Here is a 56,754-nt window from a genome sequence, read left to right as displayed (position 1 = left end):
ATACTTTAAAGCTCATGCTTGAAGTACAAAGAGAAAAAGAAAATTCTAATGAAATCTGTTAGCCTCACTTGGAGTTATTTATCAGCTAAAACAATGTGAGTCGTCCTTTATGCAAGTTCATCTGGTGCAGCTTGAATATAAGTACGTACCTACGTATCACTAGTAGAGAATTGGCATTCAATGCGCCCCCTTTTATCCCGGTTTAAAGTTGGCCCGGGACAAAAGGTTCACCAACCGGGACTAAAGCTCGGTCACTAGTGGGGGGCTCACCAACCGGGACCTTTTATCCCGGTTGCAAAGGCTAGTGGGAAAAAAAGACCCTGAGAGACCTTTTATCCCGGTTTGAAACACAAAACGGGATAAAAGACCCCCCCTTTTATCCCGGTTGGTAACACCAACCGGGATAAAAGAGTCGAGAGCTTTTTATCCCGGTTTGTAATACCAACCGGGATAAAAGGGGGTCATTTATCCCGGTTGGTGTTTCAAACCGAGATAAAAGGATCCCCAACGAGGTGACTGAAAGAGGACTAAATCCCTTGAACCCTTTTATCCCGGTTTGTAATACCAACCGGGATAAAAGACCCCTTTTATCCCGGGTTGGTATTACAAACCGGGATAAAAGGGTCCCCCACGAGTTAATACAAAAGGATAGCATCCCCTATATAGTTAGATGTGGTGTGTAGGTGGGATGGCAAGGAAGCTACGCGCGAGGCTAGAGGTTGTGGGTTCGAATCCCACGCAGCGGGCACGCGCATATTTCACGTGAAAAAACACGTGACTTGTGACTTCCTAGGAGCCTAGGATTTCTTTTTTTCCAACACCTGCCGTGGTGACCCGTTTTATCCCGGTTGGTACTAACTGGGATAAAAGGGGTCTTTAGTCCCAGTTGAGTGACCTGGGATAAAAGACCCCCCTTTTGTCCCGGTTGGTTTATCCCGGATGAATTTTCGGGAGATTTGCACCCTACCAACCGGGACTAAAGGCCAATTCTCAACTAGTGTATGTAAATCGATACATATGTACGTACATACGCTATTCAGCAACTTGGGTAATGAATAGCTTATTCCATACTCAAGTCCTGCCCCCCTCCCTGCAGACCGTCACCTTGCGGCCATCCTTTTTTTTTGACGGGCGAGCGAACCCCGCAGACCGGCCAATGTTTATTTGTCCGTCCACCACCCACGCCAAATTGGAACCACACAGCAGCAGTTTCCTCCGCCATGCTCCGGTGGCCATGTCCACAGGCTGGAAGATCGTTGGCCTAAGAAGTGCAGCGCCTGTTGACGGGGAGATGTCCGTGGGCAAGAAGATCAACCCCTATCCGTCGGTTTGCATTTGTACGGGGGCTGTCATAGGTGCCAAATTTGGTAAGGATTGGAGTTCGATCCCGTTGATGTTTTCAATTCCCAACCAAAATTGGAAAACAGATTGATTGCTTGGTTAACGAACATGAACTCCATGCATTTCAGTTGAGGAATTTCGTTTGATTTGAGACCAGAAATCAAAGAATACGCTGCTGTTCCGCCCAACAACCTGACGACGACCTAATTAAATTGTGTGCAGGAATATAAGAAAACAAAGATTGTGATGGGTTGCTAGAGGCTATTGTTTCAAAAAGCAGAGCTGAGTAGGGAGAAGTCTGCAGATAGCCCTTCACTGGCAAGGTTGCAGATGAATGACATGACTGTCGTCGTCGATGTGCAAAATTTAGAAGTGCCGGAAAGGTCACCGTGTGGCTCAGAACCGTCAAAGCCGGGAGGACGAGGCACTATGGACTCCTGCATCAACGTTTTGGAGGTGGTGGAGAGCTGCAGCGCTGGATTCCAAACGCCCACACAGACAGCTTGCCGGGATGGAAGAAGTGAGGGTCAAACCGTTACAACAGGAAGCAAGGGTGTTGTGTTCTTGCCTCCGGCTACTTTGAACGCAAGCTAGATGAATGCTAGTGAAGAAGAACTTCTGCCACAAACACACATTAGTGCTGCATGGTTATCCTTTTTTTGAATTTTTGAAAGCAGTGACGCATGGTTAATAAGCACGAATGCTTGTGAGCTTTCAATGAAAATATTATTATGTCATATTTTCAGCCTGTGATGCTAATTGGATTTTCTACTCTATGTTTGATTCGTATGCCGTGGTGCGTTATTATGTTTATCCATGGTCAATCACCAAATTGCTTTCAGATCGATCTTGATACTAGTACTAATGTAATTCACCAATAATTGGTTACTATTTAGATTTTTACATGCTTGTATGCATCGGATACGACTCCATCCGGACATAGTCATGCACCTGCATGAGTAGAGTATGAGCAAGCTGTAGCTTTCCTTGTTTTTAACATGCTTTCAAATCTCTGGACACACATATTCTGTTGGGTTGTAATCCTTAATGTTTCAGATTAGAGATGTTATTACTGCACCTTTCAGTCCGAGCAATTCTGCATAAGTTGCAGTCTGAGCCATTACTGCACCTTTCAGTATGTGATGTTAATCAAATTTATTGTCATTTGAAGCAGAAGGAAAGCATGGACCCAGAATTGATTCCTAGGGAAGGGATGTCATTCCACTCACAAGCTGAAGCAAAGGAAATCTTCATGAGATATGCAGAATTGGCCAGGTTCGGTGTGAAAATGGGCAACAAGAAAACATTCTCCAGAGTGATGAGGTGTAGCTGTGAAGGGAAAGGAGATTATTATAAAGGTGATAAGGCTCTGCGAGTACGGACCAAGACGATCAATTGTACATCTAAATTTTACAAGAGCTTATGATAGTGAAGGCAACAAAGTAGATGTGGTTATTGAAAAAGACAAACCTATTTCACAACCACCTGGTGTAGACACCTTTGAAGACCAAACAAATAAGGTCACACAAGAGCACAGAGCCAATACTTTATCGAATTATTGATGAATTGCAGGCAGCCGGCGTGAGTACACAAAGTATAAATAACATACTTCAAAATATGCATGGGGGTAGAACTTGTTCCGATAATAGCATGGGACATAGAGAACAGGTAAGAGAACCACATGTAGTATGTTATTTGGAATTGCATGAGACAACTTCTGGAATGGTTAATATGTTTAGGGTAGTCCAATTATGCAAGGTTATGGAGTGAAACAAATATGGTGGTGCATCTATTCCTGATAAAAGTGTTCATGTCTTTAAGATTTTGGTCTGCAGCTCAGTGAAAAATGAATGTGTCTGATCATTGGTGTCATTAATCAAATGGACTTCCAATTTTTGAAGGATGATATGTTCACTTGTTATACATGTTTTACAAGAAGGCTACGAATGTATGGGTAGAACACGCAGACGACATTAACAAGCTTATTGAGTTCTTCAAGGATTGTGAGGCTCAGAACCTGCAGTTCCGATGGGAACCCAATTTGGACTCTCAAGATGTTATACCCAGCTTATTCTGGAGTCATGCAAGCATGCAGGGGATGCAATGAGGTTTGACACAACTCATAAGACTAATATTTATGAGAAACCACTAGCAATGTTTGTTGGTTCTAACCACCATCTACAGAACACTGTTTGGATGTGCACTCCTGGAAGATGAAACAGCTAAAACTTTTGAGTGGGTGTTCAAACCATTCAAAAAGTGCATGGGAGGAAGTAGAACAAGGTGTATCCTCACATGTAATATGTTCATTATGGATGTTCAGGATAAAATTATTTGATACATGAGCATGTACAGTATTTTAGAGAAAGTAAAGAACTAACATTGATGAATTTGCATCTTGTGGTAGACCAAGACTAGGCAATGGGCATGGCAATTGCTGAAGAGTTCCCAAGGGTTGTCCATAAGATTTGCATGCGAAGAAAAATTTTATGGACAAATTTTATTGTGTGCTAAACCACCCACTCATGCCAATGGAGTTTGAGGCTGCTTGGCAGGAACTACTAGATGAGTTTGACCTACATAAGGATATCACATTAGATAGCCTTTACAGCCAGCGAGAATTGTATGTACTGGCATATTTCAAAGATCAATATTGTGGCAGGATGGCATCGACACAGCGAAGTGAGAGCTCAAATTTTATGATGACGAGTTGTTTTGTTGACAAGCACACAACTTTGCACAAGTTCACCAAAAAAACGCTCGACTTCATGCATCGAAGGAAGATGAAGGAATCTGAAAAGACATACCATGGGACGGTAATGTAACCAGCTTGTCAATTCATATTTATGGAGTGTGTGTTCAAATATCAATTCCTTAAAAAACTGCTATGCTTGTACTGTGACAGAGCAAGAGGCTCACAAGAAGCAAGTGGCCTTCTGAAATCCAAGTTTCAAGGATTTATACTAGAAATATTTTCAATGATTTCAAAAAGAAAATGAACCATTGCACAACATTCGATATAGAAAATGGTCCAATAGAGGGAGAAAATTGCTATCTGGTAACTCACACAAATAGGTCTTCAAATATATCTTGGGGGCAGCACCAGTTTGAAGTTTGTGAAAACAAAGAAAATGGCGACTTTCATTGCGAGTGCGAGGAGTGGCAGCATATAGGTACATGATAAAACGTTTCAATATTCATAATGCATATGCCAATTTCGTATTTACAGTACTCTTACTCGCAAAACTGCTATTTAGGTTTGTTCTGTATGCACTTTTTGAGAGCCTTCATCAGGCTCCAGCTAAAAAAAAAATCAGAATATTACATTCTCCGTAGATACACAAATATGCACGACAAGAGTTGGGAATCGAGAGGAATGACAAGCTCCTAGTTGGGGCTGATGGAATCACAAAGTTGTCCAGAATCAAGGATCTAATGTCCTTGGCAATGCCTGCAGCCCGCTCTTGGAGCATGTCAGCCCACTCTAGGAGCATGTCGTCCGCTACACATCTTAGATTGAGAGAGGTGTTGGCAAATCTTGACTAAGACAACAAATAAATACCCCTAGACATCAGCCCAAGATCAAGAAGTGGGTGCCAAGAAGCACCAGGAGAGGTAAAAACCTAAACGTTGCATTAAGTCTAGGTTGCATGGCAAGACACTTAGCAACATACATCTGGGGATGATTTTGCAGGAGTTATTAGGATGTAGCAAAAGTAATGATGGCTCTGGTGAGAACACAAATTATCAACAATTGGCGAAAAAGGTAACCTAGGTGGTATTGTATCAGATCATAGGTGTAGGCGAGTTAACACATTATGAAAAGAGATTTTGACAATATCAATGATACAATGTGAAGCAGGCAATGGCACAAGAAAACATCGATGGAAATGAAGCCAGAGAGAGGATAAAGAGGAAACGATTTCTTGCAGCAGAACCGGTATGATTTATAATGCATGGAGTATAGATACTGGAAAAGACACAAGTTAGCTTGCAGATCAACTAGAAATAGAGAAAAGTATGTGATTATTGTATTATTCCAGGATGCTTTTGGTGGCGACGCTGTGCACAACATGATTGTACGAACCAATCGACCATACATGACAACTGAAGATAGAATAGTGCATGAAGGAGGTGCAAACCATGGTGGCCATGTTAGATGAATGAGTTTGGAAAAATTAATGGTGGCACCATTGTGGCGTTAATTTTAAAGTTTCTGCAATCATCTTTGCAGGATCATGCAATCAATGATAGACTGATAAGCCGAGTCCCACCTCCGAGAGCCAAGCCTAAAGGCCGGAGCATACCAGCATCTGAAAAGAAGAAAGTCTCCCTAGGAGCCAAGGGGGAGAAAAGGGCATAAGGAGATGCAGTATTTGTGGGTACTACACAACATATAATACGAGAACATGCCCCAAACTCTAGCATAACAGAGAGTGCTTGGAAGCAATGAAGAACAGGATGAGACGCAGGCCATGAGGTGCAGAGAATAAGAGTAGTGCCAACCAGCATGATAGTGAAGGAGAAGAGCGGAACATAGGCCGACAACACGACACAAGGAACTGCCAACAAACTCATACATTGGATGCGAGAGCAATGACAAGCAATTTGACTATACGGATATGGAAGTGTGCGGACCAGTTATGCATTGCACACTGATCACCGTCAACGCTGACTTGTGAATAGGAAAGAAATGAAAACCGTGTGATGATGTTCAAAATTATCTATTCTTTATTTTGTACATAGGTATAAAGCTTTGTTGTCATCTGCGCATTGCACTTGGTCGTGGATCCGGATGTAAATGATCTAGATCAGAACAGGTTGTGGAAATGTTGATAGCGAGATGTGGTATGAGCATGAGATTCACCGAATCAATTGGATCTAAATAGTTTAAACTATTTGATTTGGTTGATAGTCAAATAAGTAGCAGAAAAAAAATGTTCTTGTAGTTAACCCTGCATGCATGCAAAATCTGTAACTATGGAACGTTTTTTTTGCGTGCACGTGCATTGGAAAGCAGCATCTGTAACCTGCATGCATGGTGAAGGGAAGGATTGATGGCCAGTTTAACAACGGTCATAAAAATATTTGGTTGCATGCTGCCTCGAGGAGTATGGAGACGCGGTGGCCAGCTGCCATACTCCGTGACTGACTTGGAGACTGGATGTAAGAATAAGTTGCCTCGTAATTATGGAATACGTGCCTGGTTCTTTTTAGAATCTATTCGGTTAACGGCTGCGTGTGCTTGGCGCAAAGACCACGCCACCACAACAAGCTCTAGTATATATTAAAAAAATTAAGGATGACCCGGCAAAAGCAACGATTATTGGATGGCCGAGAATACGGTTGCAAGTCCTTGCTGGAAATGGATGACAGAAAAATCCTTGGTACGGCTCCGTCAGTGCATGCCTTTATCGAAGGAGATGTTTGACCAAGTGAAAAACGATTATGAGGAAACCCACCTTCATTGCATGCCTTGCATACCTTAAACCCCGGATAAGGGTTGACGCAGACTAAATGGTTTGTTCCTATGCTCATTGAATATGGAAGGGCATTGGGTATCCCTGGAAGAGATAAGGAACATTACCGGTAGTAGTTCCTCGGTGCACGCCTCCATGTGCAACGATGCCTAAGCCTAGAGACATGTCTTTTGAAGAATACTAGGATTATTATCGCCAACGAGCGGTCTTGAAGGATGTTCCAGACATTTGTGAAAGTAGTGCCACGAAAAAAGAAGAACGCGGCAAAGGAATGGTAGTCGAGAAGAAACAGAAGAAGGTCAGGTGTACTTACTTTTGTCAAGGTTTTTGCTCACTAATTTTAGTTATTTGAGGTCACATATTTAATTAGCACATGTATCGTTCCATAGGAGGTGGGAAGACCCATCAAAAAGCCAAATTCGTTCGTCAAGGAACACGACAGATTTATGAGCGATATAGTATATGAGGAGTTGTGCCTTGTAGAAGGGAAGCTCCTGGACAAACTAGCGAGGAATGGCTCAACAGAAGGCGAGATTAGCATGGTGAGTTTCAAGTCTTTCAGCCTCCTGGACAAACTAGTCAATTTGAAGGAGGCTGAAAGACTCGAAACTCACCATGCTAATCTCGCCTTCTGTTGAGCCATTCCTCGCTAGTTTGTCCAGGAGCTCCCCTTCTACAAGGCACAACTTCTCATATACTATATGCTCATAAATCTGTTGTGTTCCTTGATGAACAAATTTGTCTTTTCGATGGGTCTTGCCACCTCCTATGGAATGATACATGTGCTAATTAAATATGTGACATCAAATACCTAAAATTACTAAACAAAAAACTTGACAAAAGTAAGTACACCTAACCTTCTCTTTCTTCTTGACTACCGTTCCTTTGTCGTGTTCTTCTTTTCTCGTGGCACTACTTTCACAAATGTCAGGAACATCCTTCAAGACCGCTTGTTGGCGATAATAATCCTAGTATTCTTCAAAAGACATGTCTATGGGCTTAGACATCATTGCACATGGAGGCGTGCACTGAGGAACTACTACTGGTAATGTTTCTTATCTCTTCTAGGGATACCCAATGCCCTTTTATATTCAATGAGCATAGGACGATTGCCGCACAAACCATTTAGTCTGCGTCAACCCTTATCCGGGATTTAAGGCATGCAAGGCATGAATGAAGGTGGGTTGCCTCACAATCGTTTTTCACTTGGTCAAACATCTCCTTCGATAAAGGCATGCACTGACAGAGCCGTACCAAGGATTTTTCTGTCATCCATTTCCAGCAAGGACTTGCAACCGTATTCTCTCGGCCATCCAATAATCCTTGCTTTTGCCGGGTCATCCTTAATTTTTTTAATATTTACTAGAGCTTGTTGTGGTGGCGTGGTCTTTGCAACAAGCACACGTACGCAGCCGTTAACCGAATAGATTCTAAAAAGATTTGCCAGGCACGTATTCCATAATTACGAGGTAACTTATTCTTACCTCCAGTCTCCAAGTCATTCACGGAGTAAGGCTGGCCACCGCGTCTCCATACTCCTCGAGGCAGCATGCAACCAAATATTTTTATCAAGCGTTAAATCGACCGTTGTTAAACTGGCCATCAATCCTTCCCGTAATCACCATGCATGCAGGTTACAGATGCTGCTTTCCAATGCACGTGCGCGCAAAAAAAAAAAAAACTTTCCATAGTTACAGATTTTGCATGAACTTTTTTTTCTGCTACTTATTTGACTATCAACGAAATCAAATAGTTTAAACTATTTAGATCCAATTGATTCGGTCAATGTCATGCTCATACCACATCTTGCTATCAACACTTCCACAACCTATTCTGATCTAGATAATTTACATCCAGATCCACGACCAAGTGCAATGCACAGATGACAACAAAGATTTATACCTTTGTACAAAATAAAGAATTGATAGTTTTGAACATCATCACACGGTTTTCATTTCTTTCCTATTCACAAGTTAGCATTGACAGTGATCATTGCGCAACGCATAACTAGTCCTCACACTTCGGTATCCGTATCGTCAAATTGCTCGTCATTGCTCTCACATATGTATGAGTTTGTTGGCAGTTTCTTGTGTCGTGTTGTCAGCCTATGTTCTTCTCTTCTCCTCCACTATCATGCTGGTTGGCACTACTCTTATTCTCTGCACCTCGTGGCCTACCTCCCGTTTTATTCTTCATTTGTAACATTCCATTTTTTTAAACAAAAAAAGGGTTTCAGAGGTCCTAACACTATTTGGGCCAAGACCTAGCAAACCAACCCACACCCTTGGCTCAAGTCGAAATCCTTTCCCTCAAGACCTTGGGGGGGCGGGGGACCAAGCCCTTCCCCAGCGCCGCCCCCTCCCATCCTGTTCGAGCTCCTCCCCAAGAACGTCTTTCTCCCTCTCCACAGCACCCTCCCTCTCTCTAGATTTGCTTTTCCCATCTCAATCTTGCTGCCCTAGGTTTGGGGGACGACCAAGGTGAGGTGAATCCACTTTAGCTCTGCTAATTGATATTTTTATATGGTTCTTGGTTATGGGGATTAATGGATTTGTAGGGGAAAACACGGTTTGAAGGTCGAACTAAGGTGTGATGACCTGTAGCTCAGGCAGTGCTGCTGTCCTTATAGTTTTGGCAACTTAAACGATTTTTCCTCCGAAAGTGGATCATACAGAAGTTGTAGAATATTATGAGATCTAACTTCTATCAAAGTTTCACATTTTTTGGTGGAGTATACCTTCAGTTATTGAATATTGTTTGTATGCTATTTCCGAATGTCTAGATTTTTTACAGCAGATGTTCACACATATATTAGATTATAGTAATGAGAAAATTCGTGGAAAACCATAATAACAAAGTTGTAGGTTGCTAAGAGATATATATCCTGACAAAATTTGAGAATTTTTGGACAATGGGTTTGGGAGATATGGAGTTTTGTATGCTGCTGCCCGAAATTTCAGACAGATTCTATTCTTCACATTCAACTGCAGTTTTACACCTCTTTGGATTATGTTAAAAATAAAGGATCTGAACAAAGTTGTAAGATTTTTCCCTTAGTTTTCTAAGGTTTATTTTCTTGCTGTCATATCTATTGTAATTTTAAAGATATAAAAAAGTGAAGCAACACTGCTGCGGTTAGCCTAGGCGAGCACCGTTGTTGCTTGTTAGATGGGTTGGGCTATACGAGTGCTTTACTTGCTGTGTGCACATGGTTGTTTGAAGATATGCTTTCATCTTATTGTGTCAAAATAGGTGGTAACACTCCGGATCACGCTTAGAGTGGCTGTCTCCTTCGTTGGGAGGCAAGTAACGTATTGCTACAAGCTTTAATTTGCTATTTTTTTCTACCTCCACCTTAAATTTCAGAATGATAACTTATCCAATATGATCCGTTCAATTACAGGTTTATGCATATCTTACCGTTTTTATTACATATGCCTTGTTGTTTACTTTATAACTTGGTCATGGCTCTTGTTGGCATAATTAGGATGAGGTGTATGTTGTTAAATGAGGAGAGACTTACCTGGTACATGCGGTGTATACTCTCTTTGTGCGATCTGTCTTGGCATTGTATTCATTGCATCACAATGCATGGAATATGGAGTTATGTCGCCACTTGATAGCCATGACCGTACCAGTACAGCATCGTTTATTGGGCATAACGATGCAACTTCATACTTTGTTGAGTATCAAGGCAAGAGACATGGCATTTGCATTGCATTTGCATTGCATTTGCATGTAGGGTGCTATTGGTTTTCTATAGCATTTATTTGAAAGTGATGGTGACAAGTGAATCTTCTCCAAGGTTTGGTGATGAATTGGTTTTATTTATGTATGAGGATATTGGAGTTGATATTATTATTATTATTATTTCATTGAGGACCTATGCTTGCTGATAATAGTTAAACCATTGTCTAATGAACCTGTAGTTTAAATAGCTTATTAAAGCTAGTTACTTGCTGAGATTTATATCTCACCCCTGTTTTATCATCTCAGGTACTTGATGGATGGATGCTTTGCTTGGGGGTTGGGAAGTAGCAGTACGTCACACACTTCTCTTTAATCAAAATTTTCTAGTGTGATTCTGTAATTTTTAAGTCTTTCTCTTTGAGAGTTTGTTTGATGCTTAATGATGGCTACGATTTGTTCAACCTTGCCTTTAATCATTTCGATATATGTTAGGATCTTTCATTTATACTAGTGTGCTTTGTCTATTTTCATATCTTATTATTTGTTGCTTCCACGACGTTCCTGTTTTAGGAGGAGATCCTGTCAAAATCTATCCCTTTTGTCCGGTGTGGCTTAGTAGCATCCCAAGGTGGTCTTTGTACTTCTTGGTGTCTTACATCATTGCTTCCAGTCGCTCTCTGTTATGCTGGAGTTTGGGGCATGTTCTGGCAATATGTGTTGTCTAGTACCCACAAATACTGCATCTCCTTGTGCCCTTTTTCTCCCCCTTGGCTCCCAAGGAGACTTCCTTCTTTTCAGATGCTGATATGCTCTGCCCTTTAGGCTTGGCTCTCGGAGATAGGACTCAACTTATTAGTCTATCATTGATTGCATGATCCTGCAAAGATGATTGTAGAAACTTTAAAATTAACGCCACAATGGTGCCACCATTAATTTTTCCAAACTCATTCGTCTAACCTGGCCACCGTGGTTTGCACCTCCTTCATGCACTATTCTATCTTCAGTTGTCATGTCTGGTCAATTGGTTCGCACAATCACGTTGTGCACAACGTCTCCACTAAAAGCATCCTGAAATACAATAACCACATACTTTTTCTATTTCTGGTTGATCTGCAAGCTAACTTGTGTCTTTTCCAGTATCTATACTCCATGCATTATAAATCATATCGGTTCTGCTGCAAGAACCCATTTCCTCTTTATCCTCTCTTTGGCTTCATTTCCATCCACATTTCTTTGTGCCATTGCCTGCTTCACATTGCATCATTGATATTGTGAAAATCTTCCTTCCTAGTGTGTTAACTCGCCTACACCTATGATCTGATACAATACCACCTGGGTTACCTTTTTCGCCAATTGTTGATCATTTGTGTTCTCACCAGAGCCATCATTACTTTCGCTACTTCCAAATAACTCCTGTGAAATCATCCCCAGATGTATGTGGCTAATTACCTTCCATACAACCTAGACATAATGCAACATTTAGATTTTTACCTCTCCTGGTGCTTCTTGACGCCCGCTTCTTGATCTTGGGTCGATTTCTAGGGGTATTTCTTTGTTGTCTTTGTCAAGGTTTGCCAACACCTCTCTCAATCTAAGGTGTGCAGTGGACGACATGCTCCCAGAGCGGGCTGCAGCCATTGCCTGGGACGTTACATCCTGATTCTGTACAACTGTGTGATTCCATCAACCCCAACTAGGAGCTTGTCATTCCTCTCGATTCCCAACTCTTGCTGTGCATATTTTGTGTATCTACGGAGAATGCAATGTTCTGGTATTTTTTTAGCTGGATCCTTACGAAGGCTCTCAAAAACTGCACACAGAACAAACCTAAATAGCAGTTTTGCTAGTAAGAGTACAAAAATGAAATTGGCATGTACATTATGAATATTGAAACATTTTATCGTGTTCTTGTATGCTGCCACTCCTTGCACTCGCAATGAAAGTCGCCATTTTCTTTGTTTGCACGAACTTCGAACTGGTGCTGCCCCCAAGATATTTTAAAAGACCTATTTGTGTGAGTTACCAGATAGCAATTTTCTCCCTCTATTGGATTATTTTCTAAATCGAATGTTGTGCAATGGTTCATTTTCTTTTAAAATCATTGAACACATTTCTAGTATAAATCCTTGAAACTTGGATTTCAGAAGGTCACTTGCTTCTTGTGAGCCTCTTGCTCTATCACAATACAAGCACAACAGTTAGTTAAGGAATTGATATTTGAACACACACTCCATAAATATGAATTGACAAGCTGGTTACATTACTGTTCCATGGTATGTCTCTTCAGACTCCTTCATCTTCTTTCAATGCATGAAGTCGAGCATTTATTTGGTGAACCTGTGCAAAGCTGTGTGCTTGTCAACAAAACAACTCTTCATCACAAAATTTGAGCTCTCGCTTCACTGTGTCGATGCCATCCTGCCACAATATTGGTCTTTGAAATATGCCGGTACATACAATTCTCGCTGGCTGTAAAGGCTATCTAATGTGCTATCCTTATGTAGGACAAACTCATCCAGTAGTTCTGGCCAAGCAGCCTCAAACTCCATTGGTGTGAGTGTGGTTTAGCACGGAATAAAATTTGTCCATAAAGTTTCTCTTCGCATACATCCCAAACAGGTTACACTAAATCTCACTTTACATCTACACATTTTGAAAGCACAAAATCTGTGATAGTTTCAAGATCAATCCCAAGCTCCACATAAAAATTTGATGTCAAAGGGATCAATTACCCCACTCAAAATTTGGTTATTGAGCCTGGCTTTTCTCCATTAATGAAATGACATGCAGCTCTCCTGCATCACATGAGAAAGAAAACGCGACTCCTCTTCCTCTTGAGTTATTTATGCTACTGTTGATGCCGGTTTTTGACACGTGTTAAGGATGGTGTCAAGAAAAGAAAAGTGGCCGATGCGGGTAAGCAAGAAGCTATGGCTGGGGGAATCGGCTGATAGAGCTACAATGTTTTGGCCGATTAGCCGAGGGAGTCGATGAAGACTAGCCGATATGGGCCTAAAATGGGCCAAGGTGGTGACCAGAAGAAGACGAGGATTGGCCCATAGAAAAGTTGGACAGTGCTCGACTCCAATGCGGGTTGTATCCGTGTGTAAATATTTGTTATTTTGAATTAGATAAAATCATAGTCGGTTAGGAAATCAGTTGTAGCAGTGTATAAATAGGTGCCTCGTAAGGCTTGTAAAAAAACACATCAATCATCAATACAAATCTACTTTTACACGTAACTTTACTTCCAAGTCGGCGACTTCGCCAAAAACTTTTTCTTTTCACGAGTTCGTGCGAGTTGGCAGGGCTGTGTCAACACGATCTTCGGCCAATTTGTAAGTTCCGCATATCGAGTAACATCTAAGCTTTAACTTCGGGCGCATCACTGTTGTTTCGTTTAGATTTATTCACTAATTATCGATATTTACTAGAATTATAGGTTTTACCTGTTATTTTAGTTTTTCTCACAAGTTATCCAGCTTGAGATATGAACTGTCGGCTATATTAATATTTTGCTTATCATCATACAGAAGATTACATCTGTTCCAAGTGTTGTTCCTGTAGCATTATTTAGGTTACTCCAGTAGTTTCTTTTACAATTGCTACGTGATCACCGGCTATTTCATAGCTGGTTATCTCTACACTAATTCGGCCGATTCGCTGATACATCCTTGAAATAGATTAGAATTTTAGCCGATCGAACTTTTGGAATTTAATACCTTTCTTTCCTTATCAATCAACAGGTCAGATTGACTGTCAGTCACCAGTTATGGGGTGCCTCCAGGAGTTCACGCCCCAAAATCTTCGGTACAAATGTCATTTCCATTGGCCTCTTGGCCGACTGTCCTACAATATCAACAAGCTGCTATGGAAATCAGCGGACGCGCTATGACATGCAGACCCTACTCGACAACAGCCATCGGCTCCTCAGCCGATAGCCCAGCCGCAAGATCTACAGCACGCTCCAATCTTCCGCCCAATCACGGTGGCGCAAGTCCAACAGCATATGCCGATGGCTCAGTCGATTGCACATCAGCACCAGCAGCAGTAGGTGGATTGGACCGCGAGGATAGCCAATATAATACAAGATCAGTTCAGATTAAAGCCTAAAGTATAGACCTACACATACAGGACGCCATACCCACCCGCCTACGACCTGTTGCCGTTTCCTCATCGATACAAGGTGCCCGACTTCACTAAATTCTCGGGTCAAGATGACACATCCACGGTCGAGCACGTCAATAGATTCATTATCCAGTGCGGAGAAGCTACTGCACAGGACACTTTGAGGGTGCGATTGTTCTCATCATCCCTGTCCGGGTCAACCTTTCAATGGTTTACAACGCTACCACCTAACTCCATCGTCACTTGGGCTGATTTGGAGAAACAATTCCACAAGTACTTCTTTGCGGGGGTCCATGAGATGAAGCTATCAGATCTAACTAGCCTCAAGCAGAGAAGCGACGAGTCGGTGGCCAGCTACATACAGAGGTTCAGAGAGGTCAGGAACAAATGCTATAGTCTGATTTTGACTGATCGACAGCTGGCCGATACCACTTTTCAAGGGCTCCTACCGCACATTAAAGAAAAATATGCTTCCTAGGAGTTTGAGATCTAAGCCAGATAGTGCACCGATTGTCCGGCCAGGAGGTGCGCCCCTTTGATCAACGAAGAAATTTTCAGAAAAAGGTGGCGTTCGTGATAGGATCCTATTCAGCGAAGGACTCGTATTTATAGAATGGGAGGATGACAGGCAACGGTTGGTTAAAGAAGGCATTTAAAGCAAGCGAACGTTGAGTCAAAAGGCTGCGGAAAAAGCTGTTCAAATCCCACCGCCAGGCCATGAACCCCGCTGCCACCAGGCCGCCACCCTTGCCTCCCGCCGCCACGTCATGAAGCCTACCGTCATCCACCAACAGCGCCGCCGCCGCGCCACCAGCCCCCGCCGCTACCAGCAATACCACGCCGCCACTGGAACCCGGGGAGGTGAGGGGAAGCCTGCCGCCGACACCTCCTGGAGCTCCTAGATGGCTCCGTGGCCCGTGCTGCCCCTGGCCCACGCCAGATCCGTAGGGGAGAGAGCTGGAGGCCGCCGGATCCGTGCCGGAGGGGAAGAAGGGGGCACGGATGCGGTCGGAGAGGAGGGAGCCGGGGAAGGAGAGGCCGGATTCGGCCGGAGGGGACGGAGCCGGGGAAGGAGAGGTCGGATCCTGCTTGAGGGGAGGGAGCTGAGGAAGGACGGTGTGGATCTAGCTGGAGGGGAGGGAGCTGGGGAAGGAGAGGGAGGGAGGGAAGGGGCGGCGGTGACAGGGAGAGGAAGGTGGGGGCGGGTGGGGGTGGCGGAGGAAGATGAGGGGGCGCGCGGGTGGGGGTTACAGAGGAAGACGAGGGGGCAGGTGGGGGTTGCGGAGAGGGTTTGGTGGAGTGCTAGGGTCGGTAGGACTATGTCTTGGGGGCAGTGCGGAAACAAAAAAAAATCGCCGAGTGTCCTAGGTGGGACACTCGGCAAAGCTATTTAAAAAAAATTCAAAAATTATCCAACAGTTCGAAAAAATTACCAAAAATTCACATGAAATAATATATATTCTCTATTGACTATACAAAAAGTTTTGTAGTCAAATCAAAACTCGACCGTCACTTTGACTCCAAATCTTATCGAATCCTTCTCAATGTTACTATTCTTCTACTGAAATGCTTCGGTTTGTAAACATCATACATGATGAAATGTGCAAAACCTTCTCAATTTTTTTCCACAGCCTCCACGTATGGTATCATCACATCATGACAAATCTCATGATTTTCAAACTTTGCTTGTTTTTTTTACCATTTAAAAATACCACTGCCACATGTTCGTGGTCATGTTTCCTGAACAAGATGTTCGAAATTTCTTTTCATTTCACGGGTCAGGTCTCAAATTGGGCCAAATAACATGAATATCATTTTTGTACTCATTTTATTCTATAATTTGAATCACTTGCGGTTCAAATTTGACTTACACCAAAAATTTTCTTGAAATGCAATTAATTAAATAAATATAGCAAACAAATTAAAAAATATACCAAATTTTAACATGAGTACTACATGTTGTATGTGGGGAGTAGAAAAAATTTCAAGGTGAAAAGAGGGAAAAAATTATTGTTTTACCGAGTGTCAAAAAAAACACTCGGCAAACCCAACTCTTTGCCGAGTGTTTTTTTTAACACTCGGCAAAGTCCCTCATTTGCCGAGTGTTTTTTCTTTGCCGAGTGTTTTTAGCCCGGCACTCGGCAAAGAGCTTGTTTGCAGAGTGTACGAAGAAAACACTTGGCAAAAAAAACACTCGGCAAATTTGAGGTTTCCGGTAGTGAATATATGATTGTACCCTGCGTTCCCATCTATGAAACTCAAGATTTTATGACCTGATACTACATCAAACATTGTATCTACAACTGGCATTGGGTACTCATCCTTTGGTGTAGCTTTATTCAGATTTCCGGAAACCCACGTAGGCTCTATTTTTTCCCTTTTTCTTGATGACAGGCACAATATTAGACATCAACTCCGCGGCATGGCCTAATAAACTTGGCCTTGTACAATCTTGTAATTTCAGCTTTAATCGCTTCAAGTAATTTTGGCTTAAATCTCCTTGCAGGATGCTTGAAAGGCCAATAGTCTATATAGCCCAGTTTGATTGGTAGCCGATGCTCCATTATTGTTCGGCTTAATCCTAGCATCTCGTAACACTCCCAAGCAAAGCAATCTTTGTACTCTTTCAACAGCTCTACTAATTTTTTCTTATACTCATGTCTTAATTTAGAACTTATAAACATCGGCCTTGGCCTATCACCTTGGCCTATATCAACTTCTTCTAGTAGGTCAGCTGACATAAATCCTTGTACTAACTTCCCATCTATATCATCAGTTGCAGTATCCATTAGGACCGACTTCGATGAGCCGACTATTGAAATCGGCCAAGTAATCAGGCAATTTGTCCCACTAGGCATGTTAAGAGCATGTTGACGCAAAATCTAGGCTTCAGACTCTGCGTTGAATAACACATGAGGACCTAGAAGATTTTCTTAGCTCCAGTGCAATCTCCAAATCGGCTCCCGAAGATGCGTGGCATGCCAGTCAATTTGACTTGCAATTGATAAGGGAAACATAAAATTCCTAAGCCAATAGGCGGCTAAGCCTTCAAACTCATGGGTTGGTATTCTTTGAATAAACACTGATAAGATACGTTAAATGTAATCATGTAGTGTAAGTAAAATAGATAATATTAATGGCATGTGCCATAAGCTATATGAGCCAACGGGCGAAGATAGACCTTAGTAAAAACAGCTGCCATTAAGAAACGACTTGTCTATTACATTATAGTTAATTAGACCGTTGGAGCTAATCAATGTCACGAGCCGATGGATCGGACTAAACAAAGACAGCATGGCAACGCAGGGCATTAACTCGCTCTTTCTGGTTTAAAAGACTAGAAAGTAATAACAAGGCCTTGCACACGTGGCCATCAGCTCGATGGCATCGGACTGCTACTGGGATGGATGGATCGGACCCAACCAAGACAGCATCGGCTCCACAGCAGCAGTCTCATACTAAAGATCTAATGGCTGGTAATGCAAGGGGCGAGGGTAAAGATTGGATCTAGTAAAAATAAAGCAATAAAGGCATGCAAAGCAAAGTAGCTGATACGATCAGATAAATGGTGAGCGCTTAGAAACAACTAGGAAGTCGATGCAGAATAAACCTAATTAGATCTAAGCAACCTGATAACTGTGAGCGTTTGATGTAATTAAGAGATTGATGAAATGCAACTTAATTAAACCAAACAACTCAATAACTATAAGCACTTCGAAGATAAACAGGAGGTCGAAACGATGAAGCCCTATTCAATTCTTGGTAACTCGATTACTAGCCTTACATTAAGAGATCAAAATATCGGACTTAACCGAGAAAGTTCTGATACACCTGTGCGTAAGAAGAAACTCGCCAATTCTACTCTACTCCTACTCCTAAGATTTGCCTCGCCAATTCTACTCTACTCCTACTCCTAAGATTTGCGGGGGCGCTGAAAAGGAAGAACTATTGTGTTGATTGATTGTTTATTATTTGATTACAAGGCCTTGGGCTTATATTTATACCCTGCCAAGTCGTCGATTATGACAATGACTATTACAATTAATCAAAAAACTAAAACTAAAGCTTCCTAAGATACATCTCCACGCTCTTTCGCTTATCTAGTGGAGTGGGTTCTGCTTCGGTCTTCTTTGCCCGTATTAGCTTCGGAACTCTATCCTCTATGGTTGACTCTGGTCAAAAAATAGGTGTCAACACGCGTCCGATACACCCGTCCCCCTGCCAAAACTCCTTCCCTGACCCTATCTGCTCCCGCCATCCACGACACGTGTCACCGCCATCGTCACGCCGGTGCCACGCAACCCCAACCAGATAAGCTTGGTCGAGGCTCACCACAGCGTCCCCAGGGTATAAATAGCCCTAACGCTCCTCACTGCTCTCGTGCCCCTCCCACTCCATCTTAATTCCCTCTCACCGAACTTAGAAACTGTGCCATGCCACCCCCACTCGCTGCTGCGCTCTTTTTCCTAGAGTCGAGCTGGGTCAAAGTTGGGGATTGTTGCGTGGCACTAGCCACCCCTCCCCGAGCATTGCAGCAACCCCGCCGGCTGCTCCCCGTGAGCTCCTCCACCGCTGCTCAACCCACCATCTTTGCTCATCGTTGTTCCCTCTCTCGGTTGTTGTGCTGCTCGCATACGTACCTGAGGTACTCCTCCATCCTCCCTAGGTTGTTGCCCAGCCGCTGCTGCCCCTATTCTCCTCTCCCCTTTCTACCGTTCCGTTGTAGGAGCTCCGATGAGCTCTAGCCTTGCCGCCGGCCATGACCCCCTCTAGCACCCCAGCTGCGTTTTGACCTGACCCGAACACTACCCCGCCTGGCACAGCTCACCCCGGCAAGCAGCTCTACCCTACACGGTGGTCCGGCATCACAGCCCGAGTGGTGCCACCCCTTCTCCCCCTTCCCTACTCCAAGCCCACAAGGACTGTAAGCATGCCCCCCTAGTACAACACATGGACCACCAGTCCACAGCACAGCCCAACCACGCCAGCCCCGCGTGGACCCCCTTTGCCATGTCACGCTCTGGCCCACCTATCTGCCCTGCTCTCTTTCCCTCTCATCTTTGCTACGGCCACCCAGGTTCTTGTACCCCAAACTTTACTTCACCATGATAAAAATTACCAATAATTTACCAAAAATATTAGAGATGATTCTAAACCCATCCATACACTGTTTACCCAAATCCCACACCAAAACTCCCAAGAGCAAACTCTCATCCTTTCCAAAAATAGAAAAGCCTAGATTTCATGTGACCAAAAATAGGAAACCATTTCAATAAACTCTAAAAAAATCCTAGAAAAATCTAGAAAATCACCCAAGCCTTCTAATACCTAATTCTACTCTTTTAACTCATGTTTGATGTATTGCCATGTTTTCTTGATTGATTTCTTATAACTACGATTATGTAGAATTCGATAATACTGGGAACGAATTTGATGACCCAGACTACGAAGAGGAAGTTCTCATCGAACAAGACTTTGAAGAAGGTAAGTCCCACGCATTATCATCCCTTGAATCCCTAGTTTTATAAATAGATGAGCCAAGATAATAACATGGACTTTCCATTAAAAACCTTGCATAATATTTCCTCTACGCTACTTAGTTATTCCTAAATAATTCAAGCCCTCCTTGATACCATAAACTTAGGATGCAATAGAATCGCTTAGGAACTACTTATGGAGTCATTCACAAGTTTACAAAATACCAAAAGGCGTGAGTGCTTTGAAAATTAGATAAAAATAACTAACAAGTCTAGCAACTAGATAAGGCTAGACACTAGAGTAATAGGGTAGCCTTGATGGAGGATCCTATCCAAAAAGCATACTCTAGTCATATAAGGACCGATTCATCGGCAAGTCTATCTGGTGAATCGTACAACCACACGCGCCAAAAAGGTACAACCCTCGGGAGTGTGAGGCCTTGATTCGCACCCCACCAGATGAACTTAGTGAACCACCCCAAGGGGCCATGGTGGGCAATGGGTAGACTGGAACATGACCTTCGCTTTGTCCTAGGTATGGTCGACATGGGTCATAGGTTGAGGTCCAGAGTGGCCTTGTGGCCTTATGATGAATCTGTTTTCCCGGGATGTATCTAGATAGTCGACGCTCACAGATATGAGCCCACTTGGTTAAAGCTCCCATTGATAGTCATAACATTGTTTTTATGAAAATCTTGTGTCTCGGGCCTTGGCCTGAAAAGTTGTTTCTAAATAAGGCAAAGCTAGCTTAGAAAGTCCCTGACAGATCCTGATGCTAAATAAAATACAGGTACTGGAAGGGATGTAGTTTCCCCCCTTGCAGGACCAACAAACTATTGCTAAATGTCCTATATTCCTTTTAGAAGCTATAACCTTTCACCCTGCATAAAAATGGCTTGTCGGCAAATATCAAACCAAAGCCCTCCATGAGAAAACAGCATGAAATAACTCTACGACAGTGGGATTTGCTGAGTACTCTACTTGCTTTACTGCTTTCTTTCTATAGAGGAAGAAATAGTTGTTGAAGATGATGGGGATCTTGGAGATCAACCTTAGGAACCAAGTTGCCTATGGACTTGGGAATACAACGTAGAACTCCATTGTATAGCTACTCTGAGGCTACCCTTAGTAGTATGCACTTTGTTTCTCTTGTAACCTTATGTAAAATGTGAATAAAAGCTATACGAAGTATGGATGTGATACTTCTTGTGAGAAATGCCCGTATCATCTACTGATCCAGGAAATTATATGAATGACATTCGAGGTCTCTTTTAGGGGCGGCCCCCACACTATCTGTTATCACTGGACAAATCTAGATTTTGACTTTCCAATTCATTCTTGCTTACTAATCTTGCAAGAAAAACCATAGGCGGTACCTGTTTAGTTTGAAAACCTAGCTTTTGGTGTAATCTAATCCCAACCCATCTCTTTGTTTGTTACTAAAATCTGGATTCAAGATGATTCATTTCATTTTTTGTTACTATAAGGAAAGTTTCCAAATTACTTCCCTCAAGTATGCCCACAGTTTTGATAACCCCTAAACTATTTTTGTTCATTTTACACCTACAACTATGCTAATTTGTCCAATTTACCCCTTAGCAAGATAAATCATATAAGGATAAATTGGACCAATTCGCATAGTTCTAGGTGTAAAATAAATCAAAAAAAGTTTATTGGGGTTATCTAGACGTCGGCCATACTTGAAGGGAGTAATTTGAACTTTTTTGTTATTGCAATGGCATGAAAAGTTGTTTCAGCGCACACAACTTAGTACCAAGATGTCCTCTATGAAGTAACTATGTTTGGTCGCATATTATTTTTAAAAATTGGTTACCAATAATTATTTGTGATACATTATAATGTTTTGTGTCAAAATGTAGATACATTATTTGTTTAGATACATTATAATGTTTCGTTATTGCAATGGCATGAAAAGTTGTTATTCGGAGACGTGAATTGAATAATTTAGAAAAAAATTTGATCCAGTGCCTATAGTTATCCAGGCTAACTACCAAAATGATGGCTGCATGTCCTTGGGAATTACTAGGATTCTGTTTTTTTAGTAGGTCATGTGAGTACGAACATTCCAATCAATTAGTAATAGTAAGATGGGATAAGATGGCCCAAATGTTAAAGTTTCTTTGGTCTTGTATTTTTTTAGGTACCTTGTCATAATTGATGACATTTGGCACTGGGAAGAATGGGAAGTCATCCGTAAGGTCCTTCCTAAGAATAATCTGCGCTGTAAATTAATCACGACGACCCGGGTCAGGAATATAGCTGAGAAATGTGAAACTTAACAAGGTGCACGTGTGTACACACAGTATTTTGGTCGTGTGGAAGCTGAAAGACTATCAGCTATGAGACTGAGCAAATCTATCGAGGGAACCAACGCGAAGGGGATGTCCACTAAGATTGCGGTTATGTGCAGGGGGCGACCATTTTATTTTTGTCTGGTAGCAGTAATCTGTTTGTCGTCAGCATGGGCAGAGAGCCACCATGTGCAAGGTGATGATGCGTAATGGGATACACGGGCAAGCCACGTTCTGGATGATGGGTTTCTGAGTACTCCATCCTTGAAACCACAGGTCCAGAGTCTATGCCTTGGTTTCGACGATCTTCCGGCCGTTCAGCTGAGGACTTGCTTATACTGTACTCCCTCTGTTCCGTTTTATAGTTCGTTCTGATCAGTTTCAGAATAATTAAGAAAACTAACAAAAGGTCAAATATACCCTCAATTATACCATCCAGCTGTACAAGCACATGTGCCCGTGCCCCCAACCCTCCCATCTCCCACGCACGCTAGCTTGCAATTTGAATTTTGAACCTATCGGCCCTCCACCTGCCGCGATCCAGACGCAAGCGGTGACCTCCCGTCGATCGCTGCTTCCCGACCAGCCGGCTAGCCGGACTCCCCGGCAAGCAAGTTCCTGCACACGTGACCTCCGGCAAGCAAGCTTCTGGATGTGCGGCCTCCGCCAAGCAAGCAAGCTCCAACACGAGCGATCTCTGCAAAACTCCTGGATGTGTCTCTAGCAAGCGAGCAGCTCCAACACTTGGGATCTCCGGCCAGCCCAAGCTTGCTTCAATCTATCTGCAGCAACAAGTTGGCAATTACATATGCATACTCTTCTGGACCTCAACTCTACTATTCTAGAAGAATTAGTACCTGCTGGAGGCGAGGTATTATCTGATGAGGAAGATGATGCTCCCGCTGAAGCTGTAGGTACAAGCTCCATACTCCATTTAGAGTAGCAATATGTGGAACAAGAGATTTAGAGCATCCCTTGATTGCCCACTTTGATAATCTACAAATCAAGGTGTTGCTCCTGCTGAAGGTGCAGATACAACTTTGCATACTTGGAGTATTTATTTTTTTAACATGCAATCAGAAAGTACTCAGTTTGAAGCTAACACAAAAAACATGCTAAATCAACCCTTGATTGCCAAGTTTTCATCACTAGAAGTAGAATAACTTTAAAAACAAATAAAGAAATTAAGTTTGTCATCTGATTCAATCTAATTGTCTTATCCCATTGTTGTCCTTGTAGGTGTTCATCTAGAAGTAGGTTTTCTTCTGGACATCAACTCTACTCCCCCAGCAGAACTAGTTGGTGAAATCATACCCGGAGAAGTTCAGGATGTAGCTGCTGAGGAAATTGATGCTATGGCTCAGGATGAAGGCATTGTTCCTGCTCAAGATGAAGAAGCCAATGCTCTCGTTGAAGGTGCAGGTACAACATGAGTATAAGACACATATTCATTAGATATTTATCAGACACTTGAATAGAGATAAACATGGAGTAAGAGACATAGATTCATAAATGCAACATATATATTTGTTTTTTAGTTTGATGCGTCTAAAGAAACTTGCTACTCCTTGCAGGTGTGCAACAACCATAGATAAGGTTAAGAAAATGTCTAACAAATGCCCAAAGATATGCTGCTTACACATCATTGCATGCAAAGAGTAAAAATGGGAAATTACCAAAGACTGCAACAAAGGAAGTCGCTGCATTCTTTCAGACACAAATTCGAGTTATTCAAAAGATTTGGAAGACTGCAAGGGAGCAAATTGCACTTGGGCTGGAAGTTGATGTGTCTAACAAAAGAACTGGCCGATGCGGTCGCAAGAAAGCTGAACTTGAGCTCTCTAGAATGGCCACAATCCCACTAAATAGAAGATCCACCTTAAGATCACTAGCTAAGTCACTAGAAGTCGGTATTTCGACATTACACAGGAAGTTCAAGTTAGGCTTGATAAGATGCCACTCCAATACATTGAAGCCACACTTGAAAGAGAAAAATAAGAGGGAGAGGCTCCAGTTTTGCATTTTAATGATAGATAAGGAAACTCTAGGGGATGCTCAACCTAAATTCATTGACATGCAAAATATACTCCACATGGATGAGAAATTATATGACCAAAAAACAAGGAAATACTACCTCCTACCAGAAGAAGATGACCCTGAACGTACTATTCAGAACAAGAATAGCATTGGCAAAGTCATGCTTCTGACAGTTGTGGCGAGGCCTAGACGTAATGCTGAAGGGATTATGACATTTTTTGGAAAGATTGGTGTATGGGCATTTGTAAAAGAGGTGCCTGCAGCCAGAAGGAGCCATAATAGGGAGAGAGGAACCTTGGAAACAAAGTCAATCATAGTCAACAGGGAGGTGATGAGGCAATATCTAATTGAAAAAGTTATCCCAGCAATCAAATCAGTGTGGCCGCAGGATGCTATTCATGAGACTATTTACATCCAACAGGACAACGCAAGAACACATGTTAGTCTAAATGACCCAGCCTTCCTTCAAGCTGTGGCGGCTACAGGGCTAGATATCCGATTGATGCAACAACCACCTAACTCCCCAGACATGAATGTACTAGACCTAGGTTTCTTTAGATCCCTCCAGTCTTTAACTGATTCCAGAAACCCTACAACTATTGAAGAGCTAATTCAAGGAGTGGAGGAAGAGTATGAAGCATATGATGTGGAAAATCTAAATAGAGTGTTCCTAAGTCTCCAGATGTGCATGAAGGAGGTGATGAAGATTGGAGGAGGAAATAGGTACAAAAATCCACATATCAACAAGAGAAGGCTAGAAAGAGAAGGGAGGCTACCTCATCGATTGTCATGTGATAAAGATCTCTATGATAGTGCACTAGCAAATCTAGCTCTTTATGGTTGAGCGTGATATTATTGTGTTGTAATGTTAATGGTGTGGAGTATTACTGTGTTTAAGCAAATCTAGACTTGTGTGGAGTACTGATTTGAGAACATAGCTTGTGTGGAGTATGTTTCCATAGACTGATTTGAGAACACAACAGTTTTCTTGACAATGTGCCACTTAAGACAATGTACCTGTTGTCCATACCAAAACCCCATCGACCATATAACCTGGAGTCATAACCGTTACTGCCATAAGGAAGACCAGTTTTTATTGAGTTCTAAGAAAGATCATAGATGCCATAATCAACTCAAGTATGAAGGGCAAAGGTAAAACTTTGTAAACTGCTCGATCAGGAAGCACATATTTCTTATATTTGAAAGCACAGTATGTCCTTGAATTGTTTAAAGAAAATGAAATTCTACAGAAGATTATGCTCCCCATCTGGTTAGACTAATAAGTGTCATGAAATGTGAAATGAGATTTGTCCTATTGTGACTCTGAAACAGTGGAGTATTAGCCTAGCAGGAAACATATGGATAAGCAGAAGAAGTGCATAGATGACACAGCTTTGTATTCTTAACAATACTATCACTAAATTTAGAAGGAACTGGTGTAGGAGGTTGAAAATACGCAGTTGGATACTGATAATGCTGCGCACCAAACATCTGGCCATCAACTGTTGGAACTGGGGATCGAACTGGCTGGAGAGTATGCACCATAGGGAGCATACCCATATCCATAAATATCACCATATACTGCCTGTGAAATTCCAAAGAGCCTCAAAATGGTATACATGATGCTTCCAGGAGTAACACAAATATTAGAAGAGCATAAAAAGATACAAGATGCATAATTTTCATGACACGATGTTAGTGGCAGACAAGGAAAACAACCTTTCTAACATGAGGTAACAGTGCAGGGAGCACAAGGAAAAGAGAAAACCAGCCAAAAGCACAAACCATACCCAAAAAAGAGAGTGAATAGCTTTCCACTTCCTACATGTCCAACAATAGACACGACAGTACAGCTATCACCTAGCAGCAGACAATAATACTAGCAAGCATTTTGACCATTTCTACATTAAGAATATGCTGCAGGATACAAATAGTCATTGGAAGCATCGGATGACAAGTTGAAGGAAAAGATCTTCTAGGATTACTTACTGGGGCAATCTCCACTCCGTCTTGATTTAGATATCTAGGATAATCACCCCACTCATTCATGGAACCGTCGTAGCCTGTAAGACACGAGACAGCACTAGTTCAGTCATCTAAATCACAGAACTCTCAAACGAAGAAGTAATCAAGCCTACAGTCTGGCACACCACTAGGAAGACAACACCAGCAAACAACTTGCCAAGATACTCCTGCGAGATAGGAAAAGGGCACCATAAGAATTTTTTACACGGTCCCTCACTCACCTCCATAGTAATACGCTGGCAGATAGAACAGGTTGGGATCCATAAAGTCTTGAAGCACCGGCATGATGGACCGCTCTGGCGGGATCGACACGCTCAGCGGCTGGGTCGCTGCAGCACCCTGCTGAATCGAACAGCACAGACAAACAAGCGAATCAGAATCACAGATCACCTGGAGCAAACCACGAACACACACAAGATGAAAACCCATGAAAGCTTCTGTTTCATCCCTACCTTCTTGGCACCGGCAGGCTCTGTGGCATCCGCCGCCTTGGGCTGCGAATCCAGCGACAGCTTCTGCAGCAGATCCGATCACAGAGCAAATCAGATCACAGAGCATGCAAGGGCGTAATCAGATCACAGAGCTTGCAAGCTACTAAATCCAAGCAAGCACAAGGACAGTAAAAACGCATCGATCTGTACAACCCAAGCGAAGGAGCCGGCAAGGACAGACAAGAGCACCGGACAGGGTGTCGAGCGGCCGGGCGGCGCCGGCGCAGCCGGCACAGCAGAGCACGCACCACCCAACCAAGCGGCCAAACCCTCCCAAAGGCAAAACCTTTCAAGCAAGTACTCCGCGACAGGGATGGCTGCAGGAGCCATAGCGGCGGGCGCTGGGGCCAGGGGCGGCGTGACGGCGGGCGCTACTGTCGACGCCTCAGATCTACCTGCTGGAGGACACCGGTTGAGGATTGAATCGAATCCGAGTGGTGGAGAGAAGGTGAGGGCGGCAGAGATGTGCAGGGTTGCCTTCCGGTGTGATGCGATTTGGGGGCGGAGGAGTGCGGGGTTCGCACGACGAGTCGGAGGAGAGAGCGCGAGGGTATTTTAGGAAAATAAAAGAACGGAGTGAACTGCGGGAGGCGAGGATGATCTACAATTTGACAATTTTATTGGAGTCCAGGACGAACTATAAAACGGAACAGAGGGAGTACCATATATCGGTATATTTTTTTTACGAAATGCTTGGTGAGAAAATGGATTCCTCAAGGATTTGTTTCGCAAGTTGAAATAGCAGAAGCTTACATATTGACAAGCTTGTCGCCAGGAATCTGCTGCAGCGGGACGGGGTGGTGCACTTAGTTGACCCCGATATGGAAGCCTTCCTCGTGTGCAAAGCAAAGGAAGATAATTTTATTGCTTACGATTGGGCCGGCAACTCCTCGCATGCCAAACAGATCCGTCGTCTTTCTCTCAGCACGGATCGCTGTCCAGATGAGGATGTGCTGTCTCATACTCGCTCCCTTGTTGTTTCTGGTTATCAATGCCAGCTGGATGGTGTCCCCTTCAAGGCGTTCAAAAAGCTGCGAGTGCTACAAATACATGGCAGCAGTAGTCCAGAGAATGGTCATCTGGTGGATATATGTAGGCTGATCTGGCTCAAGTGTCTTGATCTTATGGGCTGCGATGATATCACAGAGCTCCCACGGGAGATTGGGAGACTGCAGAATCTGGAGACCCTGTACGTGGCAGGTACACGGATTAGTAAAATACCCACGGAAATTGGGAAACTGCAGCACTTAGAGACTCTGGATGTAAGTCGCACAATGGTCACGGAGCTGCCCACGTGGATCGAGAAATTGCAATCTTTGAAGACTTTGTATGTAAGTCGCACAGAGGTCACGGAGCTACCAAGGGAAATCAAGAACCTTGAGCGCTTGGAGACTCTGGATATAAGCTGGACATGGGTGATAGAGTTGCCTAAGGAAATCGGGAAACTGCAGCATCTGAGGACTCTGGACATAAGTGGTACTAAGGTCCGAGAGCTATCCTACAGTAAAGACACGAATCCGTTATTAAGTGTGGTTGTTGGTGCACATATACATAGGTTTTCTGTTGAAGTGGAGAAGTTGATGTCGCCTCTGGGTGTCATTAGCTCAAGTGGTCGTGAAGAGGTTATTATTTCCTCTTCTGAAGCAAAGTGCAGGGATGACCTATCCATCCTCATCCTCTTTAAGCATTTCGGCGAGAGGTGTGAAGTCCTACCAGTTTGGATTCTTAGAGTTGCCGGGAGACACATGAAAGTCCCGAAGTGGGTCAAGCAAGACTTGTGCAATGTCTGCACCTTAGATATCAGGCTCTGGAAACTGGTGCACGAAGACCTCGAGTTTCTGAAGACGCAGATGCCCAACCTGCAGGCTCTCCAACTAAGGTTCGAGGTCCTCCCACGGGAGCCGATTGCCATTACCGGTGGATGGTTTCCAAAGCTAGAGACGTTCTACGTCGATTGCCGTCTGCCACGGGTGATCACCTTCAAGCGTGGAGCCATGCCAAAGATGAAGCATCTTGAGTTCAAGTTCTACACCGGCATAGCAAGTCAAGACTACTACATGGGCATCAAGCATCTAGACAGTCTTGAGAAGGTTGTGTTTCGATGCTCCGAGTACTATACAAGTGACGGTCCGGGCATCCGCGAGACAATTGATGACCTGAGAAAAGAAGCCGTGGAGCACCCCAACAAGATCACCCTTTGGGTCAATGACATGTTGGCTTTCGGCACGGGTGCAAAATGGATAAGCCTTGCCGATAAGGCCATTGTCGAAAAAAGAGATAAACTATTCAGGGCAGCACGGGTAAAGATTATATTATTGAACGACGGAAGTCACATCTCATGGCAGCAGAGAAGCGAGCTCAGCTTCAGCTGGACAAGTACCGCGGAAGAGGGGGAATTCGCTCCTGATTGTGGCCACGTGGCGGGTTCATGTGGTACAGGAGAATCAGAACTACACCGTTTGTGAAATAGAGATCGACGCGCCGTTTGTGCGGGACAACACAATTTATGTACGCAATTTATGCGGGACAACGCAATTTAAAGTATCTGTACGCAATTTATGTGGGACAACGCAATTTATGCTTGTTCGTCATTCTCAATATTTTTTTCCAGATCACTTTCTGTTCGTCATATGGTAGCTTGCACCATCTGCAAACTGAGCATTCCGTCCAACATTTCCTTTGGGTCAATGTAGCCATGACTTAGGTCCTGTTTTGCAACACACTCATAAAAACTTTAGTACCTGTCACATCGGATATTTGGATACTAATTAGGAGTATTAAATATAGTCTAATTACAAAACTAATTGCACAGCTAGAGTCTAATTCGCGAAATGAATCTATTAAGCCTAATTAGTCTATGATTTGACAATGTGGTGCTACAGTAACCATTTGCTAATGATGGATTAATTAGGTTTAATAGATTCGTCTCGTGAATTAGTATAGGGGTTCTGCAGTTAGTTTTATAATTAGCTCATTTTTAGTCCTCCTAATTAGGGTCCGAACATCCAATGTGACCCTCATTTAGTACCTCGTATCCAAACACCCCATTATGCCTGTGATCCAGTTCTGTTAATAATTTGCTCCCGTATGTATTCTGCAGCAGTTGCAAGATTGTGTTGATGATGCGAATGGGCTCATCCATGTGCCTTAATGTGGTTGTATATGCAGACTTTTATGTCATCTTCTTCCCAACAGTTTTTTCACTTTGCCCTATTGTACCTTCTGGGATATGTAAGCCTTGGTCAACATCGTCAAACCCCTGTTGGAGCTGTGGCTAAACTGCCCACACATGATAGCACACTCTGCTTTGACAACAACAGCTTCCAACATGGTGGATCAAATTCAAAACGGCTTCGAGAATTGTTGAATGACTGGCCCGGGGCTTTCTGAGTGCACTAAGCTTCTGTAGGTGTGGTAATATATAATTTCACTATAAAAGGAGAAGGAAAGAAATGGGTAAGGGAACTAGTACTGCTAGAGCAGTGGGCTTTCTCAGCTCAGTTGGTCAAAATTTGGGCTGCACCTAGCCCACCGTCATTCTTGACCCATGAAAAAGGGTCCACACACACCACAGGTGGACCAATTATAAATTGGGCGGACACACTCATACCCAGCTCTTTCCATTTTTCTATATCATTCATTTTGTACCTGGTCAAATATATTTCTAACGTCACACCAACCACCGATTTTGTAAACATAATAAATCCTTGTAAAGTCACCTTTGTACAATATTTTAGTGCATTATGCATTCAGTTTGAACACAATACTTTCTTTTTAGACAAATAAACTAGCGCAAGCTGGAACTAGTTCTCAATTAGAGAACACTCCATATGCCCGAAGAAAAATACTTTCAGTACTAAGAACTTAGATTATGTATATTTTAAGCTCTAGAATTCAGACCTTATTTTTCTGTCGTCTGTTGACTGTTGAATGTTCTTGATGGAGTCGTATTGATGGAGTCGTATGTTCCTTAATAATCATTGGTCAAATGCATCATGAATGTTGCACATTCAAGATGTAGAGGCTGGGACAGTGTTTTATTCCATCATCAAAAAAAAAATTGAAGCTCTAGAAATGGACACAATCCAATTTATGTATCTGTAGTGCACACTGGTAGAAAACTGAGTATTAGTCCTGGTTGGAAAGGTGCAAATCTCTCGAAAAACCATCCAGGATAAAGCAATCAAGACAAACGGGGGTATCTTTATCCGGGTCCCTCAACCGGGACTAAAGACACCCTTTACTCCCGGTTGGTAATACCAACCGGGACTAAATGGGCTGGCATGCCAGGCGCGGTACAGGCCCCCTTTTATCCCGGTTAGTAATACCAACCGGTATAAATGGTTTTGCAAAAAAAAATTGAAAAATAAATAAAGTCACCCGATTTTCACGCGAAATATGCACGTGCGCGGTTCGTGGGATTCGAACCCACGACCTCAAGCCTCGCGCATAGCTTCCTTGCCATCCCACCTACACGCTACATCTGACTATATAGGGGATCCAATCCTTTTATACTAATTCGTGGGGACCCTTTTATCCCAGTTGGAAACACCAACTAGGATAAAAGACCCCCTTTTATCCCGGTTGGTATTACAAACCGGGATAAAAGGGTCCGAAGGATTTAGTCTACACGTGGGGGATCCTTTTATCTCGGTTTGTAATACCAACCCGTTTAAACGACTATTTCCAACCGGGATAAAAGGATCCGAGGGCTTTATTTCTTTTTCAGCCACCCGTGAGGGACCCTTTTATCCCGGTTGGAGTTTCCGACCGGGATAAAAGACCCCATTTTATCCCGGTTGGTGTCGTGAGCTTTAGTCCCAGGTGGTAACACCAACCGAGACTAAAAGGGTGACCTTTAGTCCCGGTTATTCTTACCACCCGGAACAAAAGGGTCCCCCACAGGTAGCTGATTTTTTCACCCGGGACTAAAGGGTCCCCCACGGGTGGATGATTTTTGAACCGGGACAAAAGGTGACTTTTAGTTAGTTGCAAATACCAATCAAGAGTAGAACTCCATGCACCCCCTTTTGTACCGGGCCTACTTTAAACCAGGATTAAAAGGGAGCGCATCGAAAGTTAGGTCTCTACTAGTGGCATATAGATCAGTTGTAACAATGTTGAAACCTGCTTATTCTATACTCCGTAACATACGCGGAAACATGAATATATTGGAGTCACTTAAACACCAAACCATAATGTGCTAGTAGACACCAACAATACTTTATTAGCCCTCTAATAATGCTCAATGCATTGTTACAGGGGTATTCAACTATTCATCATGTATCAACGAGATATTTGGGCTCCAAACGCAGTTCAAATTTTACTATCGGCAGTTAGGGCTCCTCCCAGGTCCGCCATAGTAGATGTAAGTGCCCCACACTACGGGAAACAGTAAAGTTGCCGAGTGTTTTCTATTCGCCGAGTGCTTTATCTCGGGCACTCGGCAAAGAGTTGTTTGCCGAGTGTCAACCGGGAAACACTCGACAAACATTATACACTCGGCATAAATCCTATTTACCGAGTGTCAAACATAAAACACTCGGCAAACTCGCAACTGACACTCGGCAAACAACTGACATCGGCAAATCTTAACCACGTGACTGCCACGTGCGGCGTCCGTTAGGGGGTGTGCCGGACGTTAGTCCTTTGCCGAGTGTCCGTTTCAGACACTCGGCAAAGTTACACGTTTGCCGAGTGTTTTTTCGACACTTGGCAAAGACTTAGTTTTGCCGAGTGTTTCTTGCGACACTCGGCAAACATGGATAGTTGCCCAGTGTTTTTTGCGACACTCGGCAAAACGAAATTTTTTTTTACCTCCTCCACCCTCCACACTTTTTGTACTCCCCACGTATGACATTTGGCACTGCATGTTAGAAGGTGGTCTATTTCTTGACCTGTTTCCTATATTTAATGAATTAATTTCATTTAGAGTAATTTGTTGATTTAAGTCAAATTTGAACTGCAAGTGATTGGAATAATGGAATAATATGAGTGGAATAATCATATTCATGTTAATGCGTCCGAATTGAGGTCTCATCCGGGAAATGAAAAGAAATTTCGAACATTTTGTTAAGAAAACACGACCACGAACGTGTGGCCGAATAATTTTTTAATTCTCAAAAATACAAACGAAGTTTGAAATTCATGAGATTTTCCAAGATGCCATGATTTCATATGTGGAGGCTATGGTAAAAAATTGAGAAGGTTTCGCACAAATCTTGACATATGATGCTGAGAAATCAAAGCATCTCCGGAGAGGATTTGTAGAAGTTGGAAGGATCCGGTAAGATTTTGAGTCGAATTGATACTTGAATTTGGGATTGAGTTCAAAATTTTTTTAATAGGCCATAGACAACATAGATTGGTTCATGTCAAATTTTGGGAATTTTTTGGATCCGTTTGATAATTTTTATTTATTAATTGCAATTATATAAATTTAATAGATATGAATTCAATATGAGCTATAAATCCACGAAATAATGGAATAATATTAGTAGAAAAATGAAATAGGCATTGTTTAGTGATTTTGACTAGGTTTTTACAAAGTTTACGGACAAAAAATTACTTAAACATATTAGTGAAGTTTTACACATGAAATATAAGCGTACTTTGCCGAGTGTCAAGTGTTCAACACTCGGCAAACATTTCCGCGGGCCCACTTCCCAGTGAAGGTACCGTTCGAAAATCCGAAATAAAAATAAAAAAGGCCTTTGCCAAGTGCTGCATCGAGGCAATCGGCCAATCAGTGCTTTGCCGAGTCTCAAGGGGTCAACACTAGGCAAACATTTCCGCATGCCCACTTCCCAGGTGAAGGTACCGTTCGAAAATCTGAAAAAAAAATAAAAAAGGCCTTTGCCGAGTGCCGGCGATCTAGCACTTGGCAAAGCGTGGAAATTAATCCGGCCCACCCCCGCCCTAACTCACGCACACGCGCACACCCACACGCACACACCCACACGTGCACGCTCCGCCCCCGGCCGCCGGCGCCCCACCCCGCGCTGTCCCCGACCGCCGGATCCCCGCCGACCCGGTGCAGCCCGCGCCACCTGGCCCCACGCCGCTAGTCCCGGCGCCCCCGGCCCTTAGCGGCGCGCCCGCCCCCTCACCGCTCTCAGTCGGTATTTCATCAACATTTGCTGTTCAAATTAATTATAAAATAATTTAGAAATTAGAAAATGATAGGATGAATTAGAAAAGGACTTGTAGATTAGAAATTTGAAAAAAAAATTAGAAATTATAAAACGGTAGGATGACTAGGGAGGTGATAGGAGTTTGTTTTAAAAATTAGAAGAGGATCAAATATGTATGGATTATTTGCTTCCTTTTGAGCTGTGTGTGGTTGTCGGCCATCGTGCCATTAAATTGGAGTGGATGTGGTTGTTGGCCATCGTGCCGTTTGATTTGATGAAGGTTTTAGAAACCTCCTCGTGCAGAGGAGGTGCTGCCAAAATTACAACTTGACAGTTCTATATTTCTTTTCTTGCAGGAGAGGCCACGTTACCGTCCACGACTCGTCACTTTGCAGGATAGCAAGGTGAGGCATCCTACACCTCTCTTTCCGTAAGATGTTCGTATATCACGTAACCTAGGTAGGCGTCTCCCGTTCGAAAGAGATACGGTTGGAAATATGCAGATCTTTGCATATCTATAGCCGTATTTGTTTCGAATTGTCCACGTTTTTTGGATAGCCCGAGGATGTGTAGGTGGGTTTAGTATCCATGGTCTACTCCAAACCGAGATAGAGTTTCGGCAGCACCTCCCTGATGTTCTCCGGATACACAATCTCCCATCAAGGACATGTATTTGGAGAACAGCGGGGAGGTCGTGCCGAAATTCTATCTCGGGTCGGAGTAGACCATGGATACTAAACCCACCTACACACCCTCGCGTGGGATTAGGACCTATCGTCACCTAATAGACAATGTAGGAACATGTAGATGCAATGTGATTTTTGTATTACTCGCTTATATGTTAGAGGATGGAGGATCGTCAGTGGATGTACACGGGCCGCACTAGTAAGAATACGTTGACCAATGAATGGATTGACAAGACGGATGCTTTCTTGGAATGGGCGTTTGCAAGTGTCAAAGAAGCTAGATCTACTTGGTGTCTGTGTAGCAAATGTGGAAACATGCATCGGCAAACCAAGCTAGACATGGGCAAACATCTTATGAAGAACGGAATTACGTCAGACTACACCAGGTGGATCTACCATGGTGAATCCGATCGTGGGAGAGACGAGGTCTTGAGACAATGCATCGAGGAATATGATGATGATGCTGGGGTGGGAGACATGTTAAATGACTATCATGAAGCACACTTCGATGAAGCACGTAGGGAGGAGGAGCCAGAGGCTACCGCAAAGGCTTATTACGAAATGTTGTCTGCGGCACAGCAACCCCTTCACGGCCATACAAAGGTTTCTCAACTGGATGCCATTGCATGCCTAATGGCTGTGAAGTCTCAGTTTAGCTTGAGTCGAGATGCGTTTGATATTATGTTGACAGTTTTTGGAAGCCTGCTCCCGGTTGGTCACATCTTGCCAAAGAGCATGTATGAGGCATAGAAACCTCTTTGTGCACTTAAGATGCCATACGAGCATATACATGCTTGCCCGAAGGGATGCATCTTATTTAGGAAAGAGTATGCGGAAGCAAAGTATTGTGTGAAGTGTGAATCGTCTAGGTTTCTGGAGGTAGACTCTGGTGATGGTCAGAAGAAGCAGCTCGCAATCCCCGTGAAGGTTCTACGATATCTTCCTTTCATACCGAGGATCCAACGGCTTTACATGACTGAAGAATCCGCGAAACAGATGATATGGCATAAAAACGGACATCGATATAATCCTGAGAAGCTGGTACACCCATCCGATGCTGAAGCCTGGAAAAGCTTTGATGCAATTTATCCTGCGAAAGCTCTAGAGGCCCATAATGTACGTGTTGCGTTGGCAACAAATGGGGTATTGTCCGCTTTGCCGAGTATTACACTGCAAAGATGGGCTTTGCCGAGTGTTTTGTCCTTAACACTCGGCAAAGGGGGCAGTTGCATCACCTTTTGCTGAGTGTTTGGGCTAACACTCGGGAAAGTTTCACGTATTTGCCGAGTGCCGCGACATGACACTCGGCAAAGTTGCACGTATTTGCCGAGTGCCAAGGCTCAACACTCGGCAAATTTCAAGTTTTTACTGAGTGCCTAAAGGCCGACACTTGGCAAAGATTCACATTTTTGCCGAGTGTCTGCCGTCTGGCACTCGGCAAACGAGCCGTTAACCTGGACGCCGTCACCGCCGTTATCGCCGAGTGTTAATTTTCGCCGAGTGTCTTTTTGGCCTTCGGCAAATCGTTTGCAGAGTGCATGAGGTTTGACACTCGGCAAACATGCCGACGCAAAATTTGTCGTGTGCTGAATGCCGAGTGTTACACTCGGCAAACACTTTGCCGAGTGTTTTTGGGTCTTCGCTGAGTGCCTCTGGCACTCGGCAACTTTACTGTTTCCCGTAGTGCCAGTCACTATTGGCAGGATTCTGCACGTTATAGCAGCTGGATCACTCAGCTAACAAAACCGCACCATTTGGCAATTTGAGATTGTTGGATGAATCTACGACTTGGATGTTCTTGATGTAGCTAGCCTTGCCGAACCCTTCCTCTGGTAAGTGTCCGCTACCCATTTGGAAGCACTGTCTGACAAGTAACAGAACATGGACGATGGCCAATAGCCCAATACATCGCTTCCTACTTGCAACCACCAGTTGCCCCCCTTTGGATCCTGCAAAAAGAAATTACTTGGAGAGTTCAGCAGACAGGATTATGATCGACCAGGGAAGTAGGAAACGTAGTTGTATATTCCTTTTAGTCCTAAAATCAAAGCATGCACAAAAGTGTGAGTTTACTTATTCCTTATCTGCACTATGGAAAGTACTGCACATTGATGGAAACAAAAATTCGAAGTGAAGGGGTGCTGGCTATCAAAAATTCGTAACAAAATATTATAAATCTTGTTGATTATGAAGCAGTGCCGGCTATATCATGCAATATTTTTCATAGCAATTAGGCCAGATTTATAATATTTCCTTGCATAAGGTGAGGATAAAGATCCTTTTATAGCTTTATTAATGTATAAGGCTAACTTAACAGTGTTGCATTTGTAGACAAAATCCGGTATACGTGCATAGGGATGTGATTCCGTGAGGGCGACCACAAACAGGCAATACCACAGTTTTAGCCTTGTTTTATGCTGGATGAGAATTTGAATGATTTTTGTGCTTTACCTTCCAGATTGAAATATCGATGTCATGTTGTGAGCCCCCATATATTGACACTGGGGAGATGCTGCCACTGATGGCGATCTGATTATTTGTCTGAATGAACCCTGGGCAGCCTTGGTTCTAGCATTCTGTTTGGTCGTATGCATCACGCTACAATATGCCACATTAATAGAAAAATTAGTACCCATATATTCCATTCCTCAACTTAATAAACATGTCTCTAGTATTACAAAGGAATGTGATGTTTGTCTTATGGTCCAGTAGATGAACAGCTTGCCTAGTATTACTATCATGATACCACCCTGGGTAAACCTAGAATTTTGTAGAGCACAGAGCCATTAGCCACTACAATGAAAGAGATTGCACAACTTATTAGTGCATCATTACAAGAACCTTTAGGGAACGTAAAACAGTGTGATTTTAGCCATGTATAAAGATTTTAGAAAAAGTTCTCTATGCTTTTCGACAGGCCATTAGTTCCTAAAAACAGTGATGTTAGCGTTACAACTACTGAAAGAAACTTTTTTTTTGCATGAATGGAGAATCGACGGAACTTCTAATCTTTGATGAAGGTGTGTTTATGTTTTCCCCTTCGTGGGTATCACCTGCCATCCTGCTTCAATGGTATTGAGATCATTGCCTTAATAGGACCCCCCTGTGATCCATAGTTGGGCCAGGCTGAAGCCATTGCCCCCCTCAATCGTTGGTTGCCACAAATTAATGGTGGTTTTTGCTCCGTAGTATTTATCACCCGATGCAGACGCTACAGCATGCTGATCAATAAGATGTTACATCTCACAGGAACTCTAGGTGCTAGTCTAGCGGGTAAAATACTTACTTAGTGCATGAACTCGTCAATACAGTGTTCGTGAAGAAGCTGTTGATGCAGGGGTGGCGGCAGCGGCGAAGTCCGGTGCAGCGGTGCAGGCGATGGCGCTTCCCGTCGCTCACAGTGCCCCTCTCAATCGGTCTAGGGTTAGGAACTTCGGTGGGGCACTGGCGGCTCAGATTAACCTCGTGTCGTGTGCCCTAGCCCCCACCATCCTTTTATGGTGCTGTGCGACGGGGCCCATCTGCCAGAAGAACCGGCTGAGCGCCTCCGATCAGGGTGCAGACCAAGGGCCCAATTGGTCGTTGGGCCAACCGGTGGAGATCAACCTAACATTCTCCCCCTTGATCTGACCTAATGACTTAAACTTAACTTACTTTATCTTGTTACCATTCTATCACAGATCAGTGCATAGAGCATGCCTCATCGTCACTGTCATTTGCCATTAGATTTAACAGCTACAATGCACCTCTCTGGTTTGAAATATATACTCAACTAGGCCCTTAGTATCCAGAAATCATAGGCTTTCCTATAAACCCATGTCGACTGTGTGTTCTCTGAACACACTAGGTGGTAAGCCTTTGGTAAGCAAATCCGCAAGTAGTTGCTCGGTACTTATACGCTCGATGCTTTCAAAATGATTCTGGATTCTCTCCTTTACAACATATAACTCAATGTCAACATGTTTGGATACGAACTTGACTTGTTGTCATAGGAGTGAATTATTTTAAATGGTTATTGCTGTTGTTCACCATTGTTGATTCCGGGTACAAATTCCCTTAACCACTTCTACCTGTCCCTAAAGCCTCATAACAAGCTATACTATGGCTATGTGTCATGGATGATACCTCAACTGTTTCTTTGGAGCATTTCCACAACAAAACTCCAACTGCGAGTGTTAGCAACTACTGTGGATTTTTCTACACATTTCGCCAAAATTCAACATTTTGTACCCACAACTATTTGAGAGTACTTGTTATTTCTTAATCATCATGAGGCTTATAATACTTTGCAAAATTGCAAGACATTCTTAACTCCATTCCAGTGATCTATATCTGGACTGAACTTCTGCCAAAACATCTCGGATACGTGAGTTACGTCAGGGTAAATTCTTACTTGTGCACTCATTAAGCTTCCAACAGCCGAAGCATATGGAACCATGTACATTTGATTGATCTCATATTGGTTCATGGAACACTGAAAGTCCCAAAGCTATTACCCTCGATCGTAGGAGCAGGCATAGGTTTACTCGCATGCATACTTTATTTTTTAAGAATCTTTTCTAAGTATACATTTGCGATGGTCCTAATACCCCTTTTCCTTTTATCTCGGTGAATTTTAATTCCTAGAATGAATGACGCTTCACCGAGATCATTCATATTGTAACTTGAGGACAAAAACTTCTACTTCTCCAATAGCAGATTAACATCGCTACTAGTGAGTAGGATGTCATCTACACATAGGATGTGGAAAATGAATTTTTCATTCTTGAACTTTGCATAAATGCTACTGTCCTTCTCATTCTCTTTAACCCCAAACTTTCTTATTGTTTCATCAACTTTCATATTACTGTCTAGAGGCTTGTTTCAATTCGTAAATGGATTTCAGCAGGCGGCATCCCATACGTTCTTTTCCTTCCATGACAGAACCTTCGAGTTGTGCCATGTTAACATTTTCCATACAAATCCCTGTTGGGTGATGCTGTCTTTACATCCATCTGGTGTAAGTCTAAATTGTAATGTGCCACTAACGCCATTATGATTCTAAAGGAATCCTTGCATGATACTAAGAAGAACTCTCATTGCAACTTATTTCTTCTCTTTGCATAAAGCCTTTCACCACAAGTGGCACCTTGTATCTTCCTCTATTCCCTTAGGAGTCACATCTTGTATTGTAGACCCATTTACAACCTACTGTTTTGACTCCATCAGGAATTTCTTTGAAGTCCCAAACATCATTGGTACTCATCGATTTCATCTCATCTTCTATAGCCTCATACGATTCAGATGAGTGAGTGCTTCTCATGACTTCTTCAAATGAGGTGGGATTACCCTCCATTTGAATTTCTTCACTAGCATAGACTTCATAGTCTGGGGCCTCAGCTACTGGCACTTCTTTCATATGGGGCTGTTGTTGCTCTTCATTGTCAAGAGGCAATTGACTCTACAAGCTCTTGTATAACAAGATCCTTGTTTACATTATTTATCTTCCTTGAATGGCTAACAACAGGTGTTGTATAATTCATACAACATCAACAGGTATTGAGAAAACTTGTTGCTCTTCAATCATCAAAGCGGACAACAGTCCCATTTCTCTCTTCAAGTCTTAGGTCTCTACATACCATGCTCCCCCAGATCATCCCATTTTCTGAAAAGATGGTGTATCTTCAAATTCCTTATTTAGGTTTAATCTATTAGAGCCTCATATGGTGCTTGAAGCACTGCCTTAATATCTTTGAGGCTCGTCCAAAATGAATATTGACTGACCATGCTATCTTCCTATCGGAACTAATGAAAAGTCCAGGAATTTAGCTATGGGGTATCATTATTATGACCGTTGTATCGTTGTAATTTGCTAACAGTCATCTTTTATAGATCACTTTTGCTCTCAATGCATACTATGCATCGCATTATGGGGAGAGTATCTTTCTTAATTGATCTTACAATTCATTTTCCCCCTTGAAATATGGCATGAACTTTACTACCATAATTTCAAAAACTATTTAGAACTCTTGTGAACGAGAAGGCATTCATGAGGTACTTCATTCACATGATTATGTCATGCAAACAAAGTTATTTCTTAATTCGTATGAGGAGTGCACTTTTCTCATTCAACTTCAAGAACTCAACAGAGTCCTTTATTCGCAGTACTTCTGCAAGTCATGCTTGCATATCTTTCTTATCTTTGGTTCATTTTCAACTTCCTTTTGTCCTTAAACTCATTTCATGACAAAATGATACTACAAGGAAGGTTAAACTTTTCCCTTTCCTTTCGATCTATGTCTAATGACTCCATCTTAGTGGCCATATTATACATTCAAAATGTACATTCCACCATTACTACATTACTCCGCAATGAGCTACTCAATTGGAGTGCCCGCATACATTTGCAGAGAGTCAGTTAACCGACTCTCCACCTTCTTTTAGCATTGGTGTGATTTTGGGATTGCACCCCTTATGGCCCTTGACTCGTTGAGTGTTTAATGACCATGACACAATAGAAATGCACGGTCAATACTAGGATAGCATAAGAGCTACCCCAAACCTCTCTCGCTGTGCGGGATACACTAAAAACCACAAGAGTCATCACAAACTTCTCCTGCTATGCAGGATTTGAATAGCATAAGAACTATGCCAAAACTTGTCCCTATAAGGGACATAAGAACCAGAGTTAGCTCTCAGGACATGGGAAGTGCTTTGAACATTCAATACATCAAATTCAAAAATAAATCCGAATATTGTTTAACACACATGTTTAATCCGACATTGGTCAAATTACACATGCATCTTACTTATTGCAACTCTCATCATAATGGTAGAAAATCTATATTCTATTTTCAATAATGAAAACTTAGACATGACGACCAAGAACATTCACTTATACTTTATTTTCCGATTAAATCTTCCTGTTGGTTCCAATTTAATTAGAAAATTGATGAACTAAAAATAATAGAAGCTCTTGGTGAGAGAAAAACTTAATTCATTTTAGCCCCAAACAGGCTTCACTCATGCCTTTTCGTTCACATAGCCCAGCATTGCATTCCATTGGCATGCAGCTGAGTAACCTCAAACGTTGATTAAAATTAACGGTTGTCAGCCTTTTCCTCTTTGGTCAAAACTGAAACATACAAACATTCTTCCATATTAATTCAATATCACCGTTGGGCAGAAATGGAACCAAAGCATAAAATTCATTGATTCTTTTACACTAGTTCTATATCACCGTTGGGCAGAAATAGAATTAGTGCATAAAACTCATTAATTCTATATCACTGACATTCTTCCACATTTAATTCTATATCATCGTTGGGGCAGAAATAGAATTAATGCATAAAACTCATTAAAACTTATGAATAATCTTATGAATAAAGTTATAATATTGTTATCATCAACGTTGGTCAGAAAATAACAATACGATAATTTAACTTAAACAAATATGACTAAATAGAATTAATGCATGGAAAAACTTATGAATAATCTTATGAATAAAATTATAATATTGTTATCATCAACGTTGGTTACAAAATAACAATACGATAATTTAACTTAAACAAATGTGACTACTCCTCCAATTGAAATTTCCAAAATTAATTAGAGGATAAACATAATCTTTGCAGTGGAAACTTAAACATAATTAGTGAATTTTACCCACAGGAAAATTCTCCTGAAGACTTATTTTATTTGAGCCATTAATCAATTTCCAGAAATAATGAAAATCGCTGGAAAAAGAACAAGCAAAAGGGCTCAAACTCTTCCTTTCTTTTGGCCTGACCGCAGAAACGGCCTGGCCCAGCTCGCGCAGGAGCGCTCGTCTCAGCCACGAAACTGGCCCAGCAAAAGCGGCCCAGCTAGCCCTTCTCTTTCACTTGGACCCTACTGGCCCAACAATGAATGCAGCCCAGCCTGCGCAAGAATACGGCCCGGCCTACCTTGCGCGCTCATGTGCTGCATCCTCGCAGTCGCAGGTTGCAACCTGGGCCTAGGCTGCCGAAATGGCTTGCCTAGTCCAACCGCCAGGGCCAAATCTGGCCCGATGTCTCCTGGCCGTCCATCGCATCCGACGGCTTCGCGTCGATCTCGCTGGACCAAAAACGCGCTGCGCGCCGCTCCTTGTAAACCCTAGCTCATGGTGCTGCATGATGGGGCCTATCTGCCAGAAGAACCGGCTGAGCGCCTCCGATCAGGGTGCGGACCAGTTGCCCAATTGGCCATTGGGCCAACTGGTGGAGATCAACCTAACATAAGAGAGCAAATAAATTGTTTAAGCAATGTCAGAAATGATAATACAAATCCAAAATGAAGATTGGTAATAATATGAAGGTGATTCTCGAATGATGTTTTGTACCAGGTGACCAATTGTTGCACTAGCGTCAGGGTCATCAACAGAAACATGATGTTTTGGGATGCTCCCAGGTCTCTTATTGCCATACCTCTTGATAGATCTGGCCCTCAGCACTTCCTCCTCCTTGGTCCTTCGGATCGGTATATAAGGTGTTTTCAGGGCACTTGCCATTCTGATGTCATAATTGGGTAATTGGTTGTGTTTCAATTTTGGAGTCATCATATAAACCACCAGGGTGATAAGAAGGCCGCATCTGAAAGGTTACAAGTTGGGGCACCATTGAGTGATATCATCATACATGTGTTTGTATGGTGGTGGTGAGGGCACTTGTACATGTGTTTGTATCGTGGAGAGGTACCTGAATGGTATGGTTCTTGAGGAAAGGATGATCGAATGCAGGCTGTTTGGAGATGTGTGCACACAGTCTATGATATCTCCATCTGTGCTCTATTAATTTCGCAGTATCAGTAGTTGCAACAAAGTTTATAGAAAATATAATAACATCTATAATACAATAAATATACTTTGAAGGCATATATTTTATTGTGGATCTAATAAAACTATCTTGATGTCATATATATTCCGTTGATGCTTAGGTTCTTTCTACAAGCTTGGTCAATGTATGAGAATATTTTTTTGATACTGGAGGATAATATTCCGGCTTCAGATATTTTTTTTTCAAAAATACATCAACCACAAACATCACAGAGGGACACATATTCCAAGAAAATATGTAGCAAAAACATAAGAAGATCTGATGTACTAAAGAGAAATAATAAAATACAAGAAAAAACTCAAAATCTCTAACAAGCTACTAAAGTGAATTATAATTAGGAACAGAGGGAGTATATAATCTATATGAAGATAAAAGACGATGGACAGGTTGGCCATTACTTGAATGCTGGCGAGAGGAGGTTTGTTGAGCCACCTGAGAAGGTTTTGCACCTGCCACCGCCGCTGCCCGCCTGCAGTCCCCGCCGCTGCACCCTCCATGAAGAGAAAGGCGAGAGCCACAACGAAGCATGCTCGTGTAGTCGCTGCCATTAGTCGCTCCAACGAAACAGGCGAGAGCTAGTGAGCTACCCTGTTGGTGCACTACGGGAAACCTCAATCGCCGAGTGTAATTTCTTCGCCGACAGTCATCCAGGTTACCAGGAGACGATGTCTATATTGTGGCTCAACAGGCCACGCAAGTTTATTATTTGTCATACCCGTGCCAAACCGACAGCCGTCTTAAGGGTTGGGATGTTGTGTACAAGGTATCGCCACACGGTAAACTACCTGTACCAAACAATGAAGATTACAATATAGACCCCGACACGTACGAAGGAGAGTTATTCCAAGAAGATGGGCTCGAAGGGAGGTTTGTGATAGATTTAACCGAAGCGATCGGAATGGAAGTAGACAACGAGAGGGTTGAGACAGAGGATGGTGGAGACGAGGTTCAAAATGTGAAGGACTTAGAATTACTTCAACGATTACAGTTAGCTAATTATAGTGATGACGACATTCCTCCTTCGGAGCACGGGCTTGACTATATCGACACGCGTGATAGTTATGATGAGACTTATAATCCAGCTAATCCTGATCATGATGATTATTTCTAATACATGTATGATTCGTACTAATTTAGTTATAATTTAATTATAATTTCCATATCTTTGTAATTATGTTTTGTGTGTCTATGCTGACTGGTTTACTCTTTTAATTGCAGGTCATTGAGCAATGGTGGGCGGTATGAGGAAGCTCACGTCGATTTGCGAGAGACTGGTCGCGTTAGGAACTGGTTCAGGGTTAGGGTCACATTCAGGGAGCGGTCGAGGGAGGCGTCGAGGCAGGCCTCGACGTAGGGTTGAGGAGGAGGAGGAGGAGGTGGTCCAGAGGCCTCGAGGGAAGGGTAAAGCGGCGAGGCCCCCGTCGCCTGAACCTGAGGTGGAGGAGGAGGAGGAGGAGGAGGAGGAGGAGGAGGTACCTTCCGCACATGCCTCTGGGGACGATGAGGAGGAGGAGGAGCAGCAGGAGCAGGAGGGGGACGGGGAGGCAGGGGATTCCCAGTCCAAGATATGGTTGCGAGGTCCCTCATCCCTCCCGAAGCAGCCGATACCTGAGCATTTACGCCCGCTCATTAAACCGGTTGGGACCAAGTAAGTAACTTTAAATATTCTTAATATTTTTCTTTTGTTGAAAGTTACAAAAACTAATAATTTATATTAATGACTTGTTCAGGAGTTGGATTAAGCTCAGTGGGGGTGACCACAACCGTAAGGCCAACGGGATCCTTGGCCTTTTGTGCAGGGTTCACTTCCCTGGCTTGGTGGTGTACGCTGGACAGCAGCAGCCGGCCTACATGTGGGACCACTACGTCGCCGCCCCCGACGTCCCTGATCGTCAACAGAGGAGATTCCCCAACATAGCGGAGTGGGTCAAGGCCGAGCTGTGGGTAAGTACTCCTCATACTAAATTGCTCAATACATCACCTACTTTCGACATTCTTGAAATAATAACTGTATACACCGTCTGTGATGTAGCCGCCAAGAAGCTCGTGAAGGACATGCATTACGAGGCGCGCATCCAGGCCATCATCGAATTTCACGCTCAATACAGACAGATGAAGGTTAGAAAAGAGGAGGCAAGAACAATGAACATGACTAAGGACCAATTCATGAGGGTAAGTAAAGAACGTTGCTACTTACTATTTAAGATTAATTAGGCTCATTTTCTTTTTCATATGTCACACGCTTGATGATGTAGGTGCCTCCGTGGTGGTGTCGTGCGCATATGCCGTGCTGGGAGAGGATGGTCGATGTGTGGTTGGAGCTCGGGTGGTTGGAGAACCACCTTGCTTGCCGGCAGCGGCGTTTGCAGATGCCGAGTGCACCACACCATCAAGGCAGCCTAAGCCTTGATGAATATAGAGAAAAATGGGTACGCAACTTCAATTCTTTATTGTAACGTTCAGTTCTACATAATTCCTAATCATTTTGTATTTTTTGCCGTAGTCGGCGTCACATGATGGCCGACCTTGCTCCCAGCTCAAGGCATGGGTCCTCTCCAAAAAGGGCAAGGCGACGGCCGATATCGATTTCAACCCAGACGACCCGTCCGAGGCGTACAGCCACCCTAGCATACACAGCCGCGTCAGCGAGTATACAAAGATGGCTAGGGAGGTTCACAGGCCAGACTTCGATCCGAGCTCCGAGGACATTGATGGAGAAATCGTGATGAGGGTGGGAGGAGGCAAGAAGCATGGCCGATATTGGATTGGCGACGGCATAATCGACATGGCCTCTACTCCCACTCTCTCCCAGATCCGAGCTAGGAGCACGGACTCGAGCCCGGCGATACGGCCATGACCCACCACTGCACAGTTCCAGATGGAGGCTCTCCAGGTTCTTTCTCTTCCATTCATCGTTCGTTTGTTGTTATACTTTAGCTTTGCATTATAACATGTCAATGAAATATTGTAGGCCCAGGTGGAAGAAGCAAGGAAGAAACAAGAGGAGATGGCGGCGCAGATGGAGGACATACGACGGAGGATGGAGGAAGAAAATCGGATTAGGATGGAGCAGATGTTCCAGTACATGCAGAATTTTGCTTCGAGCATGGGTCAGTCTTTGCCTCCGCCACCGCCGATGATGTTCCCTCCGCCTCAGCCACCCACGACTACTCCTGTGAGTCACTTGACACATTGTGCTTTACATTCAATACTTTAATTTTGACAACTTTATATGTTAGCTCAGAATGTCCTATCCTATGTGCAGAATCAATCGGCGGCTTCGAATAATGAAGATCAAGATTTGTCGCAGTGGTCTCCTTGGCCTCCACGGAACTAGACTTGGTTGTGAACTTGGTTGAAACTACATTGTGACTTGAACTTGGATTTATGGATTGTTACGTGCTTATGTTGAATTATGCCTGTGGTGTTTATGAATAATGTTTCTAATGGTGGTTGTGAATTATGCATGTGATTGTTTATTACAAATGCCTGTGATGATGTGTATTGTGAATTGAGAGGGGTCCGTTATACGTGGGAAAACGGGGAAAAAGGGGGGGTTCTGGTCACTTTGCCGAGTGTTACACTCGGCAAAGAGGGTCCTTTGCCGAGTGTTTTGGCTTTAACACTCGGCAAAGGTGCATTTCCCAGGTGCAGGACAGGTTGTTTGCCGAGTGCCAGGGACAAGGCACTCAGCAAAGACCCCTTGTTTGCCGAGTGCCAGGGACAAGGCACTCGGCAAAGGCCCTACTTCCCAGGCGCAGTGCAGGTTGTTTGCCGAGTACCCACCCCCTGACACTCGGCAAAGACCCCATGTTTGCCGAGTGCCAGGGGCAAAGACACTCAGCAAACAAGCCGGCTTTGCCCAGTGCCCACTCCCTGACACTCGGCAAAGACCCCTTGTTTGCCGAGTGTTGGCACTCGGCAAAGACGCTATGTTTGCCGAGTGTCTACGGTCTGGCACTCGGCAAACCCGCCGTTACCCCTGACGCCGTCAGCGCGTATTTCGCCGAGTACATATTTTCGCCGAGTGTTTTTAGGCCGTCGGCAAAATGTTTGCCGAGTGCTCGAGTTTTGACACTCGGCAAACTAGTCTTTGCCGACAGGAAATTTGCCGTGTACTGTTTGCCGAGTGTTTTCGTGTCTTTGCCGAGTGTCTGGCAAAGTTTCTGGTTCCCGTAGTGGTGTTGGTTTTTGGTAGCTTCGGCTGGTAGGTGTGTTATAACAAAGCCGGCCTGGCTCTGCCGTATTTTTGGGGCGTCAAAGTCTTTTCAACACTTCACTCGTGGAGCCGTAGTTTGATTCTTGGTCTTGGTCGATACGTCGAAGGTGGCGGGTAACAGAACTGGTCGAGCTAGCTGACCGTTGTTCACGCGGCAATAATGCAGGTGTTGCACGCCCTAGCCTGTTTCATGCATTCAGACAGGTCCTAATTTCCTTTTCCTCTGATCATTGAAACAGAAACAAAGGAAAAAAAAAGATTGACCTGCAACGCATGCTTGTCGCAGGATCAGCGACAGGAGTCTGTCAACCTATTCGAAGACCCGTGCATTCCTAACTTTCCAGATGCTCCATATAATACAAGTGATGACGGTGGACCGGAGGGAATACTCCAGGGGCTAAGAGCGGCTGCTCCCAGAGCTTGGAGATCAAGGCGTCAGCAAGGCTGCTCATTCCCAGCATGGACCAGCAAGCTGCTGCCTTGGGGCAGGAGAGGAAGAGGTGGTGGTGCTCTTCGGTCTGGTGGCAGTGCAGGCACTAATCACTGTCGACGATGTTACGATGATGCAGCAGGGCAGCGGTGGGTAGCCAGTGGTGGTAGATGAGCCAAAGGAACTGCTGTTCTTGCGGCATTGCGAAGCTACACCATATTATAGGGAGTAACTCATCTGGGAACCACTGAAGACAGGGCGCAGTAGAGAAGCCTGGTGGAGAAAGGTGTGAGCGTCGTCCTCATGCCCTAGCGGTCTGCAACTGCCGGTGAGTGTTGAACATCCTGAAGGGCCTGCATGTGGGTGGAGAATTCTTGTTGTGCTATAGGAGTCATCCTGGGTTGGAGTTGGAGGTCCCAGTGTCAACTTTCAGTAGCTAACTGCACTGAGATATTGGGTCTCAAGGCCTGTGAGAAGAGGGCCGGCATGGCCAGGTCTAAAGGAGCAGAGCCAATCCAGTGATCAGACCAGAAGGAGGTGAAGGATCCATCACCAATGATCACTGACATGTGCTGCCTGAAAGTAGGAAGAATAGAGAGGAAGTCTTTCCAGGTTGGAGTGTCGAGGTAGTGAGGGTCTCCAAGATCACGGTGGCCTTGAGAGCCATAGGTGGACTGGAACCATTGCTGCCAAGGAGTCGCTGGTGGCTCGTGAATTTTGAGGAGCATTCTGGAGAGAAGACACTCATTTTGCCATGAGAGAACTCAAACACCCAAGCCCCCTTGATCCTTCCTGAGGCAAACTGTTTCCCAAGCCACTTTGCATTGGCAACCAGAACAACTTGTGTCTCCTGTCCAGAGAAAAGCTCTGCAGACTTTCTCCATGGCACTAAGGGATCCAGGGGGGAGGAGATTAGAGAGCATGGGGTATGCAGGCAAGCTGACCAGAACTGACTTGAGCAAAGTAGTTCTGCCACTTGGAGTGAGTAGGCGCCCTCTCCATCCAGAAATAGAAGAAGCAAAATGATCCACAACTGATCAAAGATCCCCAGGTCAAAGCTTATAAGGGGTTAGAGGCAGACCAAGGTAAGTTTGGGGAAAGGAGGCCATCGGGCAGCCAAACACTGATGCCAGAAGAGTTGCTTGGTCTGAGGATACATTCATGGAGAACACTGATACCACTCGACTTCCTGCTGCTTGGGAAGTCTTGGGCAACTACACAAGCGTGTGATTCGGTCTCAAGTGTGAAGTGTTGCATGCTGTACAAACCATACTGATTCAAAAAGTAGCAGTGCATCTACTACACACTACACTGAAATCAAAGTTTGCTGCACTGCACCTCAGTCGACAGTCGTTGTCCATTGAATACAAACGAGCCTAGTGGCATCGATCAATGTTGTGCTGAGCCTAGACGAGTTGACCCAAGCTGCCATGGTTGAGGCCAACTCAATTAAGACAGTTTTCCTCCGAAACTCTCAATAAAAAATGTTTCACAGAGAAAAATCAATGTTCCATGGACAAAGAAAAAACTGGTACACAATCGCACTTATTTATTTCATGGAAGTAGTTATTTTGAGCTCTAAAGATCTTGTGTCCATGCTCATGGATGTAGTATGTTATGATAATACACTTATCCGCAGTGGAGATACAGTTGTAATAACAAACGATGGAAGCTCCTTATTCGATATGGCTCTTGTGGCATTTGCATGGGTCATGCAGTTGTAACCCTACAATACTTTATTGGGCCTCTAGCAATGCATTATGCATTGCTAAAGGAGTATCCGTCGTGTATTTAGGAGATATTTGGGCTGTAAAGTAATTCAAGGATTACTATGGGCAGTTGGGGTTCCTCCCAGGTCCTCCATAAAAGATGTATGTGCCCCAGTCGTTGCTAGTGCCACTCTGCACGTTATAGCAGCTGGGGGACGGCCTTATTAATTGCGAAACACTTGCTTGTCTGAGATAGTTGGATGAATCTACCACTTGGATGTTCCTGATGTAGCTGGCCTTGCCAAACCCTTCCCCAGGGAAGTGTCCACTGCCCATGTCTGTTGAAGTTTGACCGGCGCTAAACGAGGCCACCTCGCCACCCCACTGAACAATGGAGGCACTGTTTTTCAAGTGGGTGAAGATGGAAGATGGCCAATAACCCACATCAGTGCCTCCTACTTGCAACCACCAGTTGCCCGTGTTTTGGTCCTGCAAGCAAAATTTACAGGACAATTCAGGAGACGTGATTATGATTGGGATATAGCAATTGGGCCAGATTTGCAACACTAGGTCCTCGTAGAATACTAAGATAAAGATTCCTTTGATGCTTTGCTAAAAAGGCTAACTTGACAGTGTTGCATTTATGGAGAAATCTCTAGCACAATAGGGACAACTAGTGTTAAAATGGTGAGCATTCGTGAACTTTATTTTACGATCGGAATGTGAACATTCTTTGTGTTTTACCTTCCAAACTAGAATAGATATTTCGTATTGTGAGCCACCATAGACGGACTGAGGGTAGAGGGTACCACCGAGAGCAATCTGATTGTTTGTCTGGACGAATCCTGAGCATATTAGATTGTAGCATCCTGTTCCATGATACGCATTGCTCTACAATATATTGCATAGTAATAGAAATTAGTACCTTTATGTCCCAACTTAATAAAAAATTAAAGGTCAATCTTACTATTAGAGTAATAGGAGGCTCCTTTTGGAGCCTCTAGGTGAAGCCACCTAGGATTCCTAGGTGGACACTCTAGAAAAAGAGAGAAATCTTAGAAATTCTCACAAAAAAGCAAAACATCCGACCATCAATGGATGGATTCAAATCATCATAGCCATTGGATCTAATATATTTTCTAAAAAATTACCCACCTATGCCATTATGAAAATAGCCTAAAGTAACCCCCTAAATCTATATATAAATTACCCACTCCTACCATTATATAAAATAAACTAAAGTAACCCCTAATCTTCATGAAAATTACCCACTTATGCCATTATAAACAATATTTAAAATAATTCCCTAATTTGCAACTGAATTGCTTACCACTATTATTTAAAAAACTTAAAGCAACCCCTTAAATTTGCATCTATATTACCCACACATGCCGTTATTAAAAATAACATAAGGTAACCCTACATTTGAATCAAATAACCTTAATTAAAAATATACAGCAATTTATGATTCTAAATCATCTATATCTTGCACTAGTGGTATACGATATAATAATCAAGGTCTATACACATAATGTGTGTCACCATTTATAAGGATATAAAGTGATGAGAATATAGATTTCTATGCTAAAATTGTATCTCAAACTTAGGGTTCATTAAACAAATTCAAGCGCATACCTGCGATGTAAAGTGAAAAGTTAAAGATTATAAATGTGGATGAAAATATTATAGAGGAATTACTAACTAAAATCTATCACAATTGGATGAAGATATTAAGTATACATCTACATAAGTATTGTGTTCTAATATTTAACAAACAAGAGGTAGCTTATGGTAATAGTTTTGTAACAATGTAGTCTCATTTTTTTTAGACTCCGCATTAGTTACCACGAGACAAGCTAGAAAAAAGAGAGAAATTCTCATAAAAATTAAGAACATCAAACACCAATCCTGTAAAATCTAATAATCATAACCATTGATCTATTATATTTTCTAAAAAGATACCCACCACTGTCATTGTGAAAATATTCAAAAATAAGCTCTAAACCTATATTTAAATTACCGAGCTGAGGTACTATAAAAAATAATCTAAAGTTACCCCATAATCTTCATCCAATTTACTAGCATCATTATAAAGCGTAACCTAAAATGTCATTCTCAAATTTATAAATTAAATCATTCTAAAATTTTATCTATGTTACCCACGTATGTCGTTATTAAAAATAACCTAAAGTAAACACATAAATGTTAATCTAATTATGTCCATGTGCATCATATAGAAATATCAAAACGTAAACAAATATATGATTCTAAATTACCTATTTATATCATTGTTAATATAAAAATACTAAGTTAAAGTATATACACATGATGAGTGCCCATTTATACATGTATGTGAGGAATCGATGAAAAATATTGATTTGTATGCTAAACATAATGTATGGATGATTGGAGGTGTGATACAAAATGGAAAAAGTATGAATATGGATAAAAACATGCTTAGAGTAATTATTAATTAAAAATCAATCACAATTGGATAAAGATAGGTACATATCTATATAAGTATTATGTTGAAGTATTGAAAAATAAGAGAGTAGTAGGTAAACAATTTTGATTATTAGCTAGGAGTTTAATTTCTAAATAATTTTCAAATACAATAGCTTCTAAAAACATTAGCCCGTGTGGGAGCACGGGTTGATGGACTAGTATTACTAATGAAGATAAATGAATGTGAGGTTTATCTTACAGTCCAGTAGATGAAGAGTCTAGGATTGTTATCCCCATAGGAATCTTGGTCAACCTGAAATATTAAAGAGTGCACAAATCGATCAGCCACAATGTTAGAGAATGCACAACTTAGTGCAACAACCAGTGAACTCATATGGAAGTGTGTTCAATTTTTCCCTTAGAAGTCTCACCTGCCATCCTACTTCAATGGTATTGAGATCGTTGTTGGCATACGACCCTGCAACGGTCCAGAGTTGGGTCAAGCTGAAGTCTTTGGCCGTCTCGGTCATTGGTTTCCACAGATTTATATTGATTCGAGTTCCATAGTATTGGCCATCTGCTGAAGATGCTACAGCATACTGCTCGATGGGAGAAAAAAAAGTTAAAGCAGTAATATCAAAAAAAAATCCAAGTGGAAGATTAGTTAGTAATAAAATGAAGGTGATTTTTGAATGATGTTTTGTACCTCGTGGACACTCGTATCACTAGCTTCAGGGTGGATATTTGGTATGCTGTCGGGCCTCTTCTTTCCATACAAATTGACCGAGCTGGCCCTCAGGACATCCTCCTCCTTTGTCCTTCGGATTGGTACATTGTTCTCAGGGCACTTGCCATTCTGGTGCCATGCTTGTGTGATTGGATGAGGTGCAATGTTGGAGTCACCATACTGACCTCTAGGATGGTCAGAAGGCTGCATCTGAAAGGTGATGGTGTGGAGCATCATTATACGTCCACCCAACAGTGAAATGAAAAGGCCAAAAGGGCAATATTGCTGCACGAACCTGTATGGTATGGTTCTTCAGGAGAGGATGATCGAATGCAGGCTGTTTGGAGATGGGCACACAGTCTATGATATCTCCATCTGGGCTCTGTTAATTTCTCAGAATCAGTAGTTGAAAAAATGCGATTATGTTTCACAACTGTGTGCAATTTCAATTGTCCATGACCTTTTGTTATTATAATAAGTCCATAAAGCTGTGCATATGTGCACAGCTAGCTCCGGATTTGAGAAACGATATACTCCCTCTACTTTTTTTACACGTCACATTAAATTTGTTCTAAGTCAAACTTCTCTAATTTTGATCAAGTTTATAAAAAAGTATAATATCTATACTACCAAATATATGCACTATAAAATATATTCCACGGTGAGTCCAACGAAACAAATTTGATATTGTAGATGCTGTCCGTGTTCGACTTGAGCTCATTTGGTCTATATATTTCACAAACTTATCTTTCTCACCAAATCATATTCGTATTTTTGAAAACAAAAGCCGCAGCCCATCCATGTAAACTTGGGCGTAAATAATGGCAATCTGCAAGCGGTGCTTTGGCCTCTACCAACAAGGCTCCACCTTTAGCTTCTGTCTTAGGCATAAATTTGATGTGATAATCGATTAAATTTGAGGAAACCTGTTAAGGAAAGAGAACGAATATGCATTGGAGTTATGGTAGTGTGGTCAAATGCATGTTCTAGCTTTTTTTTTTCTTTTGCAATTAATTTGAATTTCAGTTTCTTTCAAGCATTTATATCTTGCACGGAAGGAGACAAACTTTATATGAAAATTGTAGGTTTGAAATTTATTATTTGCAGTCAATTTATAAATAATTGACAAATGTTTTAGACAACAAGAGTCCTAAGGAAAAAAAAATATACCTGTGGCATCAACAATGAAGTATAACTGAGATCATAAGAAGGGACATATATATACGAGGGGTGGGGTAATCATCTTGTGGGTAAGTCTGGGGTCTTTGTTTTCTCTATTTTCTTTCATCAAATTTTGGTCCGACTATCCGTCACTGAACAACACCGATGACTTGCATATCTGCCGGCTGTGCATGCAGCCGGCCGGCATAGACACTAGCTCGATGTATCTATGTCAGTTTTCATATTTTCTCATTTGCGTAATCGACACGTACGAGAGTTTCTGCAGTAGTGGTTTCTGCGTGTATATATATGCATTCTTCCCATTACGAATTTAAGATGCCAGTACCTGAATGCTCGTGACAGGAGCCTTGTTGACCCGCCTGAGGAAGCTTCGCACCTGCCTCAGGTGCTCTTCCGACGATCCTCCGGCAGCCCCCAACGCCGCTACCATTGTTGGCCCCTCCAAGAGGAGAAACGCGAGAGCCACGGCGAGCGCGACCAAGCACGCTCGCGTCGCTGCCATGAGCGTGTATTTGCAACACGTTATAAGTACAAAGATCAGAGAGCTAGCTGCTACTTGTTTCTCCTCTGATATGATCTTGCAGCTGTGGAGGCGAAGTGTCCTGCAGGCTCGGCTTTTAAAGGGCTGGAGATCAGTGGAGACGTCTCGGTCGGCCTGGCTGGTGCCAACGTGCTTGGAGAGGTACCAGCACCGAACTTGTGGATTCGTCGGATAGGAGACGTCGTAGTAGTAGGAGACGTGCAGCCGTTGCACTCCTGCTTGTATTGTCAGCCCAACTATGTTTATGCGCAAATTTTTGTTTTCTTTTCCAAAATGAATATAAAGATTTTTTTTGTATTTCCAATCAAAATGTTTTAAAATGCAGTTAAACCAAAAGTTTAAAAGGCTTATCGCCGGATGTAGATATGTGTACGTGTACGTACACATTTCCAAAATATGTGTGTATAGTATTGGCAGCATCACTAGTGATGATGGGAGTTCCAAAGGGACAGATAATGAGCTAGCTTCTGATGATAAATTGCCACACCTCGGACAGACAGGGCCATTGCTATATCCGATATTAGCATCAAAGCGTGAGACTCCGGCTGGTATGTCTAAAACATTACTATGATTCTACATGAACTACTTTTATTTATTTCCCAAAAAGAATCTAAACAATTCTAGATTGTCAGAGATATGAATAATTAACCAAAGTTTAAAAGCTTCAAGACACATGGTACGTACGTATTTCCAAAATATCTAGCATTGAGGCTGGGAGATACGTATCCAACAGTATTAGGCGTAGACTTGCGAGGTCCAAGTCCTCGAGGGAAGCGCAGAGATTTTCCATGCATGTTCGAAAACGGCATGAAGTTGCTGTTATACGTGTTATATAAATGTAAAATTACAGGTCGGCATGAAGTATACTGCATGAGTTCGTTGTGGTGCAGTCGTCAAGGAAAAGCAAAATAGAGAAGGAAATCAAGAGAGCTCATGTTGAGCCTAGATTGAGCTGAACCTACTACATCTATAATGTAAAAGGCAAAAGAAACTAGAGAGTAGAGTACAAGGCTCAATTTGGCCTAAATTTCTCATAGGCCCTCTGCGCCCCATGAGAAACAATTAGTTTTCTTATTTAAGAGAAAAAAAAAGTTAAAAGGTAGCTGACATTTTTCATTAGTTTATAGAAAAGAGTGTATTTTTCGTTCCTATGTAACTTTCATCCCTTAGGTTTCAATTGGTGTGGAATAATCCGTAACTAATTATCTCTGCCTTGGCTTAATAATGGTTTAGTGACATCAAATAGTGGTTCAGACCAAATTGCTTAGCATCATTACACTACCAGACGATTGACCTTTAGTACCGGTCGGGAAACCGCTTTAGTACCTGTTTCCCAACTGGTACCACTACATTGGTACTAGACCCAACTGGTACCGCTACATTGGTACTAGAAGTGGGATGTTTAGTACTGGGTGATCCACCCAGTACTAAAAGGCCACATTTAGTATCGGTTAGTAACCCCAATCGGTACTAAATTTGCCGCCATGGTATGCGTTGGCGAGGCCAGATTAGTACCGGTTGGGATAATCCCAACCCATACTAAACTGCAATTTTTTTCTCTTTGTTTGTTTTTCCTTTTGTTTTCTTTTATATTTGTACTCATATTCCTTTATGTATACTAGTGCTATACGTTAATATATATGGTTCTAGAATATCAAATATTATATATTATATATACGTATATACAATTTATGAACTAACACGTCTATTCCAAATATGAACTACAATATGAACTACCACTATCGAAAACTGGGTGTTTGCTGAGTGCAAGAATGTTTGCTGAGTGTATTCTATCGGGCACTCGGCAAAGAAACTCTTTGACGAGTACTTAAAAAAAAAAAACACCGGCGACCTGCGACGACGATCG

General features: G+C 42.8%; 2 protein-coding genes, 1 long non-coding RNA gene and 1 pseudogene across 4 annotated transcripts; 1 reads left to right on the top strand and 3 right to left on the bottom strand.

Annotated features, from left to right (window-relative positions):
• Positions 1-22,775: 22,775 nt before the first annotated feature.
• On the bottom strand, positions 22,776-27,579 carry LOC117867005 (uncharacterized). Of its 2 annotated transcripts, none has more exons than XR_004643082.2 (5): positions 26,943-27,579; positions 26,712-26,832; positions 26,455-26,528; positions 23,286-26,050; positions 22,776-23,210 (listed from the first exon to the last, which is right to left on the bottom strand). It is a non-coding gene; the product is annotated as an uncharacterized lncRNA (long non-coding RNA). The 2 variants fall into 2 exon arrangements; XR_004643083.2 differs by having other exon boundaries at positions 22,777-23,210; positions 26,712-26,829.
• A 223-nt stretch (positions 27,580-27,802) lies between these two features.
• On the top strand, positions 27,803-29,446 carry LOC117834534 (disease resistance protein Pik-1-like). Its single transcript, XM_034714089.1, has one exon. It carries the CDS (start codon positions 27,803-27,805, stop codon positions 29,444-29,446), a length of 1,644 nt encoding a protein of 547 aa, XP_034569980.1.
• Positions 29,447-36,468: 7,022 nt separating this feature from the next.
• Positions 36,469-44,213, bottom strand: LOC117834533 (protein neprosin-like; annotated as a pseudogene).
• A 5,599-nt stretch (positions 44,214-49,812) lies between these two features.
• On the bottom strand, positions 49,813-54,944 carry LOC117834774 (protein neprosin). Its single transcript, XM_034714303.2, has 7 exons — positions 54,672-54,944; positions 53,460-53,546; positions 53,144-53,374; positions 52,869-53,036; positions 52,697-52,750; positions 50,737-50,883; positions 49,813-50,481 (listed from the first exon to the last, which is right to left on the bottom strand). The coding sequence occupies exons 1-7, from the start codon at positions 54,846-54,848 to the stop codon at positions 50,113-50,115; spliced, it is 1,233 nt and encodes a 410-aa protein (XP_034570194.1). The 5' UTR covers positions 54,849-54,944; the 3' UTR covers positions 49,813-50,112.
• Positions 54,945-56,754: the final 1,810 nt, after the last annotated feature.

Source organism: Setaria viridis, chromosome 8 (genome assembly GCF_005286985.2).
Source record: "Setaria viridis chromosome 8, Setaria_viridis_v4.0, whole genome shotgun sequence".
NCBI classification, from domain to species: domain Eukaryota; kingdom Viridiplantae; phylum Streptophyta; class Magnoliopsida; order Poales; family Poaceae; genus Setaria; species Setaria viridis.
Note: the sequence above shows the minus strand (reverse complement) of the source record. Positions and strands in the feature narration are given on the sequence as shown.

Bases quoted from the DNA above. Each gene is read 5' to 3' on its own strand.
- LOC117834534 (XM_034714089.1), top strand. From the start codon at position 27,803: ATGGAAGCCTTCCTCGTGTGCAAAGCAAAGGAAGATAATTTTATTGCT.
- LOC117834774 (XM_034714303.2), bottom strand. From the start codon at position 54,848: ATGGCAGCGACGCGAGCGTGCTTGGTCGCGCTCGCCGTGGCTCTCGCG. The intron at 53,375-53,459 runs GTTCGTGCAGCA...ATCACCTTTCAG, and splicing joins TGAAGAACCATACCATACAG to ATGCAGCCTTCTGACCATCC. The intron at 50,884-52,696 runs GTAAGATAAACC...AATATATTGTAG, and splicing joins GACTCTTCATCTACTGGACT to AGCAATGCGTATCATGGAAC.